The sequence below is a fragment of the Hylobates moloch genome, unplaced genomic scaffold (assembly GCF_009828535.3).
Source record: "Hylobates moloch isolate HMO894 unplaced genomic scaffold, HMol_V3 SCAFFOLD_15, whole genome shotgun sequence".
In the NCBI taxonomy this organism is placed as follows: domain Eukaryota; kingdom Metazoa; phylum Chordata; class Mammalia; order Primates; family Hylobatidae; genus Hylobates; species Hylobates moloch.
Genome location: NW_026652290.1, coordinates 84,442,655 through 84,514,743, shown reverse-complemented (window position 1 = coordinate 84,514,743; position 72,089 = coordinate 84,442,655). Strand labels below are relative to the sequence as shown.

The window sequence follows — 72,089 nt, the reverse complement described above, 5'->3', positions numbered from 1 at the left end:
GACTGCATAAGACTCTCTGGCATTACAGAAATATTTTATTTAACAATATTCTATTGAAGCATTTGTATTTCACATCAAGATTTTTGTTTTAGGGATGATATACCATACTAAAGTACAATGGAGTTCTTATGATATTAGGATTTATGCAAGATAAAGCACATTGTTGCCACAGGGGTCAGTAAATAAATAGTCCTAATCTGAGGCACTAGTTCCCACTGCCAAGACATGGGAGACAGAAGGTGGTTCCCGCAGACTGTTTTCTCCAGATAAAAATACAGTGCAGTTTCTATTTAAGGCAATTTTTAAAATTTCTCAGTAATTTGACCCAAAAGAAACATACCCTATCATTTTCTGAACAATTGAGCAGTGAACCTGCTTCTAATATTTTGAGATTATATTTGTATGCAGTATTAATTATGCTCATGCTCTGTCATGTCAATGGTGTTGTTGCAACTGCAGTTATTTTTCTTCTTTTGAGACAGGGTTTTTCTCTGTTGCCTAGAATGGAGTGCAGTGGCAAGATCACAGCAGCCTCAACCTGCCAGGCTTACGCGATTCTCTCCCCTCAATCTCCCAGTAGCTGGGGCTACAGGCACATGCCACTATGCCTGGTTAATTAAAAACAAAAAAAAATTGTAAAGACAGGGTGTCACTAGGTTGCCCAGGCTTGCAGCTTTATAAAAAATTGTTTTTTCACATGGTCTTAAGAAATAAATTGCTTGTGAAGATTCATGTATCACAGACTCAAATTACTTTTTAACAACATACAATATATACTTAATACATTGAAGGTAACTTTAAAAAAGTTGTTTTGGTTTGTGAAGCATTACTGCACATGATTGTTATCAACTTGAATTCTATTAATACTGCTTTTATCATCTCTAGTAAGGAAATTCAAAGCATTACATCTCTCCTAACGCTCCTTATTAAATAATATGTCAACATAAATATAATTGGCCCTTACATTTATAGGATGCTGTATAGTTTGCAAAGCGATTTTACCACCAATAATTTTGCCTGACTTACTTCACAACCCTGTGAGATAGGCAGGGCTAGTAATTACTTACTAGTCTCCATGTGTATAAGGAGATTAATGATCAAAAAGGCTAAAATGCCTGCTTAAAGCCAAATAGATAATAAGTATATAATTGAGTACTAGGCCCCACAATGAAAATACTCTCTCTACTGTGGTATTAGGAAAATGACATACTACTCATGCAATTACTCTTACAAACTCTATTATTGTATCATAAAGCTTTTGGATTTAATTCTACGACAATACCAAAGCATCATCCAAATTATTGTCTGAAATTTCTGTTGAACTAAATAGCAGTTAAGTAAAATGATCCATTGACTAGGGTTGAGTATCATCATGATCCAGTAAATGGTATTCATTTTAATAAGATTTCATATGCATCAAAAAGAATTAGTTTTGAGTTCATTTGCAATTCTGACCAAAGCAAGTTTTATTTTTCCACTTACAAGCTAAGTTTCCTTCTCTTTTTCCTCCAATCCCCTCTTGTAGCTTACCAGCCTTAGTAAGCTTATCATTGCACTCTACCTGCCTTTTTGCATTACTTTGACGAATGTAAAGGTAGTATATGCAGGTTTTTTTTTGAGTATTATTATTACTTCTCTTGCTGCCTTCTTTTAAGACATATATACATATATATGTATATAAAAATCAGAGATATGGTGTTGCCCTGTTGCCTAGGCTGGAGTGCAGTGACGTAATCATAGCTCACTGCAGTGTTGAAATCCTGGGCTCAAACAATTCTCCCACCTCAGCCTCTCAAGTAACTAGGACCACAGGCATGTGCCACCATGCCCAGCTAATTTTTAATTTTTTTTTTTTTTTTGAGACAGAGTCTTGCTCTGTCGCCCATGCTGGAGTGCAGTGGCATGATCTCGGCTTGCTGTAAGCTCCGCCTCCTGAGTTCACACCATTCTCCTGCCTCAGCCTCCCAAGTACCTGGGACTACAGGTGCCCGCCACTATGCCCAGCTAATTTTTTTTTTTGTATTTTTTTAGTAGAGATGGGGTTTAACCCTGTTAGCTAGGATGGTCTCGATCTCCTGACTTTGTGATCTGCCTGCCTTGGCCTCCCAAAGTGCTGGGATTACAGGCGTGAGCCACAGCACCTGGCTTGGCTTTAACTTTTTAGTAGAGATGGGGTCTCACTATGTTGTCCAGGCTTGTTTCAAAGTCCTGGCTTAAAAGTGATCCCCTCCCTTGGCTTCTCAAAGTGTTGGGATTACAAGAGTGAGCCACCATGGCTGGCTGGTATATTCTCTGTATAGAATACTCACTGGGCTGTTTCCAATTTTAAATAAGTATAATTTATTAAGGAATCAGTTCTAAAGTGCACGCATATTGATCAACTCTGCTACCAGAGTTCTAAAGTACATGTTTTCCCTTTCTTAAATACCATTCTTCATCATGCAGGCTCTTTCCTCTTTGAATATCATTGATAAAAGCTGTCACTTGACTTAAAAAGAAGCTCGTTTTTCTCACTGTCCTCCTATGAGAAACTTCTGTCTGGTACCACTACTCCGATCTCTAAAGCTAAATGTTTCATGTCTCTACTCAGCTTCCTCATTGTCTTACCCTTTATTCCTATAAACCACCCTATGACTTTCCACAATTTTTATTTTCTGCTTAGAGTCTGCTTCTCACGCTGCAGCCAAAGAACACTTTTTGCTACAGAAGAGTAAAAAAAAAAAAAAAAGCGTTGTAATTGGTTGGTACTGTTACCCCATTTGAGTCATACCTTAAAATAACCAAACATTTTGTCATCAAGCATTGTTTATTACAACACTATTATATTTTCTTCAAATTGCTATACATTGTTTACTGAGATATTATACATCTTGCTTGATTCCACATATTTTTCCTGGGCTGTGTTTATCCCCCCTTTTTTGGCCAAATGAATTACATGCATTTAAAAAGCTTCCTATGATCTATATTTGTAGTCACAAACCACATCAGACTCACCTAGGTTTGGGACTCACTCATTTAAATAACACATCACTCACCACCAGGCTTATTTATGACAGAAAGTGAAGTGCTGGTTGCCTAGGTAATTTCTCTAGATCAAGGACAAAAGTCATTTAGCCTTTTCTCTAGTCTAGAAATCTGTTTGCTCTGCTAATTGAACTACCCTAATAAAATCAATAATGTCCCTTATCTTCAGTGAGGTAGGAAAGAAAGCCATTCCGAAGTGGCAGAGAAGCTGCTTTTTCCTCCTGCATGCTGCCTGCTAGTGTGGATCTTGGCATAACAGACACTACTTGGCAAAAGGTAAGTGTACCAATATGGTAAAAACCATATTCTCGGTGAGTTCATTCATTCCTAATAAAGACTTAGGTCTCTTTTCCTGCAAATATTGTCACTAAGTGAGTGTGAAGAGGTGCCTTCTTATTTTTGGAAATCACGGGGGGTGGGATTAGTGAGCAAGAGGTGAGAATGGGTGACTATCACTACTCTTGTCGCTAAGGGCTGGATTGGTTCATCTCTGCCTCTCCTGTGCATGTGAATAAACACAGTTCCCTGGGAGCCTGTGTTAGGTTCAGGGCCAAAAATTAACATGCCACAGTTATATATCCTCTTTATTAATTTTATATATATATATATATATATATATATATATATCTTTTTTTATTTCTTAACATGTTAAAGATGAGAACTTATGGAAAAATAGTTAAGTGAAAAGTCCTTATTTTATCTAATTCAGCCTGCTCCTCCTCCCCTGCTCCCATATCAGTAATTATCGTAACCACTTACACAATCACTCAGGCTTGGAACCACCCTATCCAACTGGTCTCTGGGCCTTCTGCCTGGAGGTCCTCCTTGCTCCTTTTCACATTGTATCCAATGTGGTCTTTACTAAGCTTGGATCCGATTTTATCTTTCTGCTGATTTAAATCATACAGCCGCTTCCCACAGATCCATAGTTATCATCAGATTCCTGAGCAAGGTATACAAATCCCTTCAAGATTTGGCATTGCCAGCTTCTCTGGGTTTATCTTCCATCCTTGTGCCATAAGCACCTTCCTCTCCACTCATATCAAAATGTTTGCCTCTTCCAGAACTTGTTGGAGCCTTTAATGTTCAATATTATCGTACATTTCTGAAAGAAGGATAAGGGTGCAACATTCCTCAAACATATTTAACTTTGGAACATTTGACGGTAGATGTTATATAGAACTGATGTTCTGAGAAACACACTTAGGTAAATGGCGCTTAACATATTATGGTATATATTGTAATGTGTATCATGCCATTAAGTGTCTTTCGTTCTTTATTTATTGTATTTTTATTTTTATTTATTTTTTAAGATGGGATCTCACTCTGTCACCCAGGTTGGAGTACAATGGTGCGATCTTGGTTCACTGCAGCCTCTGCCTACCGGGTTCAAGCAATTCTCCCACCTCAGCCTCCTGGGTAGCTGGGATTACAGGGGCATGCCACCACGCCTGGCTCCTTTTGCATTTTTAGTTGAAACGGGGTTTCACCATGTTGGCCGGGGAACTCTTGACCTCAGGTGTTTAACCCAGTATTTCTCAAATTTATTTGACTGCGTTTCTTTTTATTCATGGAATACTTATTAAAATCTTGCAAAACTAGAGTTCACATAACATAAAGAAAATCTTGTTGGCTGGGCATGGCAGGAGGTTGAGACTCCAGTGAGCTATGATCATGCCATTGCCTTTCAGCATGGGAGACAGAGAGAGAACCTGTCTCAAAAAAAAAAAAAAACAAAGAATGCCCTGGGCTGGGTGCAGTAGCTCACGCCTGTAATCCCAGCACTTTGGGAAGCTGAGGCCAGCAGATCACGAGGTCAAGAGTTCAAGACCAGCCTGGCCAACATAGTGAAAACCCATCACTACTAAAAATACAAAAATCTAGCCATGCATGGTGGTGGGTGCTTGTAATCCCAGCTACTTTGGAGGCTGAGGCAGGAGCATCGCTTGAACCCGGGAGGCAGAGGTTGCAGTGAGCGGAGATCGCGCTGCTGCACTACAGCCTGGGTAACAGTGTGAGACTGTCTCAAAAAAAAAAAAAAAAAAAAAAAAACAGAATGTCCCGTCTCACACTGTAAGATCTGTCGCATACAAGACAGCTATCTGTTTTGTCCTGTCATTTAAACTTTTTTAAATTTAAATTTTATTTTATTATTTGAGATGAGGTCTCACTCTGTCGCCCAGGCTGGAGTACAGTGGCATGACCTCGGCTCACTGCAGACTCCGCCTCCCACCTCAGCCTTCCAAGTAGCTGGGACTACAAGTGCGTGCCACCATACCTTGCTGATATTTTTGTATTTTTGGTGGAGACAGATTTTCACCATGTTGCCCAAGCTGGTCTTGAGCTCCTGAACTCAAGTGACCCACCTGCCTCGGACTCCCAAAGTGTTGGGATTGCAGGCATGAGCCACCGCACCTGGACTAAACTTTTAAAATATACTCATTCACATAAAGTAGATCACACAGAAAAGTATTGATGTTCTTTCAAAACCATCAGGAACATCAGCTTTTATTTGAATGAACAGAAAATAGAAACTGATTGCTATTCTTTGAAAAGAGGACTCTGCTGTATACATACCATAGCCTTCTGTTAGCTATTCAGTAAAAGTCTTTGAGGTTTCTGCAATAAAGCAAAGTGATTTCAAAAAAAAAAAATTGCCTCTGTCCTCATGGCCTCCATTGGTGTCTTTCTTTCTACTTAAAATCTTACTTTTTTTTTTCTCTACCAAGTTAATTTTCATCCTTCAAGATCTTTAAAAGGAATGTTCCTAACCTTTTAATGATAAAGATACATTTTTTTTTAATCTGTACTTCCAAAGCATCCTCAGCAAATATCCTAGCACCTGTCATACAGGATTACATTTGCTGGGGCATGACTCTGTGTCTCTCACCAGATATAAACACTCTGTGAAGGTGAAGGATTGTGTCATTTTGACTGTATATCCTCCAGAAACTACGAGTGGGCATGGGATGTAGAAAATGCTTTTTAAATTAAATAAGGAATTGTATTAGTCAATAAAACAAGTAGGTAAATGATGCAAAGAAATATCTGAGGTTTGCTGGGAAGGCAGACTTATAAAGCACACCTTCTTAAGAACAATTGCTCATGGCTAAATAGCTCCTTTTACAATCTCACCACCAATCTTTCCATTCCGTGGAAACCACACTTTTCAGGTCCAGCCTGCTCTCCCAAGTACTCTAGGTGAGGCTTATCTCCCTCCATAATAAACATCCACTGGATATCATGTGTTCTTGCCTAAATAAGCTATCTCATTTCCATAAACCAATTAGCTCAACATTTCCATCTCTTCTGATGTTTTTCCCAAGTAATTAGAAAATTCCATTAGTGTTCTTACAGCTAAACATAGAATTCATCAATAATACTTCTTTAATCTATAGGCAGCTCCATTGCTTCATTAGACTACGATATATAGAAGAAAGACTAAGGGCTGCATAGTCAGAGACTTGAATGTGAACCCTGGCTTTTCCACTTTCTATCTGTGCCATATAGGGTGTGTTACTTGTGTTACGTTTCTCTTTAGGCCACAGGGGCTCTTCCAGAAAGTTGTGCATTACAATATCATCTATGTGTTGCTTTTATAGTATGAGACAGTGAGATCTATAAAGCCTCTAATCTCCCCTAACAAAGAGTAAATTCTCTGTAGATAGTAGATCAATAGCAATTATGTGTATTAATATGAAGAATATTTCAATTGATATTGGATATACCAAATTTCATTTGGTTTCATACTCCTAGATCATAGAGTTTCTGTAACTGCCTGAAGGGTTCACCTTGCCTGCTGCCTAGACAGAGCTGATTTATCCAAGGCAGGGGAATTGCAACAGAGAAAGAGTAATTCATGCAGAGCCAACTGTGTGGGACACCGGAGTTTTATTATTACTCAAATCAGTCTCCCTGAGCATTTGGGGATCAGAGTTTTAAAAGATAATTTGGTGGGTAGGGGCTTGGGAAGTGGGGAGTGCTGACTGGTCAGGTTGGAGATGGAATCATAGGGGTCGAAGTTAGGTTTTCTTAATGTCTTCTGTTCTTGGGTCAGATTACTGGTGTGGGTGGTGTGAACTGATCCATGGACTGCAGGGTCTGCAAAATATTTCAAGCACTGGTCTTAGGTTTTACTATAGTGATGTTATCTCCAGGAGCAATTTAAGGAGGTTCAGACTCTTGGAGCCAGAGGTTGCATGACCCCTAAATTGTAATTTCTAATCTTGTAGCTAATTTGTTAGTCCTGCAAAGGCAGACTTGACCCCAGATAAGAAGGGGGTCTTTTTGGGAAAGGGCTGTTACCAATTTTGTTTCAGAGTCAAACCATGAACTGAATTCCTTCCCAAAGTTAGTTCAGCCTACGTCCAGGAATGAGCAAGGACAGCTTAAAGGTTAGAAGCAAGACAGAGTCAGTTAGGTCTGATTTCTTTCGGTCATAATTTCCTCAGTTATAATTTTGCAAAGGTGGTTTCATTTTCAATAAACAGAGTATATGAGACCTGAGTCTCTGAGTTGTAGTGGTAGAAAGGTATCTTATTACAATTATAATAGCATTACATAAACTTATGTTAATATTGAAGTCACTTAATTTTTTGACTGGAAAGGTTCTTATTGCTCTTCAAATACAGATGTGGACATAAATGTGAAAGATGGCAAAAGATTCAGGCCTGAGCCTCTGGCTAGATTGTATTTCCCTTTGCTCAGTTCCTTCATCCTTTCTTGCCATTATTTCCACGGTTCTGTAATCCCCTGTCTCAGTACTCCATGTTCTGAATTATTTTTGTTCATATCTGGCCCGCATTATTATTCATTAGACTCACTTCTTTGGTCCACTAAATTCAATATCTCATGGTTTTCTTGAAAAGTTAGTTGTATAAATCTTTTCTTTCTTTCTCATTATTCCCCATTTGCCTCCCTAGATCCATCCTTCCTTTTCCTATACTTTGCTCAGCAGCCTGGAAGATTGACCTCAAAAGCAAAATCACCTGGATTTCCTTGCCGTTTGGCTTTCAAATGTGCTCAGCCGATGAGAGGCTGGAAAGAACTTGACAGCTAGGAAAAGAGGAAGATGGGTGTACAAGATCCCTCCCACTCCCATCTCATTACCTGCCATGGTCCTAGCAGTGGCTGTTCTTATTATGGCCACAACTACTCTTGGACAGGCCCACATCCACAATTCCATCCTTCAATTAGGCTTCATTAACACTGTCCCTTGCCCTTACCTCTTTCTGTGTAGGGGTGATAAAGGTTTCCTGACATAACAGTTCCTGAGTGCCTCATATATTCTTGTTGGTCCCTGAACCTTGCCCCAACATCAATAAAAAATTCCTTCATAAATACTTTTCAGTTGAATCTTTCCTGCTGGGATCTGTCGAATTCGACTTTAGTACACCTTTCGTGCCAAGAAAATGGTATTTTCTTGCCAGGATTTGGCTCAAAGGGCTCACAGTGGGTGAGGGGATGAGATTACTTATTAAGTGATAAAATGGAGACCCACAGAGGTTAACTTGCCTGAGATCACGTGGTTGGTCAACTCATGGTCGATTCATTAAAATATTTATTAAAATATAGAATCAGTCAGGCAGTGGATGTAATAGATAAATAAAACACACACGTATCCTTAATAATTTATATTCTAGGCCAGGTGCGGTGGCTCACGCCTGTAATCCCAGCACTTTGGGAGGCCAAGGTGAGTGGATCACCTGAGGTCGGGAGTTCAAGACCAGCCTAACAAACATGGAGAAACCCCATCTCTACTAAAAATACAAAATGAGCTGGGCTTGGTGGTGCATGCCTGTAGTCCCAGCTACTCAGGAGGCTGAGGCAGGAGAATTGCTTGAACCCAGGAGGTGGAGGTTGCGGTGAGCTGAGATCGCACCATCGCACTCAGCCTGGGCAACAAGACTGAAACTCCATCTCAAAAAAAAAAACATCTCTCTATACACACACACACACACACACACACACACACACACACACACACACACACACATATATATTCTAGTATAAGGAGAAAGGTGTATAACCGATATTTAAAACGTAGCAATAGTAAATACTCAATGCTAACGGAACCCCAAATTTAATTTAGGCATTGTGGATGAAACCATGAGAGAGACGGGGAAAAACATGATTATCTGAGTAGAATGAAAAGCATATGTTCAGTCTGTCCTCCCTCATCATTTTTCTAACTACCACTCTAATGTGTAAAGTCTAATCCAATCACCAGCTGTTTTCTTCCAGGCTGCTTGCAGTGACCTCCTGTAAAGTAGTATATCATCTGTGCTTTTCATTATCTAATCCATTCTCTACACTGGGGTCAGAATGATCTTTTAAAATACAAATCTGAGACAATTCTCTGCTTACAACTATTTTTTTCACTCCCAATTTTCCCTAGGATAAAGAAAAACCATGGCTAACAAGTTCTTACATAGACTGCCCATTTCATGAACTTTATCTCTAGCTACTGACCTTCTCTTTTTTTATGTTAACTTATATAATCTACTTTTAGTTCTTTGAAAAGTTACTCTTCTTTGACTCCAAGACCTTAGCACATTCTATTCCCTGTCTTTAATATTCTTCTGAACCGCCTGTCATTTATGTTGATGATTTATATCTATACTTGAAGCATTAGCTCAAAAATTTCTTCCTTGAAAAAGCTGCCCATGAAAATTCCTAGACCAAACGAGGTCCCTGTTATATGCTGTCATGACACCCGACACTTACTCTTTACAGTATTTATCTCAATTCTAATTAAATGTGTTTGTTGTTGTTATGTTTTTTACTTCTTGAGAACTGGCATGATTTCCATCTCTTCACTACTTTTAGCCTCAGTGTTAGATCCAGTGCTGTATAGGTGGTAAGAGCTCAGTAAATAATTTTTGAAAGAATATGTGAATATAAGAAAACTCAGACTCTGAGAAATCATTTTGCATTAGGGGAAAGTGCAAGTCATTCGGAGTGATGAAACTGTGACGGGAGAAGACTGCAAAGGGCAAGTTTTGAAAGGGCCTTAAATGCACCATAGGAAATTTAGACTTTTCTCCGTTGTGATAAACAGTCATTATCATTATCATTATTATTACTTTTAACAAACTTGGACTTGTTCAGATTTGTTGACTGGATGAAGAATAAGTTGATGCAGAAAGAAACTGTAATGAGACAGACCAATGAAAAGAAAATGAAATGATCTGGAAGTCAATATTAAGAGCATACGCTGAAGTAGTGCTTCTCAAATTTGGTGCCTATCATAATCACTGGTTGAGGTCATAAAGCCCACAGAGGCCCAGCCTTCTCGAAGTAGCACAGATCCTGAGCCTTTTTATTTTTACCAAGTTCTTTGAGGAGTTCTGAAACCCATACAAGTTTGAGGGCCCTTGAAGTAAAGTAAGGCAGTGAGATACACTCTTGATCTGGCTCAATGACAAAAATTAGAAGAGCGCAACAGAGCGGTACATTTTAACTATCAGGTTATTCGCTAATGTGGGGAGGTATAACTAGCCCTACAGCTTTATGACTGGCATGAAACTCACTTGTATTCTCCCCAGATTCTGGTGTCTGGACTCTGCCAAATCGATCTCAGTTTGCCATTGAAAGTTAAAGCTAGGGCGGGCGCGGTGGCTCACGCCTGTAATCCCAGCACTTTGGGAGGCTGAGGCAGGTGGATCAGGAGGTCAGGAGATCAAGACCATCCTGGCTAACACAATGAAACCCAGTCTCTACTAAAAATACAAACAATTAGCCTGGAGTGGTGGTGGGCATCTGTAGTCCCAGCTACTCGGGAGGCTGAGGCAGGAGAATGGCGTGAACCCAGGATGCGGAGCTCGCAGTGAGCCGAGGTCGCGCCACTGTACTCCAGCCTGGGCGACAGAGCAAGACTCGGTCTCAAAAAAAGAAAAGTTAAAGCCAGAATTCCTCCTGACATGATATGTAACACATTATAAAAGAACTTGGATATTCTAATTCCCAGTGTATCTATGATAAGGTCTTAAAAATCACAAGTGAAAAATCTATGACATTTTAGAATATACATCGATATTTAGAATATCGATATATATTTAGAATATCTACATATATATATTTAGAATATCTATGTGTATATATTTACATATGTGTTGTGTGTGTTTGTATGTGTATATATATATATACACACACATATATATTTCTACGTGCATTATTGCTGTATTGTCAACTTGATGTATCCATAAAAGAATACATGTGAAATTCACTGTGGTGTTTTTGAGTTTGCTAGGGTAATATATGCCCATTTGTTGCCAAATCTATTGTGATTCATGGAAGTTCAGCATTGCATCCAAACTGGATAATGTTAAATCTTGTGAAAGTCTCAACTGTGAAAGTGTTTACTTATTAACTGAATTTTAAAAGGTAGCACCCACATGCTAGCATGGTGCTAATATTTGCTGATCTTTGGTACTACTGAATTTTTTTTTATGTGCATTGCAGATTTAATATTACTTTGATATCTGTTTAATGTCTGGTGAATGGTAACATTCCTTGCCATTTGGACTTTAATAGAAAATATAACATTGGGCAATTTTCAGGAGCAGGAATCAGAAAAGATCCAAATAATGCAGTGGTTCATTTTGTTATTATTCCTTAGTCTAATACTACCACAGAATATAATATATTCTAAATTTTTGAAATGTAAAGAAAATATTTCTTCATTTGTTACAAATGAAAGACAACCTGTGATAGCAGAAATGACTTCAGTTCTGATTCGAATACTGCTAACCAACTCTGGGACCTTGGGCTAAGCACTTAACCTTATTTGAGTGTCAGTTTCTTCACCTTTAAAATGATGGGGATGACTAGCCTCTAAATATTACCACTTGTTCTACAATTCTGTGATTCTAGGTTCTACTCACTGAACATCTCTATAGATTTTAATAAAAATATCACTTAATTTGGGAACATCTGTTATAATCTGTAACATATTCTGCCAAGTCCTTGACCTTAACTTTACTATAGACATCAGATGTTCCTTCACAGACTCTGCCCTGCATTTTACCAAAGGAATATCAGTTATGCTTGTGTCTAGAATAGTGTCAAGCTGACTGAAAGATATGCTGTATTTGTTAATATTATCATTAAATGATTTCTTAGGGTTTTAAATACCACCAATGATATAGTTCAGTGCTATTTTAGCATTAGAAATTACATAAGCATCCTTTTTGCATTTTTATTTTTATACTTACTGCAAAATACAAGTGTTCTTGTTAAAGGCATTATACTTTCTCCAAATAAATGTGGATTCAAAAATAATTCGGTAACATACATATTAACATATTAATTGATTAAATATGCAGCTGTTTCATTTCCCCTAATAAATAAATATTTCCTCACTAATAACAGTAACTATTTCCATCATTTATCTAAAATTTGCTTTGTTGGATTAAACATTTTACTTGTATAATTTCTTACCTATAATAAAAGAGTTTGGGCTATAAAAATAATAAAGTTTCCCCAATTTTAACTTACTAGAATGGAGATATGCATATATCTCCTTGGTTTATAGTAAATCTGTGAAGAAATAAATATATACATATTTCTATTTTATATATTATGATATACAGAGTTATATATGTCATAATATATAGAATTTTTGCAATCTATGATTTTACTATTTGTGAAGAATATAGCTTATTAAAAGAAAAAGTATATCCCTCTATGGTTAATTATTAAGCAAAGGCAAATCTTTGACTCTAAAAGGAAGAATGGATAATAAACAAACACATAATTCATTAGACTCAGCACACTTCAGTGCTTTGCCTCTCTGAGTCTAAGTTTCCCAATATGCAGATGCTGGTGGGGAAAGGGCAGAGTAGTGATCACCTTGAGAGATATAGTGGATTATTTGAGATAACAGCAGAACAGCTCTTGCCCCATAGTTATCGGTTAGTGGACAATAACCACTATTTAATGATTAATTTAATATGCAGAATAAAGCTACAAAGAAGATTCCCTGGGCTCATGCTGTTTTATGACTGCACGTGAGGAACGTACTTATTTTATGTTGCCTCAGGCTCTTTCCTTCAGTTAGTCAGACAAATGTCAATAAGCACATTGGGCTTCTTACTGCTGTCTTCTTTAGTTTAGTTCTGTTCCTGATCCTGTATTGTTGGTCAGAATTGGCCAGATATTTACAGAATTTGAGGATCAAGTGTTGATTTTTTTCTCCCAATATAATTTAGTCTTTTAAAATTAGCTTTTCATTTAGACTTTTAAATAGTCTTGTCCCTTTTTTCCCCTGGAATCCATTGATTACTCCATAAAGAAAACTTCAGTATCATCAAACATGTATCCTTATGAGAAATAAATAATTTTAGCATTTTGCAAAAGAAATTCTAGAAAGCATAGTGGGGGTATGCATTAACTTCCTCTGATTATTTTACCCCACTATACCAGGATCTTCTCCAGTTCTTTTATCCCAGGTTACTTCCAGCCCCAGCCTGTTTGTGCTGGGTGCCGTGCTTGGCTATTTGGGGTCTTATGCTCCCACAGAGCTGCCTGTGGTGTTTGTGCTTGGGAAGTCCAGGTACCTCATGGAATGGAGTGGAGAAAAGAGACAGAGAGAAGAGGAAAAAAAATCAACTTTCACTGGGCTTTGCAAAAGTACAAAATGTCCTTGTAAAGATGGCCTCTTACATATACTCCCTATACCCCTTTGTGGGCTGGCTAGGACAGGACTTACCGTCTCCTTGGTAAGACATTGGGGCTCATAAGGGTTAAATAACTTGCTCAAGGTCATGCAGTTTGGAAACATTCCAATCCCGTTAAAAGCCTATATCTTCCAAATGCAGCTCCAGGATTCTTTCCATTAGTTCATTCCAACATCTCTATTCTGGGACTATTATCGGTAGTGCCTGAACTTGTCTTTGGGAATTCCCGTCATTCATGCAAGGGTTTCATGAAGTACTTTGATTATGAAAAAAGGAGAAATCTTAAAGCTTTGCTATGATGACAACTAAGAATGTTAACAGCTAATATATTAAAATAAGATGTAAAACTTTAGCAAAGATACGTATCCCCTCACTGTATCTTCTCAAAAGCAGAGTGATTAACACTGTCAGAAGCTTCCCCCATAGCAGACATGAGAAGAATAGTAGGAGTAGGTAGTTATGTTTCTGCCAGAATAGGCAAATTTCCTTCTGTGAATTCAGGAGAAAAGGATGAGAACGCTGTGAGATCAATATTGGCTTATTTCATTCAGTACAAACAGCATAGGATCTACCAGTGGTAGGTACCAGGGAAATACGATGCCTTGAACATGTGCTCAGAACAATTAAATAAATTGTTTTTATGTTGTCAGGTGAATGAGATCAAAGCATTCAGAAAATGCCCCTGTATTTCAAGAAAATAAATACTTCATAGTTCATAATAGTTCAAATAAGTTGTTTTAGCAATAAATAAGCCAGCAGCATACTTTCTGAATTTTTTTCTTTTGTAAAGATGGAGCCCCACATCACATTATAATCATTTAGAAATTTAGAAAATGAAATAAAACAGCAAATCCTATTTCAAACCAATTAAACCCCTCTCTGAGGGAAGTGCCTGGTTATATATTTTTTAATGCTCCCTAGGTGATTTGAGCCTGTGGCCACAGTTGAGAAACAGTGGTTTGTAACATCAATGGTCTTGGGTAACCTACCAAGAAAGCTTCTTTTGGTCATGAAGTTTTATGTGCATCTACTTCAGGGTCAGTGATAATATGCCCTTTCTTCTTTTTCACGGTGGCTCTATTCATAATCCCTCAGTTTTCTGAAGGGGATCTAAGGTGGACACACCAGCCTGCAGTGTCCCTTGCAATGATAAGTGAAATGTAAGAAGAGTAACATGAGAGCTGATTCAGGGTCTGAGTCCTGTACAGGCTTCTTATTGCTCGATGACAAGTTACTATGACTGTTTCTTGCTTTTTCCTTGTCTTGTTCCATCATTTTCTTTATCCTTTTTCTCATTTCTCATCTTATTTATTTATTTATTTGGGTTTCTCAGTTTCTTGTGTGTGTGTGTGTGTGTGTTTTCCATTTTCTTTTTTGGGGGAAAATATACTTGCTTGAGGATAAGAAAGGGAGTCTGAAACCAATGCTAATGAGCATCCATTGTAATACCAGCTGATTCTACCATGTTCACTTTAATTTTTGGTTCAATAATCATTTTTCAAATGGCTTAGATATTTGTATGATTCCCAGCTATTCTAGATGATCACAGCATAACTTAGCTTTTGCTTTAAATGTCATACATGAGGAATACTTGCAAAGTATTAATTGGTTAAATTTTAGTGGTTATTTTTCAATAACCATTAATTAATTATCATTTTTTGTTATGGATAGTTCATCTATAATATTCTCGGTGAAGACCATATCCTATTAATTAATTTAGCTTTCTAAAAACATAATTGATCTGGAATTCCAGGGAAGAAAATTTTTTGAAAGAGATGTCTTATCATTTTAAAAGCCTTTCTTCAGTCTCCATAGTCCAAAAGCAAAGTTATATTGGAGAACAAATTGTACAGTAAATGTTTACATGTTTTCCTTGTGATCTAACATGTATAAATTTAAAACTCATGCACAAACATTATGCACTACAGATGATTAAAAATAAAGAGTCTAGAGAATAATGTGTGATCTTGCTTTCTTTAGTGTATGTATTTGTGTCAATACCGGTGGCTGAGCGGTATACAATTTCACTTTCCTTTAGCTCCACAGTAAACTCAAGATCATTTCTAGATGCTTCTCAGCTTTTCCAGCTCATGTGGAGCTGTAGATGGGGAGGGTAGAATGTTTCTGCTTCAACAGGGATTTTTCCCAATCCACACTGAATGAAATATCCATGTTTCTAATAGTTCATTTATTAATCTTCGTTCTGAGTTCTTGTTACAACTAGAATTTTTAATTCCTCAGCACAGTCCAGCAAGTCTCATTTCCAATGGAATAAACTTTAACTAAATGCATTTGACTTTCTGTCAGGTAAAAGTTAAGAACACTAAGTTAGTCCTAGACTCTTCTCAAGGAACCTTCGGACCACTGAGTGAGAAGGATATAAATGATCAATTTCATTAAAGCACAGTAAGTGCCATAAAAACACAGAAGAGGAAAAAGACACATGCTGCTTAGAAGAGTAATAAAAGAACACCCCCAAAATTACACATGATTTCAGCTTTGAAAGATAATTAGCAGTTAGCTAGGAAAAGAAAATGGTGACTGTATGCAAAGACACATTGGCGTATTCAGAGATCATGTGGAATTCAGAGTGGTTAGATCAGGACATTTATCAAGAAGCGGTGGGTGAAGGGAGGATTCTGAAAAGTTTAATGAAAGTCTGATCTTGAAGGCTTTTATTCTCTAAGGACTTTGGACTTGATTCTGTCGGTAATAAGGCAGTAAAAGGAAATTTAAAGCAGAAGTGATTTGTGAATACCCGTTTTTTACGAAGTTATTTCTAGCATATGAGGATTAATTAGGAATCAGTTGCAGGTAAAGCAGTACAAAAAAAGAGATGTTCCTAGCCTTGGAGAGAAGATGGAGAAGAGGATTAATGCTTGCCAGATGTTCATGAAGTGTAATTGACAGGGCTTGCTATTGGTTGGGCTTAAATTGTGAAGGGGTTTGCTTAGGAGGTTAACTTTGAAGTACCTGAAATCACTAGGGGTAATTAACAAATCACTATAGATTCATGCTTGGCGTTTGAGAGAGAGTTGAAGTAACATTGATATACTAGACGAAGTGCAGAATGGTTAGAATGAAAAGATAAATTAACCAAAGGCAAAACTGCAATGGCAGGGTTTTCATTGTCAGATTGTAGAAGATGCTATCTTTAGTAGAATTCTCCACTTTCGCAGTTTAGTAGGATTTCTACAGGTTCAACTGAATGAATTATCTTCTGACTCATCCAATATAAATCATATTTTCCATGCCCTTTGAATCTCTGAGAAGATATTTGGCTTAACTGGTAGTGTATTATCCTTTTTTATTTTTAAAGACATTGAGGTATTAGAACAGTAGTGATATGTTTCTTCATAATAATAACAGTAGTGATTACTAATTACCTTGAAATGTTAACTAGAAGTACAATGCTAAGGGTTATATTTACAATTCTATAAAGTAAGAACAATTCATAGCCTTATTTTATTACAGATGAAGAAAATGAAGCTTGGAGAGTTCCAAAAACTAGGATTCAACTTTGGGCTTCACGTCGCCAAGATCTCATGCTCTACACCAGCAGTTTTGAAATGTTACTGATGCCTAGATCCACCTAGAGATTTTGGCTTAATTGCCTTGAGTGAAACTCAGTCCTAAAAGGTCCCCTGATAATTCTAATTACAGCCAGATAGGCAAACCATCTTTTCAAACCTTATCACTTCACTATCTTCTACTTTGGAAGATACCATCACAATCACAATCTCAATGGCTCCCCCTGGAGCTCAATGCAGATAGCGCAGATAGTGCAGTGTGGAGTTGCACAGTGTGGCAGCTGTGCCTAAACACACATTCATCCTCTGGAAAACCCTCAAATCCAAGAGTTTTAATAAGTATAATTAATTTAAAGCCCTTCTTTATAGTAAAAAAATGAGAGTCTGGAAAAATTTTCCAACTTATTAAGATTATGTGATAGTTTTTATCATATTGTTTTTATATTTATCAAGAAAAGATATAATCAATATATTTGATTGAATATAGGTATAATCAATAAAAAACCACAGATTGAGAACATTTTAATTTTTGAAATGGAGGGCAATGTCATGATGTGACTATTCATAGCTATTTTGTTGAAGGACGACAGAAATGCTACAACCATGAAATGAGGGGCATTAGAATGAACTGCCGATCTCAAAACGTGCAGTTTTCTCACTGCTTTGGAAAACCTCTGGCTTTATTTACTCGTGTGAGGACTTCACAGAGCTCCTGACCAACTAGAAGGGGCCAATAACCGATCCAAAGATAACAAAATCAAGGAAGAGGCAGGACAGTGCTAGGCTGAAGGTCTAGGCAGAGTCAGCTCTGTTGTGGTGCTGGGAGGGTGCAGTGTGATCCTGGAGAGCATGAGAAAAGTTTTATGAATGAAGGCAGTGGGAATGGAATGAGAGCGATACAAACATTTGTTCTTATGGAAAGAGAATGGGCATTGGAGATAGATCAGTCTACTCTCATACTTCACTTGCTGTGTGACCTTAGGTCAAATCATTAACAACTCTGAATTTCAGTTTGCTTTTCTATAAAAAGAGGTGGTAATGAACTTATAAATGTGAAAGTACCTAACCCAGAACCTTGTTACTGATTTTTTTCTCCACATTGGCTTCAGCTGAAAGACAGTGGTAGGGAAAGCAGGAAGCTCCAGGGAATGGCAAGGTGGTGGTGGTAAATCAAAGAGAAGGTGAAAATGAGGTGGGCTAGAAATGGAACAGTTTCAAGAACAGACACACACAATCAATTCCACTTTCTTGCAAAGGAAAAACCACCACTGAACACAGCAGCCTCTTATCCATCCGGGCATAATTCAGCTTGCCATGCTTTTGGCAGCATGGGCTGGATACTCTGTAGGGTCCCCTCACAAAGAGCACAGGCTACAGTCACTTCATTTTCTAATGCTGCTGCCTGAGTTTTCATTTAATTAAGAAGGCTGACCTTTAGAATGACAATTTATTTATTTTTTCTTCCTTTAGCTAGTTTACTATGATCCTAATGCAAACTGAAAATCTGATATTAAAGAGGCCCAAGGTTTCACTGATAAGGCTAACGTGTTGTTTCTGTATTTACAGAAAAAATATTAATAGGCATATTTATAGATGCATAAGCCAAAATCCCTTTCAGATAAATCTGACCTTACGTTGGTGGGACAGTAGGAAAGGAAAGATAAGCCCTGGAGGAGTATATATCAAAAAGACATCCCATATACCAAATAACTGAGGCCCTAACAACACATGTCCTTGTAATTAGCTGTGTTAAAAGCATATAAAGTTAGGTTCTTACTCAATCCTCTAAACCTCTGGATATGGAGAAGTAGTTACTTAAAGCCTCTGTTGTGCACAGCGTCTGTGGTGCTCTCTAGACGGAATGGCCAAATGAACCAGGGAGAAAGGGGAGAGTGACCCGTTATGGTGAACGCCATGGACCCGCAGCCCTGCATGATCTGTCTTTGCCCATGGTTGATGATATTGTCCTTTGTCTTCTATAGTATTAGCAAGCAGATGGGGACCCTCAAGCACTGGCAGAGTCTAGAGAATAATGCGTCATTTGCTGTGCCCTGGATTTATCCACAAGCTCCCATGAGCCAGTGTCTGCTTAGAGAGTTCCCGAGATCTGCCCTGACCCTGAGTGAAAGGGGCTGGGCGGAGACCAAACTACACCGGGCGTGGTCAAGAGATCTTTATTGGAGGTATCGAGCGGCACCACGCAAGGAGAAAGAAGAGGAGAGAGAGGAGAAGGAAGAGAAGAGAGAGACGGCTGCTGGTATGCTGGGTTTTATATCCCTTGGGCCCACGTGGATTGGGCTAGGGGCGGGCCCAAGGGAAGGCGGGAGACGCTTTTTTCTGATTGGCCCTACTTTGGCAGGTTCAGACAGTGCCCGGTCAAGGAGGGGAGAAGAATCCGGAACCGGCTCCATCTTAAGGTATGGCGCCATTTTAAGGTACCCCATGTTACCTAACACTGAGTATACCAGCCATAACTGTTATGCTTGTGTTCTTTCTTCTTGGGTGCCCGTTTCCCTTTTTATTAGTGAATACTTTTCATTGGCTCTTCATGGAGACTGTTCTTGTGAATGGAATTCTGGATGGAGGTTCTATTACTAAACTAGAGCTAACTCTGACTGTTCCTGACTGTGTCTGCTGACTAAGGAGTGCCGCATTGTCATTAAGTGCTTGGCCTCACACTAGGATCACTCATTCGGATGAGGGTGATGATTTTTATTTTTTTGGACACTGAGGGTAGCAGTGAGTCTTTTCCCAGCTTCACCCCATTGGTTAGCAACCAGGTATCATTGGTCTATTGACAGATTAAACAAAAATAATACCAGGACTATTATAACTAACCCTTGGGTCCAGAGAAATTCTGAAGTTTGTGTTTGCCCCACTGTGAGTACCTTTAATCCTGTACCCTGACAGCAACAAGCAAGTATTGAAGGCAGAGCAGCAGATTTCAATTCTCTTCCCTTAAAGGTTTGCCAAACATCATTAAATACAAAATAGAGCAAATAAACAAGCTGTGACTGGAATCTTAGGATGAACGCTCCTAGGTAAGTTCTATACCACATTATTATGTCCCCTAGTTTTTTTCTGATAGTACAAATAGCAAATTAACATTACTTTCCCAGGTATATTTCCACTGAATGAAAAGAAAATAGTACTTATGTTGCTAATCTAGCAGCCTTGCTCCAGGTACCAGCATCACTTTATTATTTTTTTTTTAATTTTTTTTTTTGAGATGGAGCCTCGCTCTTGTCACCCAGGCTGGAGTGCAGTGGCGCAATCTCAGCTCACTGCAAGCTCCGCCTCCCAGGTTCACGCCATTCTCCTGCCTCAGCCTCTCCGAGTAGCTGGGACTACAGGTGCCCACCACCACGCCCGGCTAATTTTTTGTATTTTTAGTAGAGACAGGGTTTCACCGTAGTCTCGATCTCCTGACCTCGTGATCCGCCCCCCTCGGCCTCCCAAAGTGCTGGGATTACAAGCGTGAGCCACCGCGCGAGGCCACCAACATCACTTTAAATGAAGAAAAGGTCAAAGAACAATGAGGCAGGAAGTACTGCTGCACTTACAGCATCTCCTGCTATCTTCCCGGCAGTCTTCCCATCTTTGGATATTTTCAACCCATTATAAATGAGTTCACTGGAGGTCAAGTGATTTGCCACATACCTGAATGAAGTGTAGAAAAGAAGTGCTATAAAATTCTTTTTGTGCACCCATTGGTACTCACTCCTACACACACAAATACACACACACACACACACACACAAATACATGTATATGCCCTTATTTTAACATAACCAAGATTTAAAAGCGTTTGTCATCTTTAAGCTCTACTATATAATAGATTTCAACTTAGCTCATTATATACCTTATGCAAAATTCGGGGCCAAACAGCAATTTTTATAGCATGCTAGTTATTTCTTCTAACAGCAGTGGTAGGAAAGAGTCCAGCTATTTTGAGCTGGCATGGTATTTAAATGTGTTCTTATACAGGATAATAGCAGGCATTGCACAAATCACAGTAGAAATATAATTCATCTATAAAGAGAATGCAAGGCGGAGGGTCATATGACCTTTACAAGGACCTGTATGGAAAATCCTGTCCTAGCTTTAAATTCTATTTTTAGTAGGACAGATATTCTCTGACAAAAGGTTTTTTCCTCTGTCTTATTTTTTTCAGATATTAACAACATCTGCAATATTTCCTCCAGTTGATGTTATCGTCCATATGGCAGATTTAACACCATGCCTGTCAGTTTTCTAAATCTTCCCAGGGAAAAGCAGTTTTGCAGTCACCTCCTTATGTATCATTCTAGGTCTTATGTCTTTTTCCAGATAAAAGGCCTGTGAAGCTAAATGAAACTAGAAGCTATAACTGTTATCCAGAGCTAGTGACACTGGACTTCTCTCCAGGGAACCAACTGCATCTATTTAAAATAAACTTTCAGGTGAGCATTTGGGAAATCTTTACTAAATAGAAGGGCTCTTGATAGAATGCAGTAGTCTCTACAATAGAACATTGACCTTGACTATGCAGGACAACTTTGAGGTTTTTGCAGCATTATAAATGAGGGTCCAATAATCTAATATGGATATCCAGTAAAATACGTTTCTTCAGCATCCATATGGTTGCCAAACTAATACTAGAAAGGGGAGAGGAAAAACTGCTAATGATGATTCCCTTTTTCTTCCTTGGTAATGGCTGCAAGTGAGCTTAAGCATGTGTAGATGGGCACATAGCTAGGAAATCTAAGTCCAAAATAAATTTTCTTTGATTAATTTTTTAACGAATTATAAATATTAATTATTCATTTATAAACACAAACATTCCATTTTCTATCTCCACTTTTCCCTATTTCTTATTATATTGAAATAAAAAGAAATGAAACTAGCTTCATCTCTTAACACGTGCCTGCTCCTCTTGGGGCAGTGGGGGAAGAAAGAGAGAGAGAGAAGCAAAAACCAGTTGTGTAATACGAAGTGTGGCAATATGATGGGAGATCTAACTCAGGGTGTGGTGACAAGGAGAAAGCAAGGGGTGTGGCCAAAGGTAGATACAAATAAAAAAGGTCATAGGATGGAACGGAGCAGAAAATGTGGTGCTGGCTCTTTTTTCTAGCAAATCCATATCAAATGATTGGCAGGTGCTGTTTATAACATTGGGTTATAAAGAGCCATAAACCCACTCATGGGCCTTACAAAGGCTAGAAGCATTTGTTTCCACAGCACTCAACTGGCATTGGCATTGTACCACTGAGGTCATATTGTGTGGTGTGTTTGGCTGCCTATCTTCCCCCATAGGCCACCGGAGTAAATGGTCTTTGACTTATTTATCTCTATTTTCTCAAAGCTAGCAGAGAGCCTGGCACATAAGAATCACCTAAAAATGTTTGTTAAATGTTTATTTGGAACCTGAGTCAAAATGAATCATAGTGGTCTTGCCTTTGATAATAAGGGTTTTGCATGAATGGACAGGGAATATGGGAAGAAATTGTACTTCCTATTTAATGTAAGGAAATAGAAATAAAACATTAAAAAGAAAGCACAAGAATTTGTGCAGAAAGAGAGAGAGGAAAAGAGGACACCCAGGAAAATAGAGACATCACTTCTTGAGGGTGCAATTTGAGAAGAAACAGCTTCAGGGAGACAATGATAGAAGCGAGATCCTGAAACTCCTAATGGCAAGAAAATTTGAGGCACATTCTACAAATGTGTGGCTTTCAGTTGCAGAGGACAAAAACACCTGTTTAAATATCCACAGCTATATAGGATGGCCATGTAAATTAGCCATAGTGCCATTTAAGAAATTGTTCTATCCAAAAGTACTTAAATTTGAGTTTATTAAAAACACGGAAGACAGAGAAACACATTATCAGATACCATAAGGAAAAAAGAAAACTTTTAATTGAGTCCCTTTAAAAGACAACTAAGTCAGTTGTTTTCAACAAATTTTTAAAGGCAGGGAAAAAAAAGGCAGAGGGGCCCTATTCTCAATTAAAGGATATTCAAAAGATATAACATGTAGAATTTCTTTTTTATTTTGTTATTATTATACTTTAAGTTTTAGGGTACATGTGCACAATGTGCAGGTTTGTTACGTATGTAAACATGTGCCATGTTGGTGTGCTGCACCCAGTAACTCGTCATTTAACATGAGGTATATCTCCAAATGCTATCCCTCCCCCCTACCCCCACCCCACAACAGTACCCAATGGGTGATGTTCCCCTTCCTGTGTCCATGTGTTCTCATTGTTCAGTTCCCACCTATGAGTGAGAATATGTGGTGTTTGGTTTTTTGTCCTTGTGATAGTTTACTGAGAATGATGATTTCCAGTTTCATCCATGTCCCTACAAAGGACATGAACTCATCCTTTTTTATGGCTGCATAGTATTCCATGGTGTATATGTGCCACATTTTCTTAATCCAGTCTATCGTTGTTGGACATTTGGGTTGGTTCCAAGTCTTCGCTATTGTGAATAGTGCCGCAATAAACATACGTGTGCATGTGTCTTTATAGCAGCATGATTTATAGTCCTTTGGGTATATACCCAGTAATGGGATGGCTGGGTCAAATGGTATTTCTAGTTCTAGATCCCTGAGGAATCGCCACACTGACTTCCGCAATGGTTGAACTAGTTTACAGTCCCACCAACAGTGTAATAGTGTTCCTATTTCTCCACATCCTCTCCAGCACCTGTTGTTTCCTGACTTTTTAATGATCACCATTCTAACTGGTGTGAGATGGTATCTCATTGTGGTTTTGATTTCCATTTCTCTGATGGCCAGTGATGATGAGCATTTTTTCATGTGTTTTTTGGCTGCATAAATGTCTTCTTTTGAGAAGTGTCTGTTCATGTCCTTTGCCCACTTTTTGATGGGGTTGTTTGTTTTTTTCTTGTAAATTTGTTTGAGTTCATTGTAGATTCTGGATATTAGCCCTTTGTCAGATGAGTAGGTTGCGAAAATTTTCTCCCATTTTGTAGGTTGCCTGTTCACTCTGATGGTAGTTTCTTTTGCTGTGCAGAAGCTCTTTAGTTTAATTAGATCCCATTTGTCAATTTTGGCTTTTGTTGCCATTGCTTTTGGTGTTTTAGACATGAAGTCCTTGCCCATGCCTATGTCCTGAATGGTGGAGCCAAGATGGCCGAATAGGAACAGCTCCAGTCTCCAGCTCCCAGCGTGAGTGACGCAGAAAACGGGTGATTTCTGCATTTCCATCTGAGGTACCGGGTTCATCTCACTAGGGAGTGCCAGACAGTGGGCGCAGGATAGTGGGTGCAGTGCACCGTCTGCGAGCCGAAGCAGGGCGAGGCATTGCCTCACTCGGGAAGCACCAGGGGTCAGGGAGTTCCCTTTCCTAGTCAAAGACAAGGGTGACAGACGTAGAATTTATTTCGATCCTCATTTGAAGAAATCAGCTTCAAAAAGACATTTTGCAAAAAAACAGGAAATTTGAATATGGATTAGAAATGAAACAGTGTCAAGGAATTACTGCTAATGTTTGTTGACTGTGATAATGGCACTGTAATTATATAAGAAAATATTCCTCTATTTTAGAGAAACATACTGAAATACACAGGAGTGAAATGACATGATGTTTGATATTTTAAAATATTTCAGGCCAAAGAAGAAAGAAAAAAAAATTGAAAAAAAGAGAGATTGGGCAAGAATAGCAAACCTAAATAATTATTATTACATCTAGGTGATGAATCTATGATGTTTCTATATTCTTCGCTCTACTTTTGTGTATGTCTGAATTTTTTAAGTAAAAAAACTTTCAACATTATATATATTAGCATATATTTCATGTTATAAATAAATGGAGAACCACTGTTATGTTTTGTGCAATCTGTTCACCCCTGAATATAGATGATTTACTGTGAACAGACATCCTTAAAATACATATTTATGATGTAAATTTAAGTTAATATGTACTATTTTCTTAAATCTTCAGACATAAGGACTACCAATAAAGTCCATTTTTTCTTATGCTAGTCAAATGAAAACCTTGATTTGGCTGTAATTGTAAAAATTCGACTATGTTTCACAACTGACTGATGTGATAAAAGAAAAATAATACATTTCTTACTTCTGAGGAGACGAGATATCTTTCTGAAGGGTCTTTCAGTGTATCAAAAGGCCTGTTTGCCTCACTAGTGGCTCCTTGGGTTGATTTCTGAAAACAAACAAACGCAAACATACCTTTGTGACAGAAGTAAGATAATGTAAATTCTAGGAATGATTAACGTGATAGTTGGTCTGAAATCCATTATCACAAATCACAGAAGACAAATTGAGAAAGCTGTAACAGAGCAGGCCAATTTTGACATTGGAGGTAGAAGCCATAGATTAAGATAGGAAGTAAGAGCATTTGGAAGATGCTGAACACACCGTATTACCCAGAGTTTCTTGCTCTGGATGTCTAAGAGGTCATAGTAAGGCCTTGAACACAGGGAGTAAATCACTGAGGTAAAGGCGGTAGAGAACTTGGTTAGCTAGGATATAACTGTGGATGAAAGTCAAAATAAAATAAAATAAATTACATTTTTTCACTCCCACTTCCCATCTTTCCTTTGAAAACATTTTAAATGAAAATATGTCTATATCGGGAAGTTAGCATTTGAAGTAAGGGGAAATAGGGATTGTGATTCTTAGACTAGCTCTGCATTTGCGCAAATAGGAGCTCAATGGTTACACAGAAATGCATCCCTGAAAAACAAAGTGGGTGCCCATGGAATTGTCATGGTTCCTCTTTCCTCTCGCCCCACTAGGGCTTTGAAGAGGGAGGCCTTGACTGTTAAGAGGAAAACATGAAGAGAAAAACTGAATGGCTTCTAAGTGTAGACATCCTTTCATTCAGAAATATATTAATAACATTTAGGGTCCAAAAAATACAAAAGGAAACAAAATTACTTTTATTATGTTATAGAAATTGTTTGAAGACTCATAAAATGGAGAGATGTGAATTAGATACTGACAGTTTTTTAATGTATATTTGGTTATGCATTGGAGAGTGGGCGGAGGTGGATATAAGGAGAGTGTCTGGAAAGGGAAAATTGAAATTGGATCCATGTATTTTAAATTGCAGTGCCATATTTTTAACCACTTCAGTTTTTTCTTCCAATTGTGTCAGTATTTATGTATTTGCTTCTATGTATATTCAGTACAATTTTAAAGCAATTTTGCTATTTTATCTCCTTTCCATATTAAAAAAATTCCCCTCATTTCCCAAAACACAGATTTGAATAAACATGAAACTGTAATAAATCATTATTTGAATTTTTCTAATATAAAAATATTTTAATTTGCTCATTTTAACATTTTTATTTCTTGGCTTTCAAGAAGTTTTATTTCCTTCATTATATAACACTGCTTTTCATTGCCTTCTTTTAAATGATGAAGTTATAAAGCTTTCATTTTGGTTCAGAAAATCACAGCTCTACTGAAAGCAATCTAAACCATATTACCTCATTATAACTAATTTAACCTTTTAACATTATAGACAAAGGGAGACCAAATGCCAAAACAAATTCTTCCTTTTCTGGAGAGAAGTTGATGGCATGCCTTCCTACTATGTACTCAGGATAGAAAAAGATGACTCATACAGTATTCTGGACTGATTTCAGATCATGAGTTTTATTAACAGAATAAAGGTGTACTAAGTTCTGCCCATATTAACAGACCTGAATTTGGTGTCATAAAATATATTAAGAGAATGGCCAATGGACTTTGCCTAAAGCAGTTGTTCATTTGAGAAAAGAAAGTCTGTTTGTATGGAATGTAACACAAAGCAATGTCAACAATAACAATAAGACAGCTCAGTTTTTAGGTGCAGGGTGGGAAAGTTCTATGTTGTGTCTGAAATGGTCAGGCAAGCAGTAGACTTGAACTGCCTCAGTAAGAAAAGATAAGTTTTGTATAACTGTCCTGAATAACATTTTAGGCTGAAAGAATACTATGAATAAGGACAGGGTAATAAGAACGTGGATGACAGGTTTGGAAGGCTGTTTCAGTTAGTAACCTTGGAGCGGAGGATTCAAGTACATGAATGTAGAGGAAGAGAGCAGGGTATTGAAACATTGGAAAGAGGCAGTGTCTGCCTGTGGAAGGTGGACATTGAACTTTATTCTATAGATAGTGCCAAACCTCTAAGGGCTTTACAGAAGCAATTCCAGTCCACTGCTTGCCTGATCATTTTAGACACAACATAGGACTTGCTGTCCTGTGCCTAAAATTGGTTTATGTGAAGCAGTTTTCAGAAATACTAATCTGGCAATATTTTTCAGATTTCTTTGGAAAGGGAAGAAAAACTCAGTGAGGAAAGGGTTCAATAATCCAAGCATAATAGATACAAACCCAAAATAGCATAGCGAAGTAGAAAAGATAAAAATTCTAAACTGTGATTTTGAATTTTCAGTTCAAGACAAAACAGATAGCTACCTTATGAGCTTTGTCAGCTATTTTTAAAGGTAGCATCCTTCTTTTCTTTCTGCCAGTTTCCTGTTTATATTCTGACCTGAGAGTCTGATAGAGAATGTATTTTGGGATTTTTCTCTCTGCCTTTCATCCTCATTACAAAGCACTGTCCCAGTCATGTTTGTGATGCCCATAAAACTCTTAGCCAAACTGAGGACAAAGAATCTGACTCAGATAATGAAAAATAGACTGTCTATCTGAATGTGACAAAGTATTCCATTTTTAGTGGTCTTTGAATCTATTGGGAAACCCATATTATAATTTATTTCCAAAAGATTGGAAGTTCAAGGGTTCTAAAGTCAGACTACCTTTGTTCAATGTCAGATTTACCCTATTTTATTCTAACACTGGAATGATAAAAATACATTATGAACATTGTATGAGATAACATATTCTTCACATGGTGAGATGCACATATTGAGTGCTCAATATGTTTCAGGAATTACTAACTTTCAGAAATTTATTTTTGTTTACTTTTATGTAGTTATTTTGCTTTGTATATAAATGCAGCTGCAGTTCATGATGATTATATAATTATTGATGACCATATTGGGTTTTGGTTTCTACATTTTTTAAGTATATTTTTTTATTATACCTTAAGTTCTAGATTACATGTGCACAACGTGCGGGTTTGTTACATACGTATACATGTGCCATGTTGGTGTGCTGCACCCATTAACTCGTCATTTACATTAGGTATATCTCCTAATGCTATCCCTCCCCGCTAGGGACATGGATGAAGCTGGAAACCATCATTCTCAGCAAACTATCGCAAGGACAAAAACCCAAACATTGCATGTTCTCACTCATAGGTGGGAATTGAACAATGAGAACACTTGGGCACAGGAAGGGGAATATACAATTATTTTTAAGTAGATGTTTTAGTTTCCCGCAGTATCATAGCTTCTCAATACCACTTTATGTTGACGTAATGTTCATAGACTATGTATTCATATTCATGCAGATTAACCAGAGGATATAGAGGAATACTATTTGATTCCAGTTAGGAAGCATTCATTGAAAACTATGTACTATGTTAAGTATATATGTCATGGTCCCTGACTTCAAGGGGCTTGTAGGTAAGTAAACAGACACACGTGTACATAATAATTACAGTATAGGGCACAAGTTCACAGTAAGTGTAGACATAAGGCTAGGATTAGCACAATTAACTGTCTTAGGGAACGGAGATGACTTTGCAAAGGAAGCGACATATGAACTATGCTTTTTAGCTATTCATCTATTGCATGTCATGGTCATCAGTTTGTGCAATAGGGTATAATGGAGTGAAAGTTAAAGAGGAAGAACAATTGTAAAACATGATTCAGAACACTATTTGCAAAGTACTGAAGCATAAATCCATTGCCAAGGCAATAAGCAGAATATGACTTCAAGTTGAGGAGCAAGATATACACCAGTGCTGTCCAACAGAAATAAAATGCTATCCACATATGAAACTTTAAATTTCCTGGTAGTTGTGTTTAAAAAAAGCAAAAAAATTGAATTAATTTTTATATTTTATTTAACTTAATGTATCTAAAATATTACCATTTCAACATGTAATTCATATAAATAATATTCACAAGAATTTGTATCTTCTTTTCTCATATTGTCTCAAAAATTCAGTATGTGTGCTACATTTACAGCACATCTGAATTTTAAGTGCTCAGTAGCTACATAAGGTTAGTGGTCACTGTGTTGGACAGTACGGGGCAGATTCAGACCATGAAGAGCTTGAACATTCTATTAAGGAATTTAGACTATATCCTATCAAGTTTTGATAATATGTAAAGTGTATTCATCTGATGAATGTCAGCATTGTACTTTCTCTCTAAGGCATTGAGGATGTTGATGGGCAGCAGAAATATTTAACCAAGAGACATAGGAATATTTGTATTCTGATGTTGAACAATCACCTCTCCTAAGGAGGTCTTAAAGACTTAAAGGAAGGAAAGGAAGACAAAGTCATCCTTAATGACTAGATGGGATTTTTTACCCAATTCCCTTGGAGCATTCCAAGGAGCTACATCGGACCCCATGAAGAATGCCATTACCAAAACCAAATCATTCTGAATGGTCTAGAAGCAAAGCAGCCTCAAGGGCCAGTTTAGATTTCCTTCCAAAGCTCAAACTTGGATCCCATTACTCTACAATGAGAAGAGGGATGAGAGCATGAAGTAACAAGAGAAACTGAAGGAAAGATTTATGTCTAAGAGGGTTGGTATTGGGGAGGGGGAGTGAGTAATTTTATTGTTAGCTTCCTAGGCTTCTGGTAGAAAACTTCTTAAATAAAAAATATTAATATCTTAAGTGAAAAAGATACCAGAGACCCTCCAATATCTTACCACTTAACCCATATGACTCAGGACGCTCAACTTTTTGTTCCTACTGTTTTAAAGAACTACACCTTATATTTGTTAGCTTGGTACCTGGAACAGTGGCTTCAAGCACAGGCGTAATGACCAACAACTCTTGTAGAATCAGAATACTGTCTTCTCTCACATAGATGGAAAGATCTGACCCATTCTTGGGAAGAAGTAACGAGACCCACATAAAAGATGTTTAAACTTCAACCTAGAGGACAATGTAAGTCTCCAGATGCTTTTCTAAATTTTCAAAGCATTGGAGAGTATTTATTGGTTTTCATGGATGAGAGAAGCATTTTTCAAAAATTTTGCTTTATGAATTATGAAATTTCTACAAATTGTACAAATTCTCTTTTGCATGTGGTAGTTCTAGTTCATGCCCTCCCTACCCCCAGCATCCTGTTTAATTTTGCATTTATCACATTTAAAAAAGCTAAAACTACATTGTTAGTACTGGTTACATTAAAATAAATCAGAATGGATTTATTCTTGCATTTTGTACTTCTAGCTTCTGTCATGGTCTTATCTATTAGCACGTTTGAGGTGCATATACAGTGAATAGAGTTCACACTCTATAGGACTCTATAGAATATAATTCATTAAATCTTAAAATGAATGATAAACCCAACTTTCCTCTCCCAATCCTTTCCAGAATTGAACAAACATCTCTTTTTTAGGTGTTAGTCAGCAGGTACTTGCTGATGAAACAGTGTGTATTGACAGGGAAAGCTAGGGAGTACTATATCTTTCTGGTTTTAGTTTGTATGGGAAAAAGTGGGCAATTCTGCTGCTTCTGCCAGGCACTTGGTGCTAGAGCCAGTTGTGCCATGGCCTACGTTGCTGGTTTCAAAAGCATGAAGCCTCCAGACAGCCAGTTAGTAAGTCAGTGGAAAATGTGGGAGAGTCTAGATTACTTACATCTGAAATATGTATAGGAAATAGAGGCTAGGTAGTTCTGCCTCTATTTCTAATCTCAGTCTCAGTGAGCCAAGATCGTGCCATTGCACTCCAGCCTGGGCAACAGAGTGAGACTCTGTCTCAAAAAAACAAAACAAAGAAAAACGAAAATAGTTTTTGACTACATCATTTTATAAGGCTTTTGATAGAATGAAATTAATTTCCTGTCAAAAATGTGTCAACAGTTGACAATTTTTATTTTTTAATGTATCCTTTTACTCTCAAAATTGTCCTGGTTCAAAAGATAAAATTATAAGCAGCCTTTGGAGCCCAGCTTCCTGGGCCTAATATCCTACTCTGCCTTTTACCACCTTTGAGAACTTAAAGTCATTTAAACTATCTGTGCCTCAGTTTCCACCTGTAAAATGAGGATGGTAACAACTTATGTCTCCTAGGGTTGTGAAGATTAAATAAACAACTAAGTGAATGCTAGTTGTTATTATCATCACTATCATTGTCTTTCAAAATTTTTGCCTAGGTATCCCAATTTATAACTTATTTAGAATTCCTGAAATTCAGCAATAAACCCAATGTGTATGGTAAAAAGAGAGAGAGAAAAGCAAGCTAAATAAAGATGAATAAACTATAAATAGAAAATAGAAAAAAATCATTTGACACTTTTACAACTTGTTTTAACAACAAGTTAGTGTTTTCAAAATACTGGTGGTTTTTATTTAATAAAATGTAAATGGAGTTGCTACTTTTATCTCCATATGTACCAGATAAAATGGTTTTATAACAAAATAATCTATAACTATGATAAAAGAGAAGTCCAGTGCTATAAGAAAATGCGAATATTCTAAGAACTGTTTTAAAGCACCACTTATCAAAAAAATTAAAAACAGCAACTCACACATGGTACCTGGTAGTCTTTGCCTATAGAAGGATTGCTTGAATAATAGAGATTTTGGACAATAGTTACTATTCCTGAAAAGAGGCATATGATTATGAAAGTTATATGTCTTCTTTATACATGTAACAGTTCAATAAAATATTGTGGGTTACTCTTTGTAGTAAAAAGGAACACTTAGCAAAATTATTCCTTGTGATGCCTCAATTCAGAGTAATCACTTATTTTTTTGCTTAGAGTCTTGGTTTCTCTTTCTCCATTACTAAATAGAATGGTATTTGCATAGAACATCTAATTGCTAACTAAAATATATTAAGCCATCTATAAAACAAATTAAACTGGTTTTCAAATGAACATCTGGTAGAGTGTTCTTTTCAAAGGTTAATTCAAGATTCACAAATTTCACCAACATGATATATTTGATAAGCACAAAACATTTATAAGCACAAAAGTGCCTCTGTATATAGCACAAAAATCTATTCCCAAAGGGATAATTTTTTTAAAAAATCTCCTATAATTTATATGATTACCTACCTAACAAGGGAGTTTATTTTAAACAAAGCTCAAAAACTAAGACTGGCTGGCCACAGTGGCTCATGCCTGTAATCCCAGCACTTTGGGAGGTCAAGGCAGGTGGATCACAAGGTTAGGAGATCAAGACCATCCTGGCCAACAGGGTGAAACCCTGTCTCTACTAAAAATACAAAAAATTAGCTGGGCATGGTGGCGCGTGCCTGTAATCCCAGCTACTGGAGAGGCTGAGGCAGGAGAATCGCTTGAACCAGGGAGTCAGAGGTTGCAGTGAGCCGAGATGGCGCCACTGCACTCCAGTCTGGTGGCAGAGCAAGAGTCTGTCTCAAAAAAAAACCAAAACCAAAACCAAAACAAAACAAAACAAAAAACACTAACACTAAATGTTTTATTTTGATTTCTTTGATACAGGTGTCATAACTTTCTACTTATCAGTAACATAATCTTAGAAAAATAAAAGTACTTAAAAACATACTACATTTCTAGTAACAAGAAAAATCAATATTATTTGAATTAGAGGGGCCTTAAAAAGATATGTATTTGTTGTTTACAGTAGAAATTGCTCAAACATTTTTAGGATTACAAAAGAAGAAAATAATAATAAACACACCTTATTACAAAACAAAATAACTAGATATCTGAGATGTCAGCAAGTTATTATAGATTATTAGACTAAGTTATAGTAAGTTTTTATAGCTTAAGATATTCAGTAGATATCTGGATGGTTGCTTGTATGTTTGGTAGTACTTCATAGAATATTCTACAATTCATCTAATGAGTAAAACAATTAAATACTCTTATGAAAAAATATTTAGTGGGGTAAAGCTGATCTTATTTTATGCTAAAATAAAATAAAAAAGACAACAAATAAAAACAATATTGTTTTAGGTAATTGACAGAGAGCTCTGTCATAAGGGGAATTATACAAATTATTATTAGTAAGGAATGGACTATTGTTAACATTGCATCAAAAAACAGTGAAAAAAGATTACTTCGATAGTGGGATTTAATTAATTGACTATTTTGGGAAAAAAACCTTTATTTTTCCTTTGCTATACATAGCAACATAACTTTCAGATATATTAAAGTTCTTATATTTAGAGACTTAAGCATCCCTGGATTTTGATATCCACTGGGGTCCTGGAATGAATCCCTTGTAGATACCAATGGGACAACTGAACAAGCAAGAGCTAAATCTAACAAATAGTGTATCAAATAAAAGTAGCCAAAGAACAATATATACTGTGTGAGTAAATTTATATTAAATTCAAATCAGAGAAAACAAAGCTGTGGTATCAGAAATCAGGATAGTTATTTACAACTTTTTAAAAATCTCAATTCTGAGTCTATGGGTATATTCAATGTAAGAAAATCCATAAAGCTGTGCAAATATTATTTCTATATTTTGGAATGTTATCCCAGTTACATTAAGTTGATATTTTCACTGCTAATTAAATATGAGCTTTTTCATATGTTATTACATATTCTTGGAAGCACTGTTTCGGTTGCTTCAAATGTTATATAGGTATACCTGGTTTTACTGTGCTTTACTTTACTTCACTTAGCAGGTGCGCTTTTTACAAGTTAAAAGATTGTAGCAATCCTGCATTGAGCAAGTCTATTGATGCCAATTTTTTCCAACAGCATTCGCTCACTTCATGTCTCTGTGTCACATTTTTGTTAGTCTTACAATATTTCAAACTTTTCATTATTAGATCTGTTATGGTGATTGGTGATCAGTGATCTTTAATGTCACTACTGTACTTGTTTTGGGGCTCCACAAACAACACCCATCTAAGATGGCTGAACTTAATCGATGAATGTTTTGTGTATTCTGACTGCTTTACCAATTGGCCATTCCTGTCTTGTCTCTCTCCTTCTTTTGGGCCTCTCCATTTCCTGAGAACAATATTAAAATTGGGTCAATTAATAGCCCTAAAATGGCTTCTAAGTATTCAAGTGAGAGGAAGAGCTGCATGTCTTTCACTTAAATACAAAGCTAGAAATCATTAAGCTTAGTGAGGAAGTCACATCAAAAGTTGAAGTAGTCTGAAAGCTAGACATCTTGGATCAAACACTCATGTTGATAATTCAAAGGAAAAGTTCTTGACAAAAATTGAATTTACTATTCCAGTGAACACACAAATAATAAGAAAGGGAAACAAACTTATTTCTGGTAGGGAGAAAGTTTTAGTGGTTAGAAGATCAAACCAGCCACGACATTCCCTTAAAGCAAAGCCTAATCCAGAGCCAGTCTTTATTATTATTATTATTATTATTATACTTTAGGTTTTAGGGTACATGTGCACAATGTGCAGGTTTGTTACATATGTATCCATGTGCCATGTTGGTGTGCTGCACCCATTAACTCATCATTTAGCATTAGGTGTATCTCCTAATGCTATCCCTCCACCCTCCCCCCACCCCTCAACAGTCCCCGGAGTGTGATGTTCCCCTTCCTGTGTCCACGTGTTCTCATTGTTCAATTCCCACCTCAATTCCATGAAGGCTGAGAGAGGCGAGGAAGCTGCAGAGAAGAGTCTGACACCAGCAGAGCTTGGTTCATGAGGTTAAAGAAGAGAAGCCATCTGTATAAGATGCATGCAAGGTGAAGCAGCAAGTGCCGATGTAAAAGCTGCAGCAAGTTATCCAGAAGATTTAGCTGAGGTAATTGATGAAGGTGGCTACCCTAAACAACAGATTTGCAATGTAGATAAAATGGTCCTATATTGGAGCCATCTGGGACTTTTATAGTTAGAGAGAAGTCAATTCCTGGCTTCCAAACTTCAAATGACAAACTGACTCTTTTGTTAGGGTCTAATGTAGCAGGTAACTAATCTGAAGCCAATGCTCATTTACCATTCTAGAAGTTCTAGGGCCCCCAAAATTATGCTAATTCTACTCTATAGTGCTCTATAAATGGAAAAAAAAAAGCCTGATGACAGTACATCTGTTTACAACATGGTTTACTGAATATTTTAAGCCCATTGTTGAGAACTAATGCTCAGAAAAAAGATTCCTTTTAAATTATTACTACTCATTGACAATGGACCTGGTCACTCAAGAGCTCTGATGGAGAGGTACAATGAGATTAATGTTGTTTTTAGGTGTGCTAACACAACATTGGTTCTTCAGCCTGTGGACCAAGGAGTAACTTTGACTTTCGAGTCTTATTATTTCAGAAATACAGTGATTCCTCTGAAGGATATGGGCAAAGTAAACTGAGAACCTTCTGGTAAGGATTTATCATTTCAGATGCCATTAAGAGAAGTCATAATTCATGGGAGGTGGTAAAAACATGCACATTAACAGGATTTTGGAAAAAGTTAATTCCAACCTTCATGGATGACTGAGAGGTTCAAGACTTCAGTTGAAGAAGTAGCTGAAGATGTAGAAATAGCAAGATGACTAGAATTAGAAGTGGAGCCTGAAGATGTGACTGAATTGCTGCAATCTCATGATAAAACTTGAACAGAGGAGGATTTGCTTCTTACAAATGAGCAAAGAAAGTTTTTTTTTTTTTTTTTTTAGGTAGAATCTACTCTTGGTGAAGAGACTATAAGCATTGTTGAAATGACAAAAAAAGCATTTAGAGTATTACATCAACTTAGTAGATAAAGCAATGGTGGTTTTGAGAGGATTGCCTCCAATTTTGAAAGAAATTCTACTATGGGTAAAATAATATCAGACAACATCCCATGTTACTGACAATTTTTCATGAAGAAAAGAGCTAATCAATGCAGAGACTTTTATCATCTTATTTTGAGCAATCTCCACAGCTATGCCAACCTTCAGCAACCACCACCCTGATCAATCAGCGGCAATCAATGTAAAGGCAAGAACCTCCACCAGCAAAAAGATTATGACTCACTGAAGGCTCAAATGATTATTAGCATTTTTAGCTATAAAGTATTTTTTCAATTAAGGTACGTATTTATTTTTAGATATAATGCTGTTGCACACTTAATAGGCTATACTATAGTGTAAACATAACTTTTATATGCACTGGAAAACCAGAAAATTTGTGTGATTCACTTTTTTGTAAAATTGTTTTATTGTGGTGGCCTGGAATCGAACGTTCAGTATTTCTGAGCTATGCCTGTGCATACATCTTCATGTTTACTTAATACTTTTCTTATTATTGTTGAATTTATTTCTAATATTGAGACATTATAAAAAAACTTTGATGAAAAATCTCCATACATAAATACACATCAGTATATCTGATTGAGAATTTCTTTAGGATAAATTCCTACAAGAAAAAGAGCTTAGCCAAAATATATGAATATTTAGAAGACTCTTGACAAAACTATCGAGTGTTTTTCCAGAAAGCTTAAGCTGATTTAAAATCCTATATTTAAAATGTGAGATTACATTTTTACCTCACTCTCAACAACCTAGACATATTTGTTAATTTGAAAAGGAAAAAAAAAAGAGAAGCTACATTGTTTAATTTTTAAAATAATTGCTGTATTAAACCTACTACACGTTTATTTTTCCATACAAGTTGTCTACTTGCATCCTTTGCCAAATTTCATATAAAATTCTTGATGACTTTCATCTCAATTTTTAGCACTCTTTGTATTTAAGGATGTAGCATTTCTGTCAAAGTTCCTGAAAGCATTCTCACAATATGTTGTCTTTTAAGTTGAGATGTTTTAGCTATCTAAGTATGTTTTATGTTTATCATTATTCATATGCACATTGGCTGTGCATAATTGCACTTTTATCTCTTTCTTTCCAGTCCTTATGCCATTTAAATTTTTTTTCTTGCCTTACTCTGCTGACTAGAATCTTCAGGATATTGTTGATTTGCTGTGGGAATAATGGCATTTATATTTCATTCCCAATTTCAGGCAAACAACATTCCATCTTGTACCATTAATCATGATGTGCTCTTACTAATTGAATGTATGTATACCCCTCAAATTCATAGATAGAAGCCCTAATGTACAATGTGATGATACTTGAAGATGGAGTTTTGGGGAAGTAATGCTAAGGTGAGATCACGAAGGTGGAATTCTCAAGATGACATTAGTGTTCTTACTAGAGGAAGAGAGACCAGAGCTCTCTCTTTCTCTACCATGTGAAGATACAGGGAGAAGGAGGTCATCTTCAAGCCTGGAAGAGGACCCTCACCAGAAACGGAATCTGCTGTCATCATTTTCTTGGACTTTGCAAACTCCAGAACTGTGAGAAATAAATAATGTTTATGTCTTAAGCCACCCAGTTCATGGTATTTTGTTATAGTAGCTCAAGCTGATATGCTACAAGTAATTTTTCAATTTCTTTTATAAGATATCTGGACATTCTTCTTTCCTAGCTTTCATGCATTAAAGTTGAGTTGTATCAATTATTTTTCTACCTATATTAAAATGTTAACATAATTTTTCTCTTTTTTATGTTTTTTTAATGGTTAAATTATACTGATTGATTTGGTTGTTAAACCAGCCTAGCATTCCAAGTATAAACCCACCTTGATCATGATGTATTGTTATTTTTAATATATTCTAATAAGAGTTTGTTACAGTTTTTAATTTTTAAATTTTTAATGTTTTACATTTATTTTCATGAGACATTAGTCTATATATATTTTTTCAATTTTTGGCATCAAAATTATTTTGACCACATGAAATAAATTGAGTAATACTTTTTTTTTTTTCTGGAAGACTTTATGTAAGATTAGTATTTCTTCCTTAAATATTTAAGATAATTTACTGGTAAAGCTATATTGGCATCGAATTTTTATTGAAGAAAGTCTTTAATTAGTAATAACATTTCATTATTAGTTATGAGTTTATTCAATTTTTCAGTTTCTCCTTGTGTCATTTTGTTATGTTTCTTGTGTACTTTACAAATTTTATCTAACTTCCTTAATGTGTGGGCATAAAGTTGTTCATAATATATTCTTATATTTTAGTGGATTTAGGATCAATATTTCTCATATTTATTATTTATATTTATTTTTCCTAATTAAACCTCTCCTAGGTTTTTCATTTTATTAGATTGTTATACTAACTTCTGCTATAATAGCTATACTCATTTATTAAAATAAATACTGTCTTATTTTCATATGTTCATTTGTATATATTGTGCTGATTTCACTGATCTTCTTTGGAATATTTTGAGTTTTAAAAATTATTTCACTGTATAGTATATATTCTTTTTTGTGTGAATAGATTTCCTAAATTTAAAAAAGTTAGTAAATTGGTTCTATAATTTTTCTTTCTAGATATAAATTAACATAATACCTACAGATTCCTACTTCTTCTTATAGCATCCCTTGGATCCCTACTCAAATAAATCATATATTTATCTGCATATTTATATCCAGTGATTCTATGCAATTAAAATATATTTACAATGTGTACAAAGTTTTAACGTTTTATTAGTCAGGGTCCCGGGTTGAACCCTCATAAATTGATGATTGCTACATTCAGCAGAAAAAATGATTTAGTTGAAGGATATTATGTATCTCCAGGAGAAGGCTGAAGACTAGGGCTCAGGAAATAGGCAGGAATGAAGAGAAGGTGTTCATCCAGAAACAAAGTCACTGTTGTACCACAGAACTTATCTATTTAGCCTGCTCATGCTGATCCTATAAATAGACATAGGAGGCCATTCTTGCTCCTGATGCCATTGGATGCCATATTCCACAATCGACTGACAGAATGAACTATTGTTTATTCTTAACATCACTGTTCCTTGTCTCTTATTCAATGTCCCAGGCAAAATCATATCATCGGTTGAACCTGATACTTGCCTGCGTCTAGGTGCCAGGGAATAGAGAAAACAAACATTTAGCTTTTTGGATTCCATGAAGACTAACAGAGTGTGAGAATCCCTTTGATAGGGGTTCAGATTCTGGTCAGTCAAGTAATGTTAGTAAATGACCATTTTGAAGGGCTATCCAATGGAATGGTAAAAATAAGATGTAAGGTGTCAAACTGCTAAAGGAAAACATATATATGTCACAAAGTTTAATCTAAGACAAGAAAGGAGATAAATAAAAGAAATAAGGAACAATAAGATATTGTGGTATATGCAGTGAACGTTTTCTGTTTTTGACTACCTAAATCAATATATTCTGATTTTGAAAACAGCATCTGGATTTCATTTTGAGAATGACCCTATTTTCCATGATTCAGGTAGAGATAACTCAACCTGCTGTGGTGGACTCAGGCTTGGCCTTGACCAGTCAAGACATTCTATCTCACTGGTGACTGCGATTAGCTCAGGGTTGGGTATGTTACTCATGTAGGGCAAATGAGACCCTGACAGGAAATTTTGGAAACTATTAGAACAAAGGAATACACCGATTTCAGAATAGTTGTATGTTTGTAACAGAATCTTCAAACTGCTTATAGCCATCTTGATCCCATGTAGGAAGATACTGACTGAGAAGAGGGAAGGAGCCCAGTGAGAAGAAACCAGACACCAGAGATGGAAAGACAGATCCCTGACTACAGTCATTGCAGGTGATTACAGTCCTGCCTTAATTGGATAATTCATAAGAAGAAAACTCTTTTAACTTACTAAAATATATAAAAGAAGGTTCAAATTCCCAATTGGCTTTTTTTCTTTTTAAATAAAATAGTGTAAACAAATTCTAAGTTGATTCCAAAAGAATTTGGATAAAAATAACCCAGAAAATTTGAAAACCCATATGATGATTAATAAATGTCAAAGCATAAAGTAATGCTGCAGGAATTAAAACAGTGTGGGTTTGGTGCTGGGACAAATTAATTAATGGGAAAGAAGGAAGTACTGGATATTTCATGCATAAATGAAATTATTTGACAAACAACTTCTTAGCATGACATTTATGTCCCTTTGTGATCTGGTCCTTGTCAAACTCTTTATCTTTTCTCTCCACAGTCTGGCAGGAGAGGTTATAGTTGGAGCTGACAATGAAGAATAGGGTAGCCAACTGGATATTTTCAGTAGAAGTTCACAGCTATAACCTGTGTTTCAGCAGGGAGGGAGCTGGGGAGTAGAGAATAAGTAGCCTGACCCAACTGTCAGATTGATTGTTCTTTCAAACGCCATCATATTTCTCACTGGCACAGTCCATTTGGAAACTGGAAGGCAAAGAGACTGGTTGAGACAATCCTTGAGGTAGTCCAAAGGTAGCTCTGGGGCACAGAGCAGAGAAGACAAAGAAAGTGTAGAGATATGGAGTAGCACAAGGAAATAGTCCCTCAAACCACCATATATCCAAATGATTTCAACCTTCCTGTTGTACTTCTACTACTTCAGGAATTGTTTTCAGAGATCCACCTCTATATCTGACTACTCATCTTTCAAAATCGAATTCAGTGTCCCTTTAAATTTGATGTCAGGGCCAGAAGTCAAATAAGAGAGTTGCAGGCCTTGGTGTATTTTTCTAATTGCTTCACACCTAGAATGAAAGGTTTTTTATTGAATTATTGAACAAAAGCTCCTGAAAGACAAGCAAGTACCAAGCAAAACCTGGAATTTATACTTTGGGGGCTACACAATAAGATAAACTTGTGGAATATTGTCAGTGTCCTCAAAATCAAAATAAGCAACCTTTACAGATAGTCAAAGCCCTAAATTTGAAGGTAACTTTGCAGTTAATAAAGATGAGAGGGGGATTGCTATAGATTACATTTAAACTCCTCAAATGTTTCTGATACAATGTTTGAACAGTCTATAGAAAAAAGACAATTCCTCAAACTCATTCTCTAGAAAGCTTGAGTGTGTGCACAGTTCTTGGCCTGGACTGCCCTGTTATTTCTTGGGGGTCTCCCCTCTGGTGACAGTCTTGCTGATGATGCATGTGTGGTGGACATGTTGGCATGATTCCTCTGGTTTTTAAGGGGAGGACCCAGCAACCAAAAATAGAGTGACTTTATACGTAAATACTGAAGTAATAGTTCTGGGAACATGATACACAATTCAGTATCCTAAGTTTCTTTATATTCCATTATTTTATTTGCTAAGAATATTATGGAAACTATGCCAATATCCTTTAGTAAGAAGCTCATTAACAATGAATGAGTATAGTCAATAGAGCTATTGTTCTGTAAGCAAATAGAACAAATTTTGCTAAGTATAATGCCAGGCTAACATCGTTTATTATATAACATATGTCTCAATTAAATTTTCATGTGATATAGTGCATGCAGATTTTCTAGGATAAACAACGACGTTCAGAAACTAAAGCCTTAATATAGCATGCTAGCAAACCCTGAGACAGCAAATCAGTAGAATATTCAAGTCAAACAAGACAGTTTCAGACAAGGACAAAGTACTAACCTTAAATGTGAATGCATTTGCATTTATAAATGTAGCTTAAATCAATTTGTGTCTAATTTTCTTGTAATTATATCCTGATATTTAGAAATCATAAATATATTTTAAAACTCTTCTATTGACATTGTGATGATATACGTTGAATTCAGGTTGTCTGCCCTTTATTATATCCTCAGCGATGTGATATCACATATGAACATGATGACTACAATTTATTCAGACTACAGTAGCAAGTATCAGTGATAAACTCCTGATTACCAAATTGTGAGCTCCCTGTATCTATATTTTTTGTTTGGATTTCCAAAGATATCCCTTCAGTTATTTTATTCTTAACTGAGATACAATGTACATATCACAACACTCATCATTTTAGTGATTTTTAGTATGTTCATAATATTGTGCAACCATCATCACTAATTCCAGAATATTTTCATCATCCCCAAAGAAATTCCACACCCTTGAGCACTCACTCCACACTATTCTCTGCCCCAACCCCTAGCAACTCTTTAATGCTGATTGATATTCTATGTATTTGCTTACTTTGGACATTTCGTATACATGGGATCCTTTATTAGGTAGTCTTTTGTGTCTGACTTTTTTAGTTAGCATGATTTTGTCAAGGTTCATCCATGTTGCACCATGAATCAGCACTTTATTTATTTTTATAATTAAGTGATATTCCATTTTATGGATATATCACATTTTGTTTATGCACTTGTCAGTTGAACATTTGGGTTGTTTCCACTTTTTGGCTGTTATGAATAATGCAACAGTGAACATTTGTGTACATGGGATGCTTTCAATTCTCTTGGATATATGTCTACAGTGGAATTGCTGGATCATATGATAATTGTATGTTTATAATAACTTCTGTGGAACTCCCAGAGTTTTCTAAAACACTGCATCATTTTGTATTCCCATCAGCAAAGTATAAGGATTCCAACTTTTCCATTTCTTGCCGATACTAGCTATAATGTCTTTTTATTGTATCCATCTATTCTTCATTCTTAAATTTAAAAATCCAATTAACCCATTAGAATATCATTTTTTATAATGAGTATTGACTATTCTAGGTAACTGTTTGTTATTAAAGCTTTTCTCTCAACTGTTTTTATTAGTTTGAACAGCAAAAATGATATAACCTTATTATATTTATATTTGAATTATTTATTTGATTAGTTTAGCCATTATTCTGACTTAAGGATTGTATATCACTTAATTTTGCATCACACATAAAATCACATCATTCTGAAAGAATCATCAAATACCAACACCCTAGATATTAAGTCTGGATTTGCAACTGGCTACTTATGTCATCTTTGACAAATCATATAAATTGTTCTTTGCCTCATTTTTGATATCTGTAAAACTAAGAAACTGCTAAACACTTGCCATGAAATTGTAGGAATTTCATGAATATGTTAATCTTCCATTGATTCTATAATAAGTTACCACAAACTTGGTGGCTTAAACAATACAAAATTATTATTATTTTATAGTATTACAGATGAGTATTCTGACAAGACTCTTACCAAGTTAAAATCAAGATGTGAGCATAGTGCATTCTTTTGTACAGGTTATGGGTAAAATATGATTTCTTGCTCTTTTCTGGTTTTCAAGACTTTTCACATTACTTGGCTTATTATCATTGCCCACCCATCCTTAATTTTCAAAGCCAGCAAGGGTAGATAGAGGCCTCCTTGCACTCTCCTTCCTCTGGATTTCTTACAACACCAGAAAAGATTCTCTACTTGAAAGAATTTGTGGTTAGAGAGAGCCCACCCAGATAACATAGGATAATCATTCCATCTCAAGTTGCTTAATCTTAATCACATCTGCAAAGTCCCCTTTGCCATATATATTAGTCTGTTTTCACACTGCTGATAAAGATATACCCGAAATTGGGCAATTTATAAAAGCAAGAAGTTTAATTGGACTCACAGTTCCACATGGCTGGGCAGGCCTCACAATCATGGCAGAAGGCAAGGAGGAGCAAGTCACATCTTACATGGATGGCAGCAGGCAAAAAAGAAGAGCTTATGCAGGGAAACTCCCATTTTTTAAAACCATCAGATCTCGTGAGACTCATTCACTAACATGAGAAGAGTGCAGGAAAGACCTGTCCCCATAATTCAATCACCTCCCACGACACATGAGAATTGTGGGAGTTAAAATCCAAGATGAGATATGGGTGAGGACACAGCCAAACCATATCACCATGTAAGGTAACATATTCACAGGGTCTGGAGATTGGGTTGTGAACATTTCTGCAAGGCCATTATTTTGCCCATCACAATGAGATTATGTGTGTCTCATGACAAATACAGGTCCGGCACTTAGTTAATTCTGGATACATAATAGTACTTTTATTATTTAAAATAGGTACTACATGATAAAATGACAAAGGATTACACTTCAAAATGCCAAAAAGAGATGGATAACCAAATCTGAGAAGCTGTACATAAACTAAATACATAAATATTATTACTATTCCTCCAAAATAATTCCTCTCTTAGGATATTAGTTCAGCCAGGTAGGCTTCTATGCGCCAGATGAATTTCTTGGTATGAAGCCGTTAAAATATACTCATTACCAGCCACAATTGTTTCACCTTTCCTCTGGATGGGCAGCCAAAATATCTCAGTGCCATTTGGATAGATTTCATTTTTGCGATCTAATCATCACAATTCATACTTAAAACTGAAGAAACACCAAACAGACATAAAGGAAAATATTATTGCTATTGCCACTATTTTAAAAAGTAGATTGTTGGCTCTGTCCTCTGTGATAAATCACATTTTTTCTTTTATTAATTCACATCAATATCTGTAATTTCTGTATCTCTAAGACTTGATGTGTATCTATAGTCTTCTCTTGAAATGGTGAGAGTAGGCAGTAGTTTTTAGGGAGCAGAGACATCACTTTCATAGTTGCAAAGGTCTCTGTTACGAAGTATGAAATCATTCTAGTTTCTGTCTTGCTTCTCTGCTCCACACACACACAGGTGCAAACATTAATACTTTCTTCAAAATAGGAGCAATGGCAGAAATTTCACTCATTTACAACTTCTGGAATTAAAGAAGATTGAGTAGAATTCATCTAGTAAATGTTAATTGTCTTAAAAATAGCAGTCATTGCCACTGCCACCACAGTAAAGAGTTTTTTGCTAATAAATTCCCATGCGCCACAGGCAAGTCAAATGCCATCTAGATAGTGGAGATGGGGACCAAAGCAAATCACTTTATTAATGACATTGGAAATGTCAATTTCTACTTTAGGATTAGCTTTTCTCTCCTGTAGCTTTTGCCCAAGGGAATTAATTCTGAAATTAGGATTGGCCATAGTGTACCAGTTCTTGTTTCTTTGACCAAAAAAATTTAAAATACAGACTTTTTGAATGGTAAGTGATTCTTGATTTTTTGAGCAATTCTGGCCCAGGTTGAGCTGGGACTTTCAGTCTAATGCCATCAAATGATCAGTAAAGTAATTATATTGTCAAAAATGGCTACAAAGGATGTCTTCTCCATTTTGTGGACATTGTCAAAATATTTCTAAAACTTTTGTCAGTATTTGCCCATTTCATAATATATTCTGGTAGATATGTAGCCAGAGGTATTTTAAGCAAATCCTAATTAAGCACCATTTACATGACAGTGATCAAAACACAGGAAGATAAAGTTGGCATTTAATGATGATATGACACATTTATGTACTACCTTTTCTTGAGACATTCAAAACAGATAAGCATGAAGTGTAAGTATCTGTTTAACACTGAGACTTGGAATTGGGCACGTAGGCTTTGAACTTTCTAGATGGGGCCAAGGAGTGTTGTGTATTTATTTACCCTGCACATGTGACAGCACAACAGGCTTATTTAATTTTAGTGGGGAAAAAGTGTATAGCCAGGGGTGAATTGACATAGAGAAACAGATAGCCTCAGTTCAGGTACTGTTTGCCTCTGAATCATTGTTGCTACATGATGTTCCGTCCTTTGCTAACAATCTCTGAAATAAATTAAGGATTTTGTTCCCTCAAGAAAAGAAAGCTATAATCCATGCTCCTCGTAAATTAGCGAAGAAGTTTCTGCCAAAGACTGAGTTTCTGAAATGTTTCAGTCAAAAGATGTAAATCAAAGAACAAAGGAGGAAAATTCATATAAAACTGGCAATGCCATATTTTACTGCCAGAGTCAAGTTGAAGGGATGATGATACCTTAGAAAGGTTAGAAAGAAGATATGTGTTCCTCTCTCCACTACTTTTTCAGTTGGTTATTGACAACCTACTTTTAACACGGAATGTAAGTAAAATCAGAGAAAAGGAAGCAAGTAAAAAAATAAACTCCAAATGCAAGAACAAAGTAGTATTAATATTTTCTTGTATTTACTTCTCCATTTCTCTGAAAATTATTTTGTTTATAAATGTTTTAGTATTATTTCAAATTTATAAAATATTTGCAAAAAGCATAAATACCCTGATACTAGAGTTCAAATTTATCAATTGTTAAATATTGCCCCATTTACCATGTCACTCTCACTCTCTTTCTCTTCATATGCATGCATGTGCACACACTCACACACATCTAGCTATTTATATATAACTATTTGTTATCACATATGTACGACATGTTATTTTTTTTGAACCACTTGAGAGCCAATTAAATGCATCATGTCTTTACTCCCAAATATCTATCAAAATCAAACACTTGAACATCATTACAATATATTACCTAACCCAGTTCATATTTAAATTTTGTCAGTTGTCCCTGTAATGCATTTTATAGTTACTCAGTTACTGTTTTCTCAGTACAGTATCTAATCAAGATCACACGTTGCGTTTACTTGTCTAGTTATTATCTGGCAATCTGATAAAGTTCCCCACATTTCCTTTGTCTTTCTCAACCTTGACACCTCTTAACAGAACAGGTCTATTATTTTCCAAATTGTCCCTCTCTCAATATGGGTTTGTCTGGTGTTTCCTTAGAACTTGGTTCAGCTTATGCAATTATGCTATGCCCTTCTCATTTCTCATTCCAAAAGGCACATCATGTCAGTCTGTTCCCACTTTAATAACATGAGCTTTGGTCACCTGGTCAGGTGATATCTGAAAAGATTCTTCACTGTAGATTACTTTTCCAGTTATAATTAATCCATAATGTGTAGGTAGATGCGTTTTAGATAATATAAATTCCTCAGAAAACCTTCATTCATTAATTTTAGCAAACATTAATGGTTTTAACCCTATCATTTCCTCTATTAATGTAATAATCTATTGACAGAGGTTTGTCTTCCCTGTTTATATATCGATCAATTTATTTATTCATGTATATTCATACAGATTCACAGATTTCTTTTTTATTCAATGAGTCATAATTCATTATTATCAATATTCTTATAATTTTGATGCTCAAGATGCTCCAGATTTGGCCAGTGGGAACCTTTTCAATCTTTTCGACTCATTCCCATGATTTATTGAGCATTGCTGTAATTTATGTTACAAAAATGTTCCAGGCCAGTGTTGAATTTTCTCTACCCTAAACTTTATATTAGTCTTTACTTTAGTCAGTCCTGGTTCTTTTTAGCGCAGCATGGTATTTAAAAACCAAAGTCTAAGGGCTAAGCATACTCATTGTCACTGATGTGTCATTTCCTCTAGGCCCACTCAGCAGACAGAGCTAGAAAATATATGCATGTGTGCATGCTCTCTCACACACTCATGTCTATATAAATAGATATACTTATATATACCTATGTATTTCTTTATCAAGTAATAACTATGTGTTCGTACTGACTCATCAGTATGAGTTCATACAAATCCCAATCCAACACCATAGGGAACATTCTACTCTTTCTTCTTCCTACTTTTGTAATTCCCTTTTCCTGTAGTATGTTATTTTTTACTAACTGTTAGAAAAGAAAGAGTAATAAATAAAAATAAATAAATTGTATGCATATATATACATATTAAGATATCATTCACATACCATAACATTTACTCTTGTAAAGTGTACAATTAGTGGATTTTGGTACATTCACAAAGTTAGGTGAACATTACTACTAATTCCAGAATATTTTTATCACCCCCTAAAAAATCCCATAGCCATCAGTAGTCACCCTTCACACCCCTCCCTTGATCCCTGGTGAACATTAATCTTCTTTATGTTTCTATGTATTTGCTTATTTTGATTTCATGTAAATGGAGTCATACAATATGTGGCCCTTTGTGTCTGGCTTCCTTCATTTAGCATAATGTTTTCAAATTCATCCATGTTGGAGCATCAGTTAATGTTTAATTCTAATTTTATGGCTTAATGACATTATAGTATGTGTGTGTGTGTGTGTGTGTATATATATATATAACATTTTGTTTACCTTTCATCATTTGGTATGAGTGTGGGTTATTTCCACTTCTTTAGCAAATTTAATAGTGCTGCTGTGAGTTTTGGTAAAAGTTTTTATGTGAACATATGTTTTCAAAATATCTTGTGTATATACATAGATGTGGAATTGTTGCGTCATATAGCAAAACTGTTTACTTTTTATAGAACTTCCAAACACATCACTGTACATTCCAATCAGCAATGTGTGAAGATTCTAATTTCCTTGTATAACGAATACTTGTTATCATCTACCTTTTTCATTACAGCCATGCTAGTGGGTATGAAGGGGTAGCTAACTGTTTTAAGTTGCATTTCCTTAATGATGTCAAGAATCTTGTGCTTATTGACAGTTTCATATATTCTTCAGAGAAATGTCTATTCCCATCTCTTGCCCATTTTAAATTTTTTTTGTTTTTATCGAGTTGTGTTTTTTAAAAAATATATTCTGAGTACTAGACTCTTATCAGATATATTTGTAAATAGTTTATTTATTATCCCATTCTGTGGGTTGTCTTTTCACTTTATTAATAGTATCCTTTTAAGGGCTATACTTTTTAATTTGGAAAAGGTCCAATTAATCTATTTTTCTTTGGTTATTTGTGATTTTAATGCAGTGTCTAAAAATCCATCACCTTATTCAAGGTCACAAATATTTATATCTGTTTTCTTCTAATGATTTTATAGTTTTAGCTCTTAACATTTATATCTTTCATTTTTTTGAATTAATTTTTGTAAATGATATGATCTTCACTATTTTGCATTTGTGTAGCCATTTGTCCTAGCCACACTTGATGAAAAGACTATTCCCTGCACACTGAATGGTCTTGGCACCCTTGTCAAAACTTAATTGGCCATATATGCATAGGTTTAATTGTGGACTTCCTATTCTATTCAGTTGATTTATATGTCTATCCTTATGCCCGTACTGTGGAGTCATGAATTGGACATATATTTATAGGTTTACTTCTGGACTTAAACTTCTATTCAGTTGTTTTACATGTCTGTTCTTATGCCAGTACCATGGAGTCTTGATTACTGCAGCTTTGTACTAAGCTTTAATATCAAGAAGTGTGAGCTTACAGCTTTGTTCTTTTTCAAGATTGTTTTGGCTTTTATGGGTCCTTTGAGTTTTCATACGACTTTCAGGATAGACTTGTCAATTTCTGCAAAAACCAGTTGCGATTTTTATACAGATTGCATAAAATCTATAGATCAGTTTGAGGAGTACATCATAACAATACAAAGTGTTCTAATGTTTCAACACAGAATGCCTTTCCATTTATTTAGGGCTTTGTTAATTCATTTCAATAATGTTTTATGGTTTTCAATGTACAAGTATGATACTTTTTTGGATATTTTCTAATAATTTTATTATTTTTGATGCTATTGTGAATAAAATTGTTTTCTTAATTTCATATTAGGATCATTCATTAATAGTGGATATGGACTTTTTGCTTTTATTATTTTTAATTGATACATGTTGTTCATGTTTATAGGGTACAGTGTGATATTTTGATCATATATACAATGTGTAATGATGAAATCAGGGTAATAAGCATCACTATCACCTCAAACATTTATTGTTTCTTTGATATACTTGATTTTTGCATATGGAATTTGTATATTGCAAATTAGCTAAAATCCTTACTAGCTCTAATATTCCTTTTGTAAATTTCTTAGGAATATATATATATATATGTATCTCACCTATAAATGGAGATTGTTTGTGATATTTGCATGTCATGATTTATAATAGTAATAAAATACCACTGTATGTAAAGCAACACATACAAATGTTCAGGAAAGTTACGACATTTACCTTAAATAGTTACATTTCTTTTCTTTTCTTTTTTTTTTTTTTTTTGAGACATGGTCTCACTCTGTCCCACAGGCTGGAGTGCCATGGTGCAATCATAGCTCATGGCAGCCTGGAACTCCTGGGTTCAAGCTATCCTCCTGCCTCAGCCTCCCTAGTAGCTGGAACTACAGGCATAAACCACAAAGCTCAACCAGGTTTTATGTTCTGAAAGAGATTTTAAAAGTTTCTGAGGCCCTTAAAAGTCAGCATACAGATAGAAGAAGACTCACTCTTATAGATTAAAAAAAGATTTTTATAGTAAACTTATTTATAATCATAAAAATGTAAAAGCTAAACTGTTCAGCTAGTAAAATTATAAAATAAGCATGCTATATAAACAAGAGAGAATATAATGAAGCTGCTGAGCTATGTTAGAATACATTTTAATATTCGGGGCACATAAACCATAATAATAAAAAAAGATATGTATTCACTGTGATGATAACAATGTAAAACTGATAAAAATTCCAAATCTATGAAATATAGAAATATTAGATGGAAGTAAGGAAAAATATTTGTAATGGCTATCTTTGATTGGTAGAATAATAGATATTTTTCTTGAAATTTTTACACTTTTAATCACAATTTCAAAAGTTATGAACTGTCATATAACAATAAAATGAATTTATTTGAAAAATTAATGTAAAAATAATAGTAAATGCACAGTTTTCAGAATGACTATATATGTGATTGGTTGTACTTAGTTAATCCATGAAGCCCTTCAGTAGAGTTGAGTTTCATTTAAAATATGAAAGTGGAATGATAAATAGAGCGATGAAAATTTTAAAATCAACAAGAGGACACTAAACATTCTAAGTAAGTATTTGATGCTTGCTTAGTAGTTGCCCATATGGGCATGCGGTGTGCAGTATAGATTGATTTGCTTTATTTTTCTATGTGGAATTTAAAAAAATCTGCACAGCTCAGGGTCTTTCTGTCATAATTATCAGTTTTTATTTGCCCTTATAAAATTTTGTTTATAGCTTTTTTTTTCTATTAAATTTGTTATTTCCTTGAGGACTTGATTAGTCAGCCACTTGGAGAAAAGAAATTAAATATAAACAGAGTCATCTTAAGACCAAAAAAGAGGGTGATTTACATTCAGAAGAATTATTTTTTCTAACACATGTAGAGTTAAGAAGGAGGATTCTTAAATGCTACAACTCCTAAAGCACTGACCAGTACCTAAAATATATTTTTAAAAGAACATACTCTCTTGGAACTTTCATCCACTGTTAGTGGGAATGTGAATTAGTACAAACACTATGGAGAAAAATTTGGAGACTCCTTGGAAAATAAAAATATAGCTACCATATGACCCAGCAGTCCCATTTTTAGGTATATATCCAAAAGCAAGAAAATCAGTGTGTCAAAGAGGTATCCGCACTCCCATGTTTATTGCAGCACTGTTCACAATTGCCAAGATTGGGAGGCAACCTAAGTGTCCATCAACAGATGAATGAATAAAGAAAATGTGGTCCATATACACAATGGAGTACTACTTAGACATAAAAAAGAATGAGATCTTGTCATTTGCAAGAACACGGATGGAACCGGAGGACGTAAGTGAAATAAGCCAGGCACAGAAAGACAAACATCACATGTTCTTGCTCATCTGTGGGAGCTAAAATTTGAGACAATTGAACTCATGGAGATAGAGAGTAGAAGGATGATTACCAGAGACTAGCAAAGGTAGTCTCAGGGTGGTGTAGTAGGGGGATTGATTAACTGGTACAAAAAAATAGTTAGAAAGAATAAATAAGACATAGTATTTGCTAGCACAACAGAGTGACTATAGGGAAAAATAATTTAATTATTCACTTAAAAATAACTAAAAGAGTACAGTTGGATTGTTTGAAACACGAAGGATAAATGCTTGAGATGATGGACACTCCATTTACCCTGATGTGATTATTACCCATTGCATATCAGTATGAAAATATCTCATGGAGATTGCGCCATTGCACTCCAGGCTGGGCGACAGAGCGAGACTCTGTCTCAAAAAAAAAAAAAGAAAAGAAAAGAAAAGAAAGTGTCTCATGTGTCTTGGTTACATGAAATTACCCATGACATGGGTATACTTACGAGTTACCTAGTATGTACCCACAAAAATTAAAAATAAGAAAAATTAAAAATAATATACTCTTGATGAATAAAACATTTCCAGCTATCTCTTACTTTCCCTCTTTCTCTTTATATATAATCTCCTTATTTATTTTGTTGATTTAAAATAATGAATGAAGGTTTATTATACAATTACAAATAACACAATAGGACATAAAATATTGATAAATTACTCTATAGTATCACAACCTAGAAATAATTTTTACATGATATGGTAACCTTATATAATACAGGCATATATATATATATGTTCACACTATATATGAAGCTTTTCATTATATTTAACTTAAAATATCAACAGTAATATGACATACATGTTTTTCTCTAAAATGTTTTATTAACATTTTATTTTTTATGTCAAAGTATATAGAACATCCTTGTCTTCCTTAAAAATTATGCTGTGTTCTATTGCGTGAATGAACCATAGTTTCCTTAATTTTCTGTTGATGATCATTGAGATCATTTGCAAATTGCAGCTTTTTCTTTATTATAAACAAACTTGTAATCACTATCCTGGTATACATGTCTTTGCTCTGAACATGCTTTCAAAGCAGAAACATTAAATATAATTGGGAGGTAGTTATATTGATCTAAGCTTGTGCTATACAAGAAAATAATAGGCAGTATATCAGATGACAGTAAAGACAGGGCAATATACATTATTCTATCTTTATACTTGTTCTTATAATGATAAGCTCATAAGACAATAGTCTAATAGAGGACTAAGAATTATCTCTGTGATCATCAATCAAGAGAGTAATGGTAATGATAGTGATGGTGACTTTTATTGAAAGCTTAGGATATGCCAGTCAGTGAGTTCAATCAACTTACATAGTTCCTATAAAATCTCTATTAGGTAAATGATATTATTATGCTCATTTTGCAAATGGAAAAATTAAAGTGAATTAACTCAACTGAAGTCACATAGTGGAATCCATTTTCAGAGCAAGAATTCAGTTGCATTATGTATAATCTCATAAGAAGCATAACAATGTAAGTAGAAAGACCATTGAATAGAAATCTCTGCTGCCCGGATCCTTATTGAGGTTGACCTCTAATTACTGAAATTACTTTGGCCACTGTAATAATAAATGGCATCATGTGAAATGAAAACAACTCCAGGCTTTCTGTCAGGGCTCCTCAGCTTCTTTACCTCAGCAAACATCCAATTCAAGGCGTTATTTTGCAATTTACATGAGTTTACATGTATTAAAATGCTTTGTAATATATTAAATGGCAAAGTAAGAAAATAATAAGAGATTGTGATACATGCCATTTGGAACTGTGAGTTCCACCAGCCATGGAACTCACCAGCCATGTGGAACTGTGAGCCAGTTAAGCCTCTTTCCTTTATAAATAACCCAGTCCCAGATATTTCTTTATTGGCAGCATGAGAACAAACTCATACAAGTCTGTTACTCGTATCTGAATACATGAAGCCTGAAATATAGGTAGGTAGGAGAAAAACGTATTGGATACCTGAATCATTACTCAACCTTTCTTTAATTTTACATATACTATTAATATCTAATGATAGTTTCTTTAGACTATATCAAACGTATTACTATTTTTAAAATTTGAAAATTATTTTTTAAAACATTTTTGGGTACATTATATATATATATATATATATACACATACATATGATATATGAGATATTTTTATACAGGCATGAATTGTGAAATAAGCGTATCATGGAGAATGGGGTATCAATCCCCTCAAGCATTTATCCTTTGAGTTACAAATAATCCAATAACATTCTCTAAGTTATTTTAAAGTATACAATTAAGTTATTAGCCATTAAGGGAATTTTGCAATCCACCAATAATGACTGAAGCCATTTTTTAAAAAAAGCAAAATGCATATATTATAAAATTCCACAAAACCACTTAGATATTCAAGTGAAAATATTTGATTCACTGTTTATTTCCTTCTCTCTCACCTCCCACAGCTGTAGGGTCGAGTATGGTTAATGTTTTAACTCAGAAGATCCTCTTAAATCTGTCCCTTCTTTTCCACCTTAATTAAGAATTCTACACTGATGACAGAAGATGGAGAATATTCTGCCCCTCTGGGGAGGGACAAAGATAAACTAGATAATTTGAGGTAGGAATAAGGTAAAGGGTATGGTCTCAAATTAAGAAATGTGATGGTTGAAGCTGGTAGAAGAAGGAGAAAATTAGCTGAGCAACTTCCCAAGTCCTTCTCAGGGTCTCCAGGTGAGGAAGGGGCAAAGAGCCTAAAAGTATTAGGCATGGACTTGTGTGATGTTTGTTATGTTTTAAATTCTCAGGACTTGTTATCTATTACTAGGAACATTTATATAGACTCTACAAAAATACATCAGATTCAGGGGCCCTTAGAAAAATGTGTCCTAGAATATGAAGCTGCCGCTCTTTCTCCACATGTATATTTATATCTCTATATTTATATCTCTATATTTATATCTCTACCTATCATTTCTCTAATTGTTTGTTGGTTTTCTTTTCATGCTGCTGTTATAGTATTAATAGTAAATATATTGCTTCTTTGAGCTGCAATAATATTTTTGGAGCTGGGAAATAGGGGGCAACATCAAAAGAAGTGATGAAAGCAAACTGAGTAATCACCCTAATGCTTTGGCATATTTCCCTAATCTAAATACAGAAAGCAAGTCCTTTAAAGGACGAGAAGTAAAAACATGAGAGGAACTTTCCACGGACTCTCTCTTTATCAGTCACATTTTATCTGTTGGCTATTTATATTTCTGCTCATTGTAGCATCAAGAAGCTGCAGTTTGGGAAAATGAATCCTTCCTTTAAAATGCTTTTTGGGAATCACTTAAACTTGGTTTTACACATAGAAACATTGGCAAATTTTTCAGTTAAGAGCAAATTAATAATACCACCAAAATAACAAACTTCTTGATTTTGATTTTTGTCTCTAGTCAGAGCTGTGAACTTTTCCTGTCTGCATGGACCTTCTCTAAGTTGCTATGGCAATACCTACCATTCCCTTTTGTGTGCCTGCTAAGTTCTCTGCAAGGAGCTTAGAAGCATGTGTTTGTCAGGAGAGTGTGCACAAGAGTGGTGGAAAAGAAAGATAAAGAGAAGAAAAACAGGGAGAGGTGGTGGAGGAAGAAAATCTGTGTCTAAAATATTCTCAAAACGATTTTATTGAAATTAGTTTTCAGGAAAACAATGTATTAAAAATGAAACAAAACCAAAATGTTTTATTGGTTTTGGTTAGTCTGAATTTTCCTGGAAGGAATTTTAAACAACTTATGAATACCAATGATTATTTAAAATAGTTTTTTAAAAGATATACAAAAGCAATATTTAAGTAACCTAATTTTCCAGTTGAGTCTACAGATCCTATTTATCCTCTGTGTGTTTTACTTCAACAGAAATAAAATTATGCTTTTAAAGAAATCCTGCCTAAGCATCATCTGCTTACTCTTTTATCCCCTTCATTGCCCACACAGAGTGTTCATTTTGATTCTTTTTTTTTCTCTTCCCACTGCTTTTAGAAACTGGCTGGAGTTGTAGCAGGGACACATCCAAGGTAAGGAGATGCTTGGACAATCCTGCAGCCGCAGCTCTGGGATATACCAGGCCATCTGTCCCAGGATGAGGCCTCATTCGCCTAGAGGAGGCTTGATAAGACTGTAGCTAAGGGAGTGCGGTACACGTATAGGACATTCCAATTCAATAAGAAAACGTATGATTTATCATAAGGCAATAAACACACATAAGAATCTTTAGATTGTGTCTCCATTGTAATATCTACTAGGTGTCTGTTGCAGCTCAAATGTGAATAAAATGGATATAATTTTATGACATCCCAGTCTGCTGTCTTGTATCGAAAAAAGGAAGACAAATTGAAGCAGAGGAACTGTCAACAGCGCTGCTCATAGACCTTAATTATAGACACTCTTCTACTTGCGCTTCCTAAAAACAGGAGGCATCTGCACTTTTGGTCACACAATTGAAAGAGTTAAAAAGAGAGAGAAATAAAGGAAGAGAATGAGCTCATTAACAGACCACTAAGAAACATGAGAGAGTAATTTATTTCTTGATTTTATATTGAGTAGAAATAAATCAATTTTACTGAAAAAAATTTTTGAGTCAGTCTACCTTTTAGAGTTCTGATAATTTTGCCTTCATTATCTAAGGAAAAAAAAGTCTCTAGTTAATTTGGGACCTAATAAAGATAAAAATTTTCTAAAAAATAGGCTTCATATATACTTTCAATAGAAGAGTGGTCTTTCTCTATCTGAAAAGGTCATCATCACCATTTTATGATGGAAATCTAAGAAGGAAAAAGGGATAATGAGAATAATCTCTGAAAAAGATTAGCTGAATGCTTAAAATGACTTTTGTTGCAAATAACTTATATGCACATCCTCTCCTATTTTTGTTTTTTTCTGAAACATAACAAAATCTTATTTTTTAAAATGTGAACACCAGATTTTGAAGTATAAATGAGAGAAAATTGTTCAAAAAATTTGTTCTTTCCTGAACAAATATCTTTCAGCATTTTATAAAATAAACCTTTGAAAAGAAGATAAGCATTAAAAAAAAATTTTCTCCTGGATTGAACGCATAATATAAACAAGTACGTTTTACTTCTGCCATGTGTAAGAAACACTTTTTTCCCCAAATTGTTCAATGGCATGACAAAACTCCATTTGTGTATGAATATATAAAATAGAAGCATCTAATAAACTCAAATAACCATCAGTGATTTATTAGGAAGGACTTATTGCTTAGATGTTTTAAATGACTTTGTCCTTCTATTATTCTATTATCCAAATTTTCAATTAATCATTTGTTAGTTTTATATTTTTTTACTTATTTAGAAATGTAATAGGTTGTTTATGGCAGCAAAACAACAACTCTGTAACAGAACCATTCACAATTATAATATAAAGACACTGTAATGTATTTTTGAAATATAATTGTGGAAAATGAAATGAACTGCAAAATAAACAGAAGACAATATGTGAAAAAGCAGACAGCCTTGGAAATCTTATACAAAAGGAATTATTTACTCTATGTGAGTAACACAGAGGGACTTTGCTTTTATTGACAGCCATGACAACTATATGCCTAGCATACTTGTTGAAGTCTCTAGATCCTGCGACTTTCTGGTGGAAAAATCCAGAAACTCTCAAGAAGTTACCTCTATGATGTGGGGGCAGTAGTTAAAAAGTTACCTCTATGATGTGGGGGCAGCAGCTAAAAGGTGAAAAAAAAAAGTCAGAGAGAAGAATGGCTGGTGTGTGGTGTGTATTTCTACTAAAATTTATGTAGAGCCCATTCTAAATTAGACCAATTTTTAAACGTGAATTTTTTATGATGTTGTAAATTCTGCATGGTTGAGGCCCTTGAAGAGTCATACAGGTGTGTTTGTGTGTGTGTGTGTGCATATACACACATACACATATATACACACACACATATATACACACACATATATATGTGTACACATGCTGACTCATAAGATAATTCACTATTACAGGATCCATATCTATATATGTATCAATGAAAAGGAACCAGTATTGAATTTCCCCTTTATTTCTCCATTGGGCTTTGTTGTCTCTCAGGCAAGATGGACAGATGTCACCATGAAAATAATGAAAAAATCCACTGGACCTATCTTTCAGGGATGGCTACTCATGTCTAAGGTCTAGGGCATGGCTTCACTATGAAAGACCCCTATTTTATAAAGTGCCTGATTGAATTCATTTCCAAGGGTAGTATCCTTGCATTGTAGAATAGTAGTATAAATTTAGTTTAGAATGAATCAGAGACATTGCTTTGACTTCTAGGCAGATGTGGTTTGTAATAAGAAAAATGTTAACTATGAATTTTAATTTATTTGAAAGTGGCATAATTTAATATTTGTACCTTGTTCCTCAAAGACTAATAGAGTTGGAGGTAAATAAATGATGTTGAGAGATGTGACCCAACTTAGGGGAGTTTGCAGTGGGCGCTTGCCAGAGATAGATGTAGAGGGATTCGCATTCAAAATTCAGATGGCTGGCATAATGTAAGCTATGATAAATGGCATGCATTGATTTGATGACCACATCCTTGTTCTTACCAATTTGATTTGATGACCACATCCTTGTTCTTATCAATTTTCCTCTAATCCTGTGATCAAGTTAGGAAACACATTCTGACGACCCTTGGTAGAGGTTTTCTCTGACATTATTTGAACTTTTTCAACTTTAATAGTTTTTTCCCCCTATTGTTGCCACAGACATTATGAGATCTGCTTGAGGGTAGAAATGTCTATTCATTACTAAATCTGCTAAAAAACTATTATAAAGAGGAGTGGGAAAAGGAAAAACCTTCATCATTTGAGAGTGGCTGGAGTTTGACCCAGCTGCCTTCGAAGAATGGAAGACCTTCCCTTAGGAGAGAAATTCAATTTTATTTAGAAAAACACCTTTTCAAGTATGAAAAAGCTGTGCCTTAGAGCATTATGCAGAGAGAAAAAAAAGAAGAAAAAGAATAATTAAGAAAGAAAGACTTTATTCACCAAAAGGAGGAAATCGTGTGCAAGTTTTGGCTGGCAGGCCAAAGGACTGGAGGATTCAGGAACTAGAATGAGGAAGGTTTGGTGAAAGATCTACAATGATTACCATTTTCAACCTGACTGCATATTGAAATTAACAAGAGGAACTTTAAAAGAATACCTCTTGGTTCCACTTCCCAATGATTCTCATTCATTTAGGATGAGTGGTCTTGCATAACAACATTTTTATAAAGCATTTGGAGTGACTCCAATTCTCATCCAGGAGAGAATCACTAGAGAGAAAGTGTCCATGTCTGTCCCAGGATGGGTTTTATGGGGAAGATGGATAGTAAGATATTGTCAGGAGTGGAAATAGGTGCTTGATAATATTTAAACTTGAATTATTTCTGTTCTAGTTATTCAATCCTTCTTCTGTGCTAATATCCTTACTTTGGTGAACTGTGTCACATGTACCCATCTTGGACTGATGGGATTTTGGGGAATGGGAATTAGGGCCCAGTCCTGGTGAGAAGAGGTGCCCAAAAGAGTAGCAATAGCCAAAAACGAAACAAGAATCTGCAGAGGTCAGCTATTAGGAACAAGAGCTAATCAGAAGAATGCAGTGTGCTTGATATGCCTCAGGAATCTTGTTAGTGTTCTGGGCATCCCACTAAATGTGGCATGGGGTCTCAGGATTTATTATTTGGAAATAATTATCTCAAGGGGCTAGAGGAATTGGAGTTCACCTCTTGATTGTGTCAAAATTCATGGGATAGATGCACTTCAAAATGTTAGGAAGGTAGATATCATTTTGAGTGTTCTATGTACCTGTATATACATACACACATACATACACCTCCAAAACAAAAACAAAAATGAAAGAGCACAAGGAAACTTTAGGAAGTGTTGGATATATCTATTTTGTTGATTGTGGTGATGACAGTATGTGTGTTTGCTTATGTCCAAACTCATTACCTTTGAAATTAAGTATACGTGTCCTTTGTATATCAATTATGCCTCCACAAAGCTGATAACAGTCAATTTGTGTTTAATAAAAACTTTATGTATCTGTTCAATGAGATTAGTAACCACCTTGACTAATCCTTGTTTTGAATCCAAACTTCCACCCTTTTAATAGCCATGTGATCTTGAGCAGGCTAATTCTTCTCAGTTTTCATGTGTTACACGGGGATAAATTGTGCATTTCAGGTTAGACATGATGTCTGTAGGGCAAGTATATTTCCAAAATTAAAATTTTGGCCAGCAGTTTTTTTTCTTTAGAAATTTGTCTCAAGGAAATAAGCACTTAGATATGCAAAGATAGATGCATAATGAAGTTATTGATGCATTGTTTATTACAGCAACAAATGAGAACTATTAATACTTTAAATGCTCAATAGAAGATACGTTAAACAAATTGTATGTCAACATAATGAAATGCTCTGTATTTATGAATAACTGTGCACATTCATATTTACCAACAAAATTTCCATGTTGCTTCCCATGATGATGTTAAATGAAAAAAGTTTATGAAATAGTTCAATCCCTTGTATGTGTGTGTGGGTGGGTGTGTATGTATATGCATGTACACAGAAAACTATCTGGAGGATATATGCAGAAATTAAAATCTAATCATTTGTCAGTTTTATATCATTTTTCTTTTTTTTAATTTCATAATTTATTTAAGGCAGCAGAACAACAAGTCAGCAACAAACTATTCAGAAATAAATAAAAACACAATAAATTGGCAGTGTATTTTATGAAATGTGATTGTGGAAGATGTGAGTTTCTCTGGGTCATAAAATTTTGATGAGTTAGTTTTCATCTTCATTTGTTTTATATTATCTGTTTTTAAAAACAATGAGCATGACTATTATTTTTATATTCAAAAGAAACTTTGAAGTATTTCTATTTAGAAACTATGTATATACACACACAGACACACACACACACACAGACATATAAATATATAAACAATACCTTACAAGCCACCAGACTTCTCAATATATATTTTTGTTATTATTATCATACCTAACTAGTGAATATAAGATAATTTACCATCCTGACTATCAACACATAGAAGTGATGATGTTAACACAGTGCATGGATTTTAAGGGTATGCTAGCAATTTTTATTACAGCTAAATTTATGACAGCTTTTAGTCATAAAATTTAAATAAATGGGTATCATTTGAGTAGTATGAATATGTATGTGTATTTTCTTTTGTCTAGAAAAATAATATAAATTTTTGATTTTTACTGTACTGAAAACAGCATAGTTAAGGTTCCAAATCATCTTTATATTTTCCAATAAATAATAAATTTTCATGAGGAATTATAATAATAAAACTCTCTGACAGCATTGTAAAGGGTTGGTGTCATGGTTCTAGTGCGCTCAGTCATGAGATAATTCGTGATTACAAGTCCTGCACACAGTGTCGGTAGCCCCTGTGTTACCTTTCTATGTTTGAGCTCCACGTGTACTACTGAAGAAACTAACCTACTAAAAGAAAACAGCCTCCTTGTGCTCATCGACAGTTGCCACAAACTTTGGAAAATGCATTAGAGGGGCGGTTATGAGGAATGGTAGCTTCTTAACTGTGTGAAGGCTAAGGCTGAAGAGGGATGAATCTCAGAGAGTGGCTGGCTGCACCTTCATCTAGAAAGGACTTTTTTTTTTTCAGATGACTGGGCTTGAAGTAGAGGCTCTGCAATCACAGTCCACTTTTCTCAAAACTGCATCTCTGGGCAGGAGGCCCAGTGGCGATTCTTCTTGCATTCATCAAAACAGTAAGAAACCAGAAAAACATGCAACATGGAATCTGTGCTGAGCCCACATGCTGTTTGGGGGTTCAGTGAACAGGTAGATTCTTGAACTCTATGTGGGAACATTTCTTCTGAGGTAGCTGATGCACTAATTTTTCATTTTAGGGGTTCTTACTTTGGAATAACCAATTGAAAGCTAGCTAAGGTAATTCAGAGAATATATATGAAGGGTCTTTAAATTTGACTGCAATTATCATCTGGAAAACTTTTTATAAATACATATTTGAAAACTGCCGATTTTTATGGCCTAGCGAAGGCTCCCTGAATCAGAGTCTCCTGGGGTGGGGCTCAGATGTTGTTATTTTTAATGATACTACACTGATTCTGATACAAACTCAGGTTTCAAAATCATTTCTTTATCTCTGAGATAAGTAAATTAAAAATTGGTGGAAGAATAACGAGATGGAAGGAGATAGGGGAACTGAGAAGAGAGGGTGAAAAGAGAAAAGGAAAAAATATTGCAAAAAATCATAACGACAAAAAGAATGAGAGATATAAACTTCAGACAGAAGGAAATATTAAGCTCTGCAACAAGCAGCTGCCAACTGTGATTTGTAATGGTCTTGAAGAAAGGAACCAGGAGAACAATGTTTCCTAATCCACAGGGGCTGCAATTACTCTTGTATTTGTCATTTGTATACTAAAAGTAAATTAATTGTAATAAGACATTGTCACTGAATAAATGTCTCCTGCTTGGAAAATCAGTGCTTCCGCTTTGCCCCTTCCTTTATGTTCTGGCAGGAGAGCTGAACATTACTGTGGGGCAATGTTCTATTCTACTGACATTATCTTTTAATTATATCTCCATCAAACCCAACTTTCAAAGCAGTAAATGAAGTACTTCCTAAAATGGTTTGCCTTTAATAGAACATGTACAATAGAAAAGCAGAAATGTTTCAAATCCATATGATTCAAAACACCATGTTAATGTTGCTAGACTCCCAAGGGTGACAGCAAAAGTTATCATTTAGACTTCTATTAAACACAATCTAATTACAGTATAAAAATGCTAGGGAATAGGGAAAAACGTTTCGGGGTGGTTATAAGATGTGGAAGATATGGAAAGGTTAAATGTTAAAATGAGATAAAATATATGCTAATATACTTTTCTAAATAGGACTTAGCAACTCGCATATAAGAAATAAAATGTACCTATTTTAACTTTCCAATGTTCCCTTCTGCTATTGAAAGTTTTATTTCCTTTTCATCAAAACTCTTCCTTGAGGTCTAGGGCTACCATTGCAAACAATTCTGTTTGTTTCCTTCTTAAAAGGAAGACCCTTTCTACCCTCTGTGTCTAATTGTCTCTATGATAAGATAATAGTTAGACTGTGCTCATCTATAAAATGGGAAAATAATTGTATCTACTATGAGAGGGCTGAGTGAGGTGATATGTATAAGGCATTTGAAACAGTATGTGGCTTATTGTAAATGTTGTACAAGTGTTTCACACAACTATTATTAAGGATAAGACTCTCCTAAAGCTTTGGAAGCTCCGCAAACAATTTTTCCATTCATTTCCCCATATTTCTTTCTATAACATTGGTTGCCTTGTTGCAACATATTTTAAGTGTCATAACATCATATATAGTAAAAATTAACCAGTTGTCTGTTATGGCTAGTTCCAGAGATCAACAGTCTCTTGTTCTTAACATCCCCTGTTTATTTATGTCAAAAAAATTTCAAGTAGAAATCCTCTTATATTCTTCAGTATAGAAGATCAAAGATAACAGAGATCAAAGATAACAGAAAACAAAGGAGAAAATGGCTTGAGAGGGAAAGAAAGAAAATGTATCTGTACTGAAAGAAGGGGTACCCTCTTCTTTTTTTTTTTTTTTTCAGACGGAGTCTCGCTCTGTCGCCCAGGCTGGAGTGCAGTGGCGCGAACTCGGCTCACTGCAAGCTCCGCCTCCCGGGTTCACGCCATTCTCCTGCCTCAGCCTCTCCGAGTAGCTGGGACTACAGGCGCCCGCCACCGCGCCTGGCTAATTTTTTATATTTTTAGTAGAGACGGGGTTTCACTGTGGTCTCGATCTCCTGACCTCGTGATCCGCCCGCCTCGGCCTCCCAAAGTGCTGGGATTACAGGCGTGAGCCACCGCGCCCGGCCAAGGGGTACCCTCTTCTAAGGTGGAGACATCACGGGGTCTCAGAGACTGAGGAGGAGCCTTTTCCTTCACATCAGCAAAATTAACCATGTCAACAATGCCAAACAGTGACAGTTGTTGCAACTAAACCATTTTCCTCTTTCAGAAGTTGTAGAGTTTCTTTGGATTCTCCTCTGTTCATCCCCTGTGTTTTTGTCTTCTTTGCTGTCCTGTACAGGCTGCCCCCAATACTATCCCCTTTGATAATCTTATCTTACTATCTATAGTACCTATGGACTTCTTTCTTCCTTAGTTGTTGATATATCAAATAACACATTATTTGTGTTAAAGTTCGGTCAGAATATCCACGATTGTGTGTCCCAAATACAGAATAACTGTTTCTAGATAACACCCATTTATTTCCAAATAATGTTTGCCTAGCTTCTTTCTGTTTTTTTTCTTTAAAAAATTAACACCCTACTGTGATTGATATTTTACCTTCTTTTGCCATGCTTTCCCCCTCCCATCTGACTGCTAAAATTTATGTTAATTTTATTTTTATCATTTTAAATGTCATTTGTCTTCTCAAAAGAACATCCTCTTTACTTAATGGCATCAATTAGGAAAAAGAAATGTAAGTTATATATATACATCTCAGAGACAGATACAGAGTGAAAGCAGTGAACATATAATTTTAAAGGAGTGACTGCAACTGAACTGAAATCTCCCTACACTTCCATGAAAAGAACAAGTGATTTTTTTCCATTAAGAATCAAGACAGTACTAAATGTATGACTTTTATTTCAGCACCTGTATTTCTAAAGTCACCATAAGACAGAAGCACTTCCAGATATTTATGAAACAAATAAAATGAACAAATTATCTTCAAAGTATCCAATGAAAGAGGGCTTGAAGCTACGTGAAGAAGAATTACTCAAAGCACTAGATCCATCTTTACAATGGCATTAATGCCAGGATCCATTTACAACATACTGTGTGGGGGCAGCTTCTTGATTCCCCATTTTGCCCGGCGTGTCCTATCACCTGACAATCAATAAGTTCACAATTCATACCTTAGATCTATTTTCACATATTTTCCTTCCCATATATGTATTATTTAACACTTCCAAATAATTAGAATCCTTTTCTTTTTCTTTTTTGTAAGTCAATCAGTATTAACAGCCTTTTTCTTCTGTTAGTCAAAATAACAGAAAACGTAAATGAGATGACAAAAAATATAAATGGCTCCTACTGGAGATAATAATAAACAGAAAATCTTGAGCTAACATTCAGTTTTGACTGTGCAAAAATCCAAGTTCACACACTGTCCACACAGCCTATTAAAAGGGGATTATGTAGATAATCATCATTTCCTGGTCTACACAAATTCAATCTTGATATTTAGGCTGTGCTATTTGTGACATTTTATAAACCCATATTTTCTGATTATATATTTAATGTGGGCTTATGTACAAAACTGTTGTGGAATCCTTTGTCTTGTGTATTCTCTAAGGTTTATTATATAAAAAACTGTTTGATTGATGTTTAAAACCACTTATTCATTTATTATCCATTTAAGCAACATATAGTTGAAAGCCCAGGTGGTACATGTTCCTTAGACAGTGGGTAACTAGGAAACAAAACAGGGAGAATCCTTCCTCTAATCAATCTTACAATCCAGTAGGAAAGAGAGCCAACCAAGTAGTGAACAAATAAATAAGAGCAGTTAAAAATATTTATCTCATCTGATATGTTCTATCAAACTTCCCTTTCAGCAGGTAGTAAGAATTACATGGTTTATTGTATTATTTATTTTATATGTAACTTATTTCATATTTATATTTAAATTTTATATGATTCAATATTATGTAATATCATAATTATATTAATTAAAAGCCTTCAAGAGGAAGAATGACATAAAAACAGAAAGGGTTGGGTATCAAAAGATCTGAGTTTAACTTTCACATCTTCAGTTTTACTTGTGAGATCTCTGTGTTAAACCTCTGGGTTCTCATCTCAATATGAAATGAAACAACACTTGCCTTTTTATTTTATTGTTTTCAGAAACAAATAAGATCATGTACATGAAGGTTAACATATGTAATTACTATGATCTGAATGCTTCTGTACCCCCAAACCTAATTCCCAATGTGAGGGTATTTTGAGGTGAAGTTCCTCGGAGGTGATTAGGTCTTGAGGTGGAGCCCTCATGAATGTGCTTAGTGCCCTTTTTTTTTTATTATTATACTTTAGGTTTTAGGGTACACGTACACAATGTGTTAGTGCCCTTTTTACAGAGGCCTCAGAGAACCCTTTCCTCTTTCACCATGTGAGGACCCAGCAAGAAGGCACAGTCTATGAATCAGAAAGCAGGTCCTCACCAGACACAAACCTGCCAGTGTTACGATTTTGAACTTCTCAGCCTGGAGAAATATGGGAAATACATTTCTGTTTTTTCATAAGCCACCTCGTTTATAGTATTTTCTTATAGAAGCCCAAATAGACCAAGAGAGTAATCTAGAAATATAAGACATTAAGGAATCTTTGCTCAATTAAAGAAATAAATTGAACTAGATTTATTTTCTCTCTTAAAGCTATGATGGATGCATTCCTGGATATAGAAGAGCAGATATATTTTATGTATTGCATTAAAGTTACACTAAATCACTTTGAAATAAAATATTAAATTATAGAATTGGAAAAAAGCTTAAAGATTATCTATCACCCAGCACTTAAAATCTTATCCATAACTACCACATAATACAAACCAAGGCTTTAATATCTCTATTGATGGAGAACTTAGAACTTACTGGAAATAATTTATCGTGACCATTCAAAACTATGTTACTAATTATTTCCTAATTTGGAGCTGGATGTCTCTTGTGAGCCTCTGCCAAATGGACCTAACTTAAAACACTAGAACTATATGTCCAGCTTGCACACTACAGAAGGGTACAGAGTAATGGGCCACTGTTCTGACTGTAAACATCATAGATGTGTATGTTTATTGTGACAATTCTTCTGGCCAATAAAAGTAAAATAAATTAAGAAATCAATAGCTTTTTCAATTTTTTTGTACAAGCATGACTTGATCTAACAGTAACACAGTTTTATTATTTGTTGTTATTCAAAGCCCATTCCTCCCCCCTATGAGTATTTTTCAGGTATTTTATTTTGACCAAGATGGTTCCCAGAGCCTGTAGATTCTCTCTTTGAAAGAAAATCACGTTTTCTATCTCTGAATCATGTAACCCACATTGTTCAATATAAAAATAAATGTAGGCCACGTGCGGTGGCTCACACCTATAATTGCAGCACTTTGGGAGGCCAAGGCCGGCAGATCACCTGAGGTTAGGAGTTCGAAACCAGCCTGGCCAACATCGTGAAATCTTGTCTCTCCTAAAAATACAAAAATTAGCTGGGCATGGTGGCATGTGCCTGTAATCCCAGCTACTCAGGAGGCCGAAGGAGGAGAATCACTTGAACCTGGGAGGCAGAGGTTGCAGTGAGCCACGATTGTGCCATTGCACTCCAGGCTGGGCAAGAGAGTGAGATATGTCTCAAAAAAATAATAATGATAAATAAAAATAATTTTAAAAATAAATAAATGTAACAATTGTTAAAAGCACTTAACTACTTATACAACATTCAATTTTTTTCTCCATCTTTTTTTACTGTGGAACTGCATTGGCATTGTAACATGCTATGATAGTTTGAAGAATCAATCATCAATAAACCACATCAAAATGTAACAGTTTCTTATACAATTTCAGATATTGCTCAGTTGACACAGAAAGGCACTTCTTATAACACTCCATGTCATTCCTTACAATTTCATATGAACTTCCATTGTCTGTTAAAATTCCAAAATTTCACCTTCTAAAAAATATTCTTATCAGATGTGTATATATCAGCAACATTTGGTGTAATTCAGTTCAATCAAATTTTTGAGTAAACGAATAACTATTAAAATGCGACCTTTGTATATGTCTGATTCTAAATAGATGGTGAATGTGGCAGAATAACTGAATTTTATCTAAAGCTTACAGCACAAAGGGAAGAGAGATGGAGCCAGAATAACTAAAAGGTATGGTCCTTAACAAATATTTTATTGCTGTCTGCTCATCTATCTTTAACCAACCCAGTTCTGTTCTTCTTTTTCGAATCAATTTCTATATATTTTTTATTAGAACCAGACTGTACTTCTAAAACTGTATATATGTTTGTTAAATAAGAAAAAATACCGCAATGTTTACTGCAAATTGCAGTAAAATTAAGTATTAAGATAATTCCAAAGCACATGCCTTAAAAGTACAAGTTTGCTTTCCAGCCAGGACAATTTCCCAGGGCAAATCACCAATCTTTTTTCTTTATTTCTTAAGCCAATTTTGGGCTTATCCAAGATCCGTATTTGGATACACTGACTTTAAAAAAAAATACAAATGAATTTTGTTAATTTACTCAACAAATACTAAGAGTCTACTCTTTCTAGGCAGAAGTGGTTCCTACACTTGGAAATGAGTAGATAATGAAGCAGAAGAAGAAAATATGACAGTTACATACTGGCAATAGGAAAAACGAAACAAGAAAATGTGGCAGTGATGAAAGTGATGGTATTTTATTAGACAGGCAGTCAAGGAAGTTCTCTTTGAGAGATGGCATTTCAGATGGTTACCTGGAAGACCCACAAAATAGGGGACAGAGTATTCAGGGACAATGGAGTAGCTAATGCAAATGAGCTTACAGAAGGTGTCAGTATCTCTCGGGCCTTCTAGGTGAGGATGGGAGAGACTGGATTTTATTTTTAAGTGTGATGTGAAGTTATTGGAGAGTTTTAAGGAGAAAAATTACATGATCTTATCTTCATTTAAAAAATTTCACTCTGGTCACAATGTGATTTTAGATTATAGATAAAGGCAGAAATCAATTAGGAGGTTATGCCAACACTGTGAATGATGGGGGAGTGAGAGTGGAAGTAAGGAGATAAGTTAGAAGGAGATTATGGGTGTCTGGAGTAAAATGGCAGTTGTTAAGACAGAACTGAGCAGGTTTAGGGAAAGAGCACGGGGCTGTGGCGAGGTAAGGGAAGGAGCAGAATGGTTTAAGGATAAATCCTAGAAAAATTTGACTTGGGCAAATAAGTCGATGCTTGGCTTGGGCAAACTGCATTTGAGCGGGGTGACAAAGATTGGGAGAGGGGCACATTTTGGCATGTTTGAAACTGTCTCTGAGTAACATAAGCACACATGTTTAGTTGATAGTTTGCTACCAAAAAAAAAAAAGACTGGAGTTGAGGGCTATTCACTGAGAAAGGTTAGAGGCATAACTTTGAGAGTCACCATCATGGATGGTATTTAATGCCAAGGAAGTTGACAATACAAAGAGTCATAGGATATATTTTAATGTGAATGCATATTTTGCCTTCTATCTTTTGCTTTGTGGTTCTTATTTCCTCTTCACCCTCTCCTATTTGCTGTATTGTTGGAAAGTTGAGTTTTGACACATTAATTTTAAAATATATTCTTAAATAACACATGTATATGGTAAAACAAATGTTTTTATATAAGTAAAAAGGTACACAGAATGAAAAGTAAGCCCCTCTCCTTACTCTATCCTTAATCACACACTTCCTCTCATGAAAAACAATTCAGTTTATAGATATAGAAAACTGTATGTGTAGGAATGTATGAAATATATTATTTATTCATTACTTATTTCACTGAATAGTAGATTCAAAAGTTTTCGGGCTAAGGTGCATTTTGTGGTGTGCCATGATTTATTTATCTAGTCTACTGAAGGGCATTGGGGTTATTTGTATCCTTTTGTTATTCTCCCCTATTTCATCGGGTTTTTGCTTCTTTATTTTTTCTTAACCTCTAGCTACAACCCCATTTTTGGTTCCATTTTACATCAAACCCTTTGGAAGTACTGACCGTAATTATTCTTTCTCCTTTTTGCTATCTTGCTATGTCTAATGTGTTTTGATTCATTTCTATAATGATTTTATTGTTACCTTCAATGTTTTTCTGATCCCTGTCCTTTCAGTTGGCTTTTGCTTGCTATGTTCTTTTTCTCTTGTTTGCTTTACATCAACTCTGCACATACCCATTTCGATATGAGCATTTTTCATGTGCATTTTTCATTTGTGAATGGAAGCCATCCTATTCTGGCCTGCTGTTTGTACATGTAATGGATAGAGACAATCAATAGCTTCTAATAGGGATTGTTTTCTCAGAACATTTTCCAAATAGGTAGACTAGGTTCCCTGCCCTGGAGGCACACCCCTCTCAGTCTCCTCCAGAGGAAGCATATGCCCTAGACGCCAGGTCAACATGTGTTGTGCATGTCTTATCTGGATTTCTCAGGGTGACTCAGTATTTATGTCGGTTCAGTTGAATTTAGCTAGCTAATGCAAGGTGTTTTCTGCTTTTTCTCTCCATTTTGTCTCATTTACAAATTATTTATCATGGTAGGAATCACGGTTGGGGGCATAAATGAATCATGGTTGGGGACATAAGTGAGACATGTTTGGCATCACTTTTTTCTCCCCTACTCCTCTAAAGCACTGTGGTGTAAAACCAGATTTCCAAGTCACTCTTACTCTGGCCAGCCCACATCCCCAGCCTTCACCATTCCAAGAAATGAATCACTGGGTGGTTCCTCGGGATGCTACCAATGTTTTCAGAGAAATAAGCACCCTGTTTGAGATCCGGAGACATCCTATAGGCTTTCAGCTTTTTCCTATTTTGTTCATTAAATGGATTTTATAAATTATTTCTGTTTATTATGGTAATTTTGATTATTTTCATGAAAAGAACAGAGCAAAAATTGCTGCTCTCTTCAGACTTTTGTTCATTTTCAGTACTCTACAATTCTTCAGTAATCCACAATTCTTCAGTAATCCAGGTATTCTTTCTCAGAAAATGAGCTCATTTCCTACTAAGCAGAAGAAACTGATTTCAATTTCCTGACCTCATACTTAAACAAGTATCCCCACCTGCCCCTTCTTCTACAGAATCTGTGCTAACATTTTGCATACATCACTTCATTTAATCATTACCTCTGTGGAATAGGGATTATTATTACTGTTATATAAATAATGAAACTGAGGCTGAAATAAATTCAGTATTCTGAATTTACACAGACAGTTACTGGTGGAGCCCAGTAAATTGAGCCCAGATTTGACTCTAAATACTATGCACTATGCACCATTTAATCACATGAATTAAATTATTAGATTTAACTGATATTTTATTATACAATTGACTATTATACAGACCAAACATTGGAAGCCATTTATACAACAGGGTACACTAAGAATTGGACTCTCGTAGATATTATATTTAAATGCTTGTTTGCTTTCATGGAGAATGATTTGAGGGCTGAATAACAAAGTTGTAAAAGTGCTTAGTTGTGTGTTGTATGAAATTATAGGTGTTCAGTAAATGCTTATTTTTCTTTTGTTACAATCATGCCAAACATCACTGACCAAGCAAAAATTATCAAATAATTGGCTCAGGATATCGATTGACACCCTTTAATTGTACTAACACGTAGCCACCTATCCAGTTCCCCATGAGGGGAAATTTAAAATTATCTTGATATTTGAAAACCTTTGGTTTACTTTCTCATATCTGTACAACACAATCCAAAATCACCAAATGGTTTCCAGAGGCTAGGGAGCATGCCTGAACTTTGAAAGTCTGTGGGGTATACTGGTCATAATAGGGATTTTGAGCTTAGATGCAAGTGGGGTTGAATTCCACATTTGGCATTTATTTGTTAATTGACTAAGAAAAGATACTTTATTTCTCTGAGCTCGTTGTAAATTATCTTCGTAAAGGAAAATTTAAGAAAAATATAAGATTGTTATGAGAATTAAATTGTATAAAGTGAGAGAATGTACATATGCATAAAGTAGGGTTTCAACTAGTTTCTATTTCTTTTCTATATACTTGTATTGCATCTTTTGTCACCCAAACCAGTAGGTGTTTGTTTTTCATTTCAAACACCCAATAAGCTAACAAAATACTTGAGATTTTACGGTCATGAAATAATACAACAGAGAATCCTAAAAGGCTGGGGACACATTATACAAGAAACATTTTACTCCATAAGCCTATGCAGTGTGCAAAAATATTCTCAAACCCTTGGTAAAAGTGCAATGGTAAAGAGACCTTCATAGGCACACATTCAAATACTAATACATTTTACACACTCACACACACCCACACACTAACTTTGCCCACAGTTCAACTGAATTGTCCAATAAGAGATTTCTGAAAGAAGAAGATAAAAAGAAGATAGCATTAGAAATACTTTTTCTAAAAAAACATAAAATTGCTTGAAGCCTTTCAAAGGGCAAATCGAAGAGCCCTTATCAAGGAAAGCTATTTCACTGCTTGAAGAATTTGTTATGAGCCCAGTAAAGGAGAAAAGAAAAGAAGTTAATACATATGGGCTTGAAAGAAAACCTGGGCGATAAAGGACATTTCTATGTTTAATATTTAAGTGAAAGCTATGTCATATTCATAACCCTGATATGATGGAAATCAGTAATTTCTCAACTAGCAAAGAATTCTGCATTTTTTTGTTTGTTTTGCCTTTATATGTAACTGAGATCAGACAC

At 35.4% G+C, this 72,089-nt stretch overlaps 1 long non-coding RNA gene across 1 annotated transcript; it reads left to right on the top strand.

Moving 5' to 3' along the window:
• Positions 1-19,791: 19,791 nt before the first annotated feature.
• Positions 19,792-35,896, top strand: LOC131381336 (uncharacterized). Its single transcript, XR_009210016.1, has 5 exons — positions 19,792-19,935; positions 21,563-21,675; positions 24,323-24,407; positions 30,211-30,290; positions 34,917-35,896. It is a non-coding gene; the product is annotated as an uncharacterized LOC131381336 (long non-coding RNA).
• Positions 35,897-72,089: the final 36,193 nt, after the last annotated feature.